This window comes from Anser brachyrhynchus, assembly GCF_964034855.1.
Source record: "Anser brachyrhynchus genome assembly, chromosome: 1".
In the NCBI taxonomy this organism is placed as follows: domain Eukaryota; kingdom Metazoa; phylum Chordata; class Aves; order Anseriformes; family Anatidae; genus Anser; species Anser brachyrhynchus.
The window spans coordinates 23792223-23864311 of NC_137694.1; the positions used below are offsets into that span (position 1 = coordinate 23792223).

Here is a 72089-nt window from a genome sequence, read left to right on the forward strand (position 1 = left end):
ATCAACAACAAGAACAAAACTTCAAAATCTGCCAGACATGGTCATATAGCCATAATACTCATTCAAATAATTTGTTTTTTTACTTCCCAGGTCATTTTCAACCAAGGAGGCTAGGAAATTAAAATGTCTCCCATCTCTTCCCCTAATACCCAAATCACCAAGTGCAGAGTCTCTGAGAAAATTTTTAAATGCATTTATGAGAAAAAATTTAAATGTAACATGAAACATTTGGGCTTAAATGCAATTTTGTAGGTATTTTATCTAGAAAAGTGTTCTGAAATGCTTTGCTCACCTGGTACACGCAGCACTAGATCTCGTTCAAGTAGGGAAGCTTACCTTCCTTCTTCAAATGATCAATATTGTCCCTGAAATCCAAGAAACTCCCCTACACACCCTGGTGCTAGTCATCAGGTGCCTTGTATCATGCCTTCTGCTCCTAACCAAGGACTTTAAAAATGTACTGATGCTCTTCTATTCAAATCTAATAACCTGTGTTTATGTTTGGCCCTATCTGGACTCAGGCAGGGCAGGACACTCAAACAGCTTTGGTAGCACTGGAGGATTATCTGTAGCTTTCTGCAGATGTTCAGACATCACTTTTTGTCCTCCTGGCCTTCTGCACCATTAATGTTATCAACATAAGATACTGCTGCCTGGCATGAGAAAGATGACCAGACAGAGCCATCACAGGCCATTCCCAGCACAGTGTAGATAAAGGCCCTCTACAAATATTATGTGCTTGTGTAAATAAAGACTGAACCGTGACGTACCTGAACAGCTGAGGGTGCAGAGGTATCCTTGACACTATCCACTCGGGAGTGCTTACCTTTGTGGCTTAACACTGTCAGAGTATCACCTTGTTTTACATTACTGGATGTAATTTGGATGAGACTTCTGAGGGATTTTTTATATCTTTAGTGAATTAGTGTTTTATTTTTTTAGCATCAATTTCAATCTTGGCATTTAAGCATAGAGCCTTTGTCAGACTCATGAGACTGCATTTCAAAAAGCAGGTAGCTGAGAAATGGGAAATCAAAGACTTTGATTACTGAATGGCTTCTCTGTGAGCATTTTTATTGGTAGCTTCCATATTTGAAAGCCACTTTAGTCAAACAGGTAATCCAAGAATATGCCGGAAAACTCAGGGACTGAAAAGACCAAAGCAAAGGGCAAAGGAGCTACAGGAATAGAAGTCCTCTCTCTGTCCTTGTCATAGCCTACTTAAATGGTAAATGCTTTTACATCTGCATGAATGGATTTTAATTAAATGTATTCATAAATAGAATACTGAGATGACACATCTTGTTGCAAATACAATCTGTCAGCAAACAGCATCTGGAAGAGATGGTGCTCTGTCAGCTAAAGCAGATAGAGGAAGCCTCAGCTCATTCCCATGTGAAGACAAGAAGAGTGCAACTTTTTTTAACTGAAGGCAATCTGTATGGTCCCTCATTTCTCCAAGTTACACTGAAGGACCAAATATCTGATCTTAGAGCCAGGCTGACTGCACTGGATTCCAGTAACAAATTTCTGATACCCCGTGTTAATAACTACTCTAGGAAACCATCCATCTACCAGCATCAGCAGCTGAGGTGGGAAGCCTGTCTTCCCTTCATCATTTGCTAGAGATTTCTTCACGATGAATAAAAGACGATGCAGATATATGTCAAAAATAAAATAACTTGGACATCTGGTGTGGGCCTACTTGCGTTTTAGCATCATGGACACCTGTTAAAGAATAGGATCATTCTGAATAATAAATTTGAGCAAATGAAGAGATGGCACCAAAGAAGGACTGGCTGCATGCCAGTACCACCACTGACTGCCACACTGTGCACACACAGCCACCTGCCATGCATGGTGGGGGTGTTTTAAGCCGTGCCAAAAGCAACCTATTTTCAATTTATTTTTTCATTCTTTCATGCAATAATATTTTTTCTGGCTGGCTGCTTTAAATCATCTCAAATATGTAATGCCAAAACAGTGCAGGTCATTCACTGTTAAGCACAAATGGCTGTAGCTGTTCACCTCAGTACTTGGTTTGATCTACAGTGCACGTTATCCCAGCAGGGCTCGCAGACCAAGACCTCTGAGCCCCACCGTCCTGCAGTAATAGCATTCACCATGTTTGCATGGATACAGGAAAAAAGGAAGAAAAAAGAAAGAAGAAAAAAAAAAGCATAAAAAAGCATAAACCCTGCCAAGCAGGAATCTGTCAGTGTGGTGTGTAAAAAGCTAAGCAATGAATAGTGAGTGACACAAGGGTTCTGAAGATTACTTTGACAATAAAATAATTGCACTTTTTGGTGGGTTTATTTAATTAACACAAAGTAACACAGACAGTAGGTATACATTTTGCAGATTAGAGCAATTCACTAAGTACACCAGCTCTTACATGTTACGATAAGTCTGAGGGGAAGTTGTCTAGACTCAGCATTGTATTCCTCAGTTCATTTAGACCCAGCAAGGTCCTTCCTGAAGCCTCACCTTTCAGAAGTTCCTTTCTTCCTAAAAGACAGTGTGCTTACCTATAATCAGTGCTTTCACCTCCTCTTAAGAACACTCTTTCCTAAACCCTTTGAGCCTTTCCTCAACTTCCCAACTTCTTTGAATGTCTTTCCAAACAAAACAAAACAAAACAAAGCAGAGCAAAGCAAAAAGTAAATTTGAATATACCATATATCCAAGCCTTTAAAAGATTGCTGCATGTTTTTGAAAGCATGCACAGATTAATAAAGACCAAAGACAAATACATAGGGAAGGGATGGGAGAGCCTATTCTGTCATCAGTGTCAGGAGAGAAATAAAACATAATCCCACAGACTGTGATATCTTTTAATGAAGAGCATTTCTTAACAGTTGTAATAGCTGACCCTTAGCCCTTTACTAGTCTATTATCCATCAGTAGCACGGCTAAGTACCTGTAACATTACCTTGAGTCTTAAATGCTTTCAACTGATTTCTGTTTCAGAAAGAGCATATTCTTAAACAAAAAGAAGCAGAAAAAAGGCAGAAACCTTGAACATTATTACCTGAGTGTGTGTAGTTATGTTGTGTCCATCCTTGCAATGCAGCACAGTGCAACTTAGTGCTTGAGTAAAATACAGACGTATGTGCTGCAACTTTAATATACATTACTGCTTGGGCCCTGCATTGCAGAGATACTGACCACATGAAAGTACTGGATTCAACTACAAATGCAATATTTATGAAAACTGAGTCTCAGAATGTGAATTCTTGTTTCCAGTTATCTAGGCATGTCCCTGGGGAATTAGTATCCTTTTGTATTCTTTGTTCATCTGATGAGCTGCCAATTAGGTTTCTGATTCCTGTTAAGAACTGCTAAATGGCATGTGTGATGTTTCTCATGAAAAAAGATTTCAGCAAATACAGCTTGAATAAAGAGGTTTCTTCCCACAAATTCTACATTTCACCAGTAGCCATAGACCCAAAATCATATTCCTGTTATGTTTCATTAAGGCATGGGAAAGATATAGTTAGAAAAAAAGTGCTTTGGGCATTGCGATTAATACGAAGATGCAGCCCAGAGAAGCTGAAGGTGTGAGGAGGTTCAGTCTCAGCTGGAGACATCAGTGTGATAGGAGGCACCTCAGTGTCTAAATGCGTACAGAACTATACAACCTCCATGCAAGGTGCTGTCATTTCCACTTCACAGGTGGAGGACATAGGCTCAGTGAACATTAATTGGATTACACCCCACCCCGAGCTTCTGTCCAAACTAAGCTCTTCCTGCAATCAAATAACCGTCCTTTTAACTGTAAGTCAAGCTGTGCAGAAAACATGCCCAACTTCCTTAAATGCACAATACAGAGAACAAGACAGCTCTGAACACCTCCTGAGAGCAATTTGGAGAGCATAAATTAGGAGTCTACATCTCCTGACTCCTCGGTGTATATAAAGAATCAAAGTGTCCCCAGCGCAGCTGAGCAGGCAGCCATCTAAAGACAATCAAAAGCAAGCACCAAGCGCAGACACTCAACCATTTGCTGGCCACACAAACTGCAGCAGTGCTGCTGCCCATAATCCTGCATGGCTGCCTACTGTCCAGGCACCCTTGCTGAGCGAATGCATGCCCTGAATCTGGGCTGCCCACAGCCAGGAAGAATTTCTGCCTGAGCTCCCCAACCTGTGGAGGGTACCCAATTATCAGAAGATGCTTTCCGCTAATGTTGGGAACACTCCTCCATTGTCCTGCTCAGTCTGGACCACCAGAAAACTGGTAACATTGGGCTTGAGCTGGGAGAATGGCAGCTTGAGACACTCTGACTTTTACCTCTGCAGTGGTTTTACCCTGCTACACAGCTGAACTCCACCACAACTGCTCTCTCACTCCCCATCCTCAAAGGGAAAGGGGGAAAAAATACAATGGAAAAGGCTTAAGGGGTGAGATAAGGCCAGGGAGATCACTCAACAATTACTGTTACAGGCAAAACAGATTCAACATAGGGAGATTAATATAATTTACTGCTTATCCCTAGTGGACTAGAACAGCGAGAAACTAAAAGCAAACGAAAAACACCTTCCCCTCATCCACCCTCTTCTACCTCCACCCCCCCAAGCAGTGCAGGGGAACAGGGAATGGGGGCTGCGGTCAGTCCCTGACGCTTTGTCTCCCCCACTCCTTCACGGTCACTCTCTGCCCCTGCTCCACGCGGGGTCCCTCCCACGGGATGCCGTCCTTCCTGAACTGAGCCTGCGGGGGCTGCCCACAGGCAGCAGCTCTTCAAGAACTGCTCCCACATGGCTCCGTACCACGGGGTCCATCCCCCAGGAGCAAACTGCTCCAGCACGGGTCCCCCACGGGCGGCAGCTCCCCCCAGACCCCCTGCTCCTGCGTGGGCTCCTCTCCACGGGCTGCAGCTCCGGCCCGGGGCCTGCTCCTGCGGGGGCTCTCCATGGGCCGCAGCCTCCTCCAGGCCACATCCACCTGCTCCACCGGGGGCTCCTCCACGGGCTGCAGCGTGGAGATCTGCTCCGTGTGGGACCCATGGGCTGCAGGGGGACAGCCTGCTCCACCAGGGGCCTCTCCACAGGCCGCAGGGGAACTGCTGCTGTGTGCCTGGAGCCCCTCCTGCCCTCCTTCTGCACTGACCTTGGGGTCTGCCTGGTTGTTTCTCTCATATTTTCTCACTCCTCTCTCTCCCAGCTACTGTTGCATTTTTCCATCCCAGTGGTCATATTCTGCTCTTCTGACTGCAAAGTTCTGCCTAGAATCAACAGGAAAGATGTGACCTCTAAAAAAACTGAACCTAGCTGGTGAGTGATCGGCCTCTGTTGTAGCGGAGCACAATCAGTAACAATATAATGATCCAATGGCACCAGAGAAACATTGGGTCTGCAAGCAACAGTCAATGAGGTAAAGACCCTATCTTGCATGACTTTGAATTTTACTATATTAGCAGCTATTCTAAAAGTAATGGGTGAAAACTCTGCTTTTCCTTGTCCAAAGGTTGTAGTTCTCCTAGTGAAGGGATTACTCTCATAAATGGGCACATAAAGGAAAGCCTTAGTTCCTTTATTCCAGTCTTCTGTAGCATTATTTTCTTCTGTTTTCCACACATTAGAGAGGAATTCATCTCTTTCCGAGAATATATTGGTTTTGGTTTCTTTTTCACATTCTGTATTGCAGCAGAAGGACTCCAGTTTTATCAGAGGATGCTGACTTGGCTTGTTAGAAACTCCACTGCAGAGGGAATTGAGAAGAAAGCCACTTTGATATTGAACAAATTGTGGCAAATTTTGAACTCCAGTTGAAAAAGAATTTGGTTGCCTTTCACAGCAAAGTATATTTAATCTTTGGGGTTAATATATAGAGAGAAGTCTACAAAATGGCAAAAACTTACCAGAGAGCCTGCCTGATTACTTTGTTGATATAAAAATGTAGTGACAACTTACTAGTTACTGATTAATATAATAACACTGGAGAATTTCATTTATCCTCATAGATCTTTGATGATCCTAGATTAGTTTACAGAATTAATGGCACAACTGTGAAATTTTGTACATACCTTTTTGAAATGAGATTTGTTCACCCTTGCAATGTTAACTCAGCGTCACAGACTTCTCATAGAAGAGAAAAAAGTTAATTTCTCACTCACAAGACTTAAAAATACTGTTCTGTCTGTTGGTACTACACTACAGGTTCACTTAGGCTAACGATTTTTGTTGTAGCATAACCTCGGCTGTGGCTAAGGGGTGTCCCCGCTTGTTCCTTCACCAGCTTGCAGAGGGAAGGATGAACATCCACCTTTCAGCCATCAACAGTGGTTGGAGCAACTCCAACGGACACCAACACGTGGGCCTGAGCTGACCGGTTACTGTCCTCAGTCACCACTGACCCTGGACTGGTTGGCAACAATAAAAGCAGTCTGTGTTTTGTAATCATTTATTATTTAGAAATATAATATATGGCAAGTTCATATTTTGCACTTCAGAAAGGGCCAGTTTATACTTTGTATTTACATGGCTCTTCCTTCCTTGGTTTCAAAGTGAAGCATAACAGAACTGACTTAGATTTTGAAAAACATAACACAACAAAAACAAACAAACAAAAGCAGTGGTATATAATGTATTTGCTAGATTGGATTTCAGGTAACTGGAAACCCAGGAAGAATCAAGTCCTATCTGCTAACCTTAATTATCCTATAAATATCCTTCCATAATATTATGTTTTATGAATGACTTCTAACTAACAGTAAAACACAAGGTTCCATTTCCATACACAGTCTGATGTACAGATTCACCAAAAAGGGGGCAAGAGTCTACTACTATATAAGTCAAAATTTCAGTAATATTTCTGGCACTGATAGACTAGCTGATTTTATCTCATAGCCTGATCACTTGATATACCCACCAGAAGAATTTTTTCCCAGTTAATTAGCTGCAGAAAACAGGAAACATATTTTTAATATATATGAAAGAATAACCAAAGATGTTTCCCAGATGGAAGCTTCTCAAATTCTCTGATGTCTCTTAGTTATTGGCAACTTGTCCATTTTCCATTTTAGAACAATTTCACAACTTCCCACCCACAGCAAAGAATTGATCTCATTTTGACACAGATTATTAAAGATATTGTGGATGAAATCTTGGCCTTATTGAAGTCAGCAGGCATATTGCCAGTGATTTGAGCAGAGTCAGGATATTACCTGGCTGTCTACAATGCCTGGAGCTTTATAGTAAAATTAAACATGTTCATTTCTCCCATCAGAGATAAATCTCTTCCCCAACTCAACAGTTTAGTCTTTAGACACTGCAGTGGCTTAGTTTTTGAGATAAAGTTCTCTGTAAAAGAAAGAGAGAAATGTACAGGTATTTAAGGGCCCTCCCACAACACACCATTAGTTTGTGGAGTTTACCTTACAGGGTTTCACTGAATTTAGGGAAATCATCAAACAGTTATACAGTGATTTGATCACAATATGATGCTAGGTTTCATTGCATCTTCCTGAGAATCTGAGCAACTGGAAAGATTACAAGCAATTGAAAAAGTATTAGAATTCAGATCTACAAAAATTGTTCACCTATATCCCTATTGTTCCTATATACTACTTTTAGGTTTCATATTTCTCTGGTTTCTTGAAACAAAATATTGGAAACGTATTTGAAATATGTACTGGTCTCCCAAAATTTAATAATGGCATAATTGTCATTATTATCCCTAATAATACATATTTTTACTTCTGTTCTGGTAAAAAACATAAGGGGATGCAAAAACTCTTGGCCTGTAAGAGGGATTGCCAAGCCGAGGCAACTGGAAAACACTTGACTAGAAAGTAAATACTCATAAAACAGCTTAATTCACTCTCTCCTTCAGTCTCTTAACAATACAATGTTCCCCAGGAGAAGACTTGTAGACAGAGACATTGAGAGCAGGCTCCCATGACCAGATAAATATCAGGACTATGTGAGTATGTTAGTATTTATCTCCATCATGCTAATATCTGTGAACCTGGCTCAGGGTCCTATTATGCTAGCCACCATACATGCAGAAAGCAGAATACTAAAGTTATCTAACATATAAGGCTCTATGGCTGCTTGGAATGGTCACCAGGACACATTATTCAGTACAGAACGGCTGTTCATCCCAGCTAGCATCTCTCACATATTTCCATGGCCATATTCGGAAGCAACTACTGCACATGCATGGATAAATCACCCCATTCACTCCATCTGTGCAGGCAGACAGTTGTTGCTATGCCATATGTCCAAATACTCTGACTAGACTTTGCTGTGCATGTAATATAACCATCCTGTGCACATCTAGGTACCTGTCTTGGATGATGGAGACCCCTCCAGAAGTATTGTGCCCATGGCCTCCAAAATCCCGAATGCAGTCCTGACAGCTGTTTGGAGAATTTATAGTTGTCTGTGCATGGTCAAGAAAAAAATAAAAACAAATTTAAAATAAATAAATAAATAAATAAATAGGTGAGATGCTGATTTAGAAATTTGAAAATAATAAAAAAAAAGTGACGGAATTTAACAGAAAAATGAATCCGTCCAACTTGTTTCACTTGTTTCCAATTAAAGTATGTCAATTTTAGCATGATATAACAGAAGGAGTGAATATTGTTAGCTTGAATACATTGATGATTTTCGTCCACAAAATGGCGATAAAGAAGATACCCAACAACTTATATTTGTGTTTATCCAAAACAGGATAGAGGAATTCTGTTCAGAAGCCCTGCGGAGAAGGACTTAGGGGTTCTGGTGGACAAAAGGCTCAACATGAGCCAGCAGTGTGTGCTTGTAGCCCAGAAGGCCAACTGCATCCTGGGCTGCATCAACAGAGGAGTGGGGCCAGCAGGTCGAGAGAGATTGTCCTCCTCTGCTCTGCTCTTGTGAGACCTCACCTGGAGTGCTGCATCCAGGTCTGAGGCCCCCAGCACAAGAAAAATGTGAACCTGTTAGAGCGGGTCCAGAGGACAACTACAAAGATGATCGAGGGCGGGAGCACCTCTCCTGTGAAGAAAGGCTGAGAGAGCTGGGGATAATCAGCCTGGAGAAGAGAAGGCTCTGGGGAGACCTCATTGCAGCCTTTCAGTGCTTAAAGGGGTCTTATAAAAAGGATGGAGAAGGACTCTTTACTCAGGTAGATAATGATAGGACAAGGGGGAATAGTCTTAAATTAAAAGAGGGTAGATTTAGATTACACACTAGGAAGAAATTCTTCACTGTATGGATAGTGAGGCACTGGAACAGGCTGTCCAGAGAAGCTGTGGATGCCCCATCCCTGGAGGTGTTCAAGGCCAGGTTGGATGGGGTCTTGCCCAACCTGGTCTGGTGGTTGGCATCCCTGCCTATGGTAGGGGGGTTGGAACTAGATGATCTTTAAGGTCCCTTCCAACCCAAGCCATTCTATGATTCTATGATAAATAAAAAATTAACTGCTTTTTCTGAAACTGCACAGGCTGAGACAGTATTGATTCATCCCAAACCTGTGGGCTCTTTCATTCCATTATGCCTGAAGCACCCACAGGTTCTGTCTGATAACTGTTCTGTAAGGTGTGTCTCACAATCAATCACATCCTATGCCAAATTTTGTGTGCCACCATCATGCTGCAAAAGATATCAGATGTATTTAAAGCTATTCCTTTTCCCTTTCTTTGGGTATTTCCTGATATTGAAAGAAAGAATAACTTGCATTTTATAAAGGTACTTGCTAAAAGCCAACATTCTGAGATTATGTGTAAAAATAATCTAATATTTTCAAGGAACTATGAAGAACTAACTAAAAGTCCCCTGTATTCATGTCTCTTATCCAGTTCAGTTCAGGTAGGAAGAGACTTTCCATAGCGTACAAGGAGTTCAACCGTTTCTATGTTTCTCCCAGTTTTACATACAGGGCTATGGAGTTCTGGTTTCTGCTCTTTTCACCGAAGAGGCAGAATTTCTGCAAACTTCTTGCTCTATCCAATAACCATAGGGTTACATCGGACATAGCATGTGCTCTAACAAACTGCCAAGCAGAGCCACTAAAGCCTATGGGAGAAGGTAGCCTAAAGCCTTACCAGAGATTTATGTTGTTTTAAATAGATTTATCTTGTTGCAATACCTGAAATGCAGCCCAGGGTCTTTCATAAGCACAAAGGCAGTGGCAAATCTCACGATTAATCTCAGGGGAGAGTGATGAAAGTACATCAGCTGGTGGCAAACAGAACAAGTGAATGATTCTGGAAAACCAATTCATCTTTCTGTCACTCAGCACTCCTAGCTTGCAAATGTATAGCTGTAGCATCTATCCTCAAAGCTGATTGCATTATCAAGAGCAGGAAGAAGTCTGTTTTACATAACGACTGAATCTTGGCAGGTAAGAATATATCTAAACATCTTAGTTTATTTTTCTCCTCCTGAAAGGAGAACACGACACAAATAGCAGTGCTCACCAGTTAGGTAGTGCACCAGTTAGTGCATTTATCAGGAGAACTTCTTCAGACCAAGTTTGCTGCATATTTTTGAAATACTCATCTTCTAATAGAGAGTTGAAAAGAAATGATTTTAACAGGCAGTAAAACTAGCAGTTCATTGACTCACAAAGCAAATTCCATTTCACTGTGACTACGAAATAATATCTGTTAAGTTTTCTTTGATCCTTTGTCTGTAAGTGCAACCCCAGCTAGAGCAAATGGATGGTAAAAGATGTCTTTGGTACATATCCCCTTGTTACCCCAAAGCTATCTATTTCAGTAATATCCAAGCCAGCAGTTTAATAAACACAGCAACACACAAATGTCTCCAGGTGCCAATGAAAACAAGTTTCTCCAACAGACAGAAAGAGTTCTGCTTGGCTATATCAACTCCATGTTATAGGCACATTAAAAGGATCACCACTTGTTGAAAAAGAGACTGAATCAAGTGGATAATATCCATGGGACTGTCAGATAACAATACCTAAGTTATAAATAACAGCTTATGCTGGGTTGCTGGAGCTTTCAAAAAAATGATTATCTGATTATAAAAAGCATGTGCATTTTTTTGCACATTTTGGTTTTGTACTCTGCAGATTCTTCTGCCTTTTTCCTCGAGGTATGCCTGCCAAGGACCCAGATAAGTGTTATTCCACATGTGTAGATTGTTAATATTCCCATTTTTAGGACAAAGGTTTTGAGGAGATTCATAACTAAAACCTTTTCCTGTGAACTCACCCACTCAGTTTTTAACAGAGGTCTTTGCAAAGCAAGTATACACAACTCCATGGAGGGGGTTGGAGGTCTTAACGTAGACTGTGACAAAATGTGTTTACAATATTTTTCACATCGCCAAATCTTTCGTGAACAAACTATTGAAGTTTATTCAATAATGGATTTCACAAGTCTTCTTGATCATCCAGTGCTGTGGTTGCCAGAACACCTTAAAAACTCTCACACGTTACGTGCCTACCACACACCCTGCTGTAGGTCAGTGAGCTTCCCAGCAGGCTGTTGGTCACAGGAAAACACATCCATCTCTCAGACTCCCACTCCAGTAGTTATCAAATCAGCCTGTGCAGCCAATATGAAAACATGTCCATCACTCCGATACCCCCCACCCTAGAGCAATCTGCAAGCAGTTGTGAAGTTTCCCAGTCTCCTACTTCAAAAGGTGGTAACGTATGCAGGGAAGGAATGGCTTGACATTTGAAAGTGACCTTAAAAAGAGTTTTATCACATGGCAGGCTAAGGTGAAAGCAAATAAAAGTGTTTACTTGCTAAGCACAAAACAGACAACACCATTTGCAAAATACAAACCCATGAATGTGCAGAAATGAAATGAGCATGTATTTATAAGTTATCCTGTCCTTGAGTAAGCAGTTTAGCAAATTACTTAGTTCTGATATTTTTCACCACAACAGCCCTTCACACCCTGCTGTGAACCACTCTAAATTGATGCTGAAGCTCACTAATATATCTTGCATTTAAACTCAAAGTGCATCTACTACTCTCTATATGTGTGCATGCATGTATTTTTATATATGCATATATGGACCTAAGTCTGCTGCTTTAGACTGACAGCAGATAGGACAGTAACCAATCAGTTTGGAACAATAACGTTTGTGGTGGACTGTCCCTGAACCCTGTCTTTGAGGATGGGGGACAAGGGGACAAAGGCCTGTTTTTCCCCAGTTTTTCTCCCCTTCCCTCCCTTCAGTTAATTCTTTTTCTCGGACAGACCCTGCTCAATATCATTATCCTCAGAGAAACCCACCATCCATCTCACTTCATCAAGTTCGGCTGCCTTTTGCCAATTGCCTATCATCCTTGGGAAGCAGCTGATAGTACCATTCCCAGAAGGAAGGAAAAAGCTCTAGGATTAATTACTCTCCAGTTAAGTGCAGAAAACACATTTGCTGTGACATATTTATCATCTCACAGCATTCAAAAAGGCTAACATCTTGCACTGATGATGAAAAGCCAGGGACTATGCTAAGAAGCTTGTATCTCCTTTCAGACGCAGTAGAGTGGGGATGATAGGGAGGGGCTGAAAGAAGGAAGGTGGAAGTAGAGAAGGGTAATCACAGTTTCCCAGCAGATTTTTGTGTACAACATTATGGGACAAATGAAGGACTTGATTCATGTTTTGCTCAGATGCACCTCTTTATTCTTTGCAAACATCACAGTAAAATTGAGTCTTGTGGACAGTCTAAAGCCATTGCCCTATTTTCATTAAAAACAGGAGGAATCTTCCCACTGATCTCCACACACTTGGTCTGAAACCTTAGAGATCTGTTGCCCAGATCTGTTGGATTTAAGTCTAGCAGACAGAGGTTAGCCAAGGAGACAACCCGTGGCTCAATCACTTCCCAGCCTAGTGTGTTAACCTAAATTGCCACCCATTTCTTTGGGTGTAATACCCAGGGTGCGATGCAGGGCTCCTGCCTTTCCAGTACCTCTGAGGACATCGACTTTGGTGGAGAGGTGGAGTGAAGCACTCAGCCAAAGAGCTTCCTCAGCTGCAACAGCAACCCGAAAGCAGTGGAGATCACGAATGAGAGGCCAGGAAGATGGAACCCCCTGTGACATTAGGGGAGCTCTGCATACAGGAGTGGCACAGGGGAAGGGCAGGTAGCAGTAAGTGAAGCAGACAAATGAGCATCATTAGTGAACAGCACAGAAAATACAGAAAAAAATAGTGAAGCTAGATGAAAGGGATGAAGGAAACAGTCACATAAATCTTCACCCCCTTTGTGTGTTATACGGATTTGCATGATTGTTACTTTTGCGAGTTTTTTTCTTTTCCTGAAGAGTAATCTGTCAGTTATCATTAGCCCCTGGACCAGTGAGCCTCAGATGGCACTGATGACCTCTAATTCCCTTCCCTGAAAGGTGTGAACCCTGCACTTCAGATTGTACACAGCATGTTTCTCTTCTTACATTATCTGATAAACCTGACTGGCTACACTTGATGCCAAATAAAGGACTCAAGCCCCAGAAAGTGTAAATGTGACTCCACTACCTTCAGCAGAGTTTCACTAATTTATAACATCTCAGTCTCAGGCATGGAATTTTATTACCATAAAAACCAAAGATTTTACTTTTTTAAAGACTTAAGGTACAACAGTTAAACGTAGTTAAAACTCTCCGATACAAATATCAGTGCATTTTGTTCTGTGTAGCGTAGAAATACTCCTGCTGTTCCCTAATCTTTCATCTCTTGTTTTAGACATTGATTTATTAGTTTACAGCTTCAGTAAATTGAGAAAACCTGATGCTCAGACTTCTTATGTCTGACTTTTGAGCCTCATTTCTCAAATGTACCCTATAGTTATTCTGACAATTATGCTAGATTTAATTAGAAATTGGTTCTCCAAAAGTTCAAATACTGCATTATTATTTTGTTACTGTTTACCTCTCTTGTGCTAAGTTCAACATAGTCTGAACTACAACTTTGAACATTGTTTTGGTACATGTAAGGCCGTGTGACAACTTTGACTTTACGGTCAATGAAAATCAATTAATGCACATTAGTAAGAAAATTCTTAGAAAAGCAAAGTCCTTTTGAATGATAATCTTTCCCCTCAATAAAACCTTCCTTGCTCCACAAATCTTGCAATTCTCCTTTTTTCACAGAGACATATAAACCCACTTGTATTTTGTGATGATCGTATAAAGGCAAAAAAGGCTTTAATGACCTTTATATAATTTGACTTCAAACAAACACTCAAAAGGCACTTTTTAAGCAAAGAAATTGCAAATACATATGGAATAAATTGCTAGATCTCGTTAGCAGTATCTTTAAAATGTAAGCCATAAATGTATTTCATGTTCTTTCCTCGTTGCTATATTACAAAATATTTACAGAAAGAATGGTTGGTTCTGGCCCTATACATCTTTCTGTGGAGACTTTGTTAAATATTGCTTTCCTGATGAGCTGAAGATACAAATCTACCTGCACTTACAGGCCATTCAGCTCTGATTTTTGTGTAATTGATGCAAATGAAGCATGTAATAGTGTTTTGTCAACTGCATGAAAAATGGCTTTAGGACATTCTAGTTATAGGAGAGAGAGAATTAAGAGAATCTGAGACGTTAAAGAAGGTTAAGAACATGTTTGTTGATTTAATTCTTCCAACACAAAAAATACTTGCCTTGTGCACCTCCAGGCCTGAATGGTTATGTTAACCCCACCTTTTGGCAGGTAAATACCTTCACCTCCTAGAGGACACAAGTAGACCTAGTATATTAGCAGCTGATGGGTGACACCTAGAACAGGCCATGTGCATTTGTTACTTACTGGCTGTGGGCAGAATACAAAGCACTTCTGGGTGTTAGGCACATATTTAAACATTGTTATATTAACTGGACAGTATCCCCAAGCACAGAGATTTTATGTTACATACATTTCTTTTTCATTTAGTGCATTTACAAGAGAGGCAGCCACTGAACCCTAATGTTGAAACTCACAATTCGTAAGGTCTCAGATGTTCAGTACAGGCTGGGTCATAAACACTGAGAAAATCTGAGTGCAGGGAAGTCTGTTAGAGTCAAAGATGTAGGAGCTGAGGTAACAAAAAGGTTAAATACTGGAATACCTTACTTCCTCATGAGCAAAATTTATACTTGTGTTTAACGAGGTTCTTGGTCCAATATGGCTGTACCTTGCAGCCTTCAAAACAAGCAGCATGCTGCAAACTTGCATTCCTTGCCCTTTAATTGATAAAAAGCTTTAAATACCAGCAGTGCACGTGTCTGCTTTTGCATTGAAGGATGGATTAGGGAAGTGTATTGACTTGTTTTCCACTTCAGTGAAAACACTTTCCACGCAATCTATAGATAACAATGAGCAAAGAGTCAGGCAATGCTGCTTAACAAACCCACTTACTTTAAGTGCACTTAACTGTAAATACCTTATTCCTGAAAAAGTATACTGCCTACACAGATGTATCATAATGCTTCAATTTTTGAAACTGGAAGGCAGATGAGCTACCTCCTCAGGGACCATTTTGTAAAATTATGCGCACTAGGTGCAATCTAGTCCACTCACTGTCAAAAAAAAAAAAAAAATAATAATAATAATAATAAAAAAAAGCATTTTCTAAAGGCATGTCTGTGAGCCCTAGGGATGAGTCTCATCTGGAAGCAAGGATTAAGTATTCAGAGATGACAGAAAAATCACCTCCCTCTTTCTTCAGCTGACGAGTGCAGGCCTTCAACTCCATCACAGCAGGTGCTGGACACTGCAGCACAACCCATGAAGAGCAGAATCACCCAGAGCAGCGGTTCTCAAATGAAGGCTTAGCTGCCCAAAGAAATATTTGAATGGCTGCTAGGTCCTGCATCTCACCCACACTACCATGGCCTTGGAGAGCCATTAGGAAAATCTGTGCAGAGGCGGCTCACCATTCTGAACGGTCTTTTCAGTGCAAATACAAAAGCACACGCTGACACAGCCTCCTCCGGAGGGGTAAGTCCACCAGCCCGCTCCCAACTGCAGGAGGGCAGAGCCAGTACCACTCAGTGGCACAGGACCGTCTGTCCACCTTCTTTAAAGCTGTCCTGCAACATCTTGAGGACATAGACAGTGATCCCAGCCCCTTCCTTCAGCAGCCTGGGCACGCTCCCATGCCAGTAACATGTGCCTGCAAGCAGAAATTTGCTCAGTGTTTACCAGAGCCAGCAGGCTCCTGCCAGCGTACCCCAGAATCTTTGCTGGGAAAACTATAAATGTGTCCTGCAGTCTGAAGGCATTTGAGTAAGCCAAATCCACGGGAAGGAGTTCTGCACAGACACTCTATAGACTGACGTGTACAGACTTGAGGCATGGCCTTGAAACCACAGGGCAGAAAACTGATAGCCAGAAGCCAGCCCTCACCCGCATCTCACCTCCCTCGTGTGCTTTTAAGCTGTGAGGTTATGGCCTGAGCTAGGTGGAGTTTATCATGCAGCGCCTTGCAGGATCACTGTGTGCATCCTGCAGACCAGGCTGCATCATAGCCAGAGGCAGAAGAGCCTGGTTGGAGGTGCCAGCCAAGGGTACAGCCTGTTCTCCTCCACAAGCTTCTAAACATTTTGGGTAGCTATACACAATTCTTGTATTTGTTCCGTCGGCATGCCCGAAAGTCGCGTGACAGCCGGTATGTACACCCTGTCCTCACGCACAGAACAAAGACACTCAGTTTGGTATGCTGCTCAGGTGACTGAAGTACCACTGTTTTACAAAGTGGCTTATTCACGAACAAATTATGTATGTGTCACTGCTCTCCACAATAAAATGTAGAAAGTTTTATAGTGCATTTGATAAATCCTTTTTTTTTTTGGTATCATTTAACTAAAATTTTATGTTCAGGATTGCTTTCTACAATACACAATGCAAATGAAAAAGAAATGTGGGAAAAATTACATCCCTAAGCAGAAAATAAATAAATAAATAAATAAATAAATAAATAAATAAATAAAATTTGCTGGGTTTAAAACATATGGGTTGTATCTGGTGGTTCTGTATAGCCCTGGGTGACAAGTTACACTATTCCTACGCTTGGAGCAAGAAATAAGGGAGAGGAAACATGTCTGTATGGCTGCTGCACTAATACTGTTTTAGGGCTCTTGGCGTTGTGGGTCTGGCGTTATTAGCTGTGCCTGAACAGAAGGTTAGTCCAGCTTCCACAGCCACCCACATGCCCCGGCACTGCTCTCTTCCCATGGCCTGGAGGACGTTGTGCATGGAGGTCCCTCCCTTCTTCCGAAACACACCTGATGTGGGAGGAGAAAGCCTGTGACCCCTTCAAGTAGCTTTTCTGCCATACTGTCCCCAGTGGTCTAGACCTCTATAATACTTTATGGCCATGTGTGGTCTCAGAAATAGGATGTCAGAGCTGACAGTCAGCCACAATCCATCCTTCCCACAAGGCTATTGAGTGTGACAGTAAACACTCACCCTGAGCTAAGGCCGTTTTGAAAGATCACTTGAAGGCAAGTCGCTGAAAAACACACAGGCTGTTTCAAATGGGAACAGCGAGACCGGCGCCTGTGCTGATTTGCCTTAGCTTCAGATACAAGGTCACACAGTAGGAGAAAAGAAAAAAGGAGTAAAGAAAAAAACAACCAAACAAACACAAAAAATAAAACAAACAAACAAACAAACAAAACTAAAACTGAAAACAGCACGTGTTGTATAATGGAATGATTTTAATAACGAAATCACTCATTCTCCCTTCTTATTCACAGAGATTCATTCAGCCAGCCTGGAAGCTAACCTCTTCCCTCCACAGATTGTCTTTACTTTATGTTGGTACCCAGTAATGTGCATACCACATACGGGAAGTTAACTTCTTCGGTCCTTGCCCAGAGAAAAACTACATGAAGCAAAGCAAGGGAAGGATAGGAGCCAGCACTGCTTCTCTCACCAGTGCCGGTTCCAGTCAGCCAGCACTGACAGAACTTGCTTCCACCCCAGAAACTTCCTGCAGCAAAGGAGCATGGCAGGTCCACAATAAGGAGCAACGCAGTGAGATCTGACATGAGCTCCTGACAGAAGCACAACCTTGTATGCCATGTTAGTAGGTCAGAAGGATGAGGCAGTACTGTCAAAAGGCACAACTAAGGAAGGATATTGAGACCAGTGATAAAGAAGTGGCTCCTCTTTTGTGTTTTATGCAAAATGACTGCAATTCCAGTCACTACCTTTTGCAATAGCTCTGCTACTTCAGAAGACCACGAACAACAAGTGTTCAAAATTTATAAGCTTACTCATCTAATGTTGTTTTCTTCAGCATACAATATGTCACTAGATGGATTACTCATCACATTTCTGAAAGTCTTCTCCCACATCCTATTTCAGTTAACATCCACTAATTTTACAGAGCACTGAGCACTTAACACAGTCAAATTATTTTCATGGAACTACTAGAAAAATTAGCCCCTCTGGCCACAGCTCCACAGGTGATAACAAACAAGTGCTCTACCTTGCCTATCATGCTTACAGCAACATTCCTGTGACACTTGAGAAAGATTTTATCAAGGCTGCTCAGCAGTTGTTTTAAGCAGCTTGTCAGAGCCACTACCCAAAAAGCATCCTCAGACTCAATAAAAAAAGTTACTATTTTTATAGTTCATGCATTTAATTACAAGAACAGCATAAGCTACTTAGAACTGTTAACGCTTACAGCACTCAGTTCATCTACCACATTTTTAGACCAGTATCTCAGAACTTTGCCCCCCTTCATCTGCAAGTGTTCTTGAAACACTTGGCCACTGAGAAACTATCTCATATAATATTTAAGTCTATCTACTATTAGTTGACAAGAACTTTCCAGATTGAATAGAATTTCCAAACTCACAGAATTCCCAACAGAGTGCTTCTAAGTGAAGCACTCAGATGCAGGTATCTGTAAGATGTTAGTAATGCATCAAAATGTAAAAGTGAATTACTCCTTTAATCTGTTTAAGAGAACTGATTCTACTTCAAGCCTAGATATACTGGAAAATTCTGCAAGGTTCAGGAATGAAATTAGTAGTCCAGAAGCAAACTGAAAATTACTTCAAGCACAATAAAAATGCTAGGAAATACATGAGTTTTGGGGGCAACAATGTCAGTTGGTCCATACAAAAAAGATGCGCGTGCTCTCACCTGCTCTGTTAGAGAGAGACAAACTTCCACTGCAGCCCCAGACTTTCCTCTCCCAACAGAGGACAACACTGTCTAGAATTAATGTTTTTTTTCAATTCCCAAAAAATATTCATATGAACCATTTACCTTTGTGACTAGAAAAACTAGATAACTGCAGATACATAACTTCAGAAATAACTTCTCACCAACTGGAGTATTTGAAAGTGATCTGATTAACAGCATTCTGGCAATTAAGAATCTTTTAATTATGGCTTTAATTTATTACTGATAGTTAACTACAGGTATTAATTGGAAAAAAAATCTGTACGAATAATTGATATCTTAATAAAAAAAACAACAGTCATATCTGTTTCCACTGTGCAGTTTATTCTGTTTCAAATTAGAAAAAAATACTAAGTATTTGACAATTCACATGCATAAACTCAAACATTACAGCCCAAAAAAGTACTGATTTCTTTCAGTCTTGTATTAAGGCGTTCAGGAATTTCATCTAGGCAGACAAATATCTGGATTAAAAAAAAAAAAAAAAAAAAAAAAGAACCAAAATGGAGAGACAAGCTATAATTCAGTTTTATTTCTGTTAACAAATATGATCAAAGTGAGTCCTGGTAGTATGCAGTTGCATTCTTCATCTTTTCAGTTGTATATAGCTGACAGGAGATTGGGAAAGTGATTGGGAAAGAAGAGTTATCTTCAGCAAGTTTTCTTCAACAGTGTCTTGATTTGGAGTGCTGAATAAGCCATTGCAATGTTATGTCTGCCAGGACAGATAAAACAAAATGAAAAACTCAACAGCCTGTTTGCAGAGTGTAAAGGGACAACAGAGCACCAGCAGGTTAATACAAATAAAAGCAAACAAACAAAATCCAGAAAACACAGATCTTCACTCACACCTAATTAAAAATTCAGCACTTAAGACTCCAGGGTTCTGTTTCTGTTGCTTTTTGTTTGTTTCTAAGTTATGTGCATTTTACACTCCTGAAATATGATGACTGACATCAAGTTCTCTATGCCACAGATGAAGAACTATTGGAAACGCAAAGATTTAAGATGACCATAAAATGTACTATAAAAACCCGACTGGAATGAAATGTAGTATGAGAACAAAGGCAGAAATACATGACCAGAAGAAAAGAGAAGGGTAAGCATCTGACAAGACATTAAGAAGCCATTTAGGTAGATTGTAGGAGTCCAAGGTCTCTGAAAGACACGGAACAGTGGAGTAGAATTTGATAGCTGAAATTGGTCCCCCTCCTGACACAACCTCCTGCACTGGGCTGAAAACTGCAGCAGTTTACAAACTGATTCATGAGCAGATTAGATGCTTTTGCCTCAAGGCAGTAACATCTGTCAGGGAAGAAGGAAGAGTGTCAGGGGGCAGCAACAACTGTAGCCCTCAAATTTAAATTTGTTGTCGCATCTGTGCAAAGTTCAAGACATCACTCCAGGAATATCCTGGCAGACCAGCTTAGGTACGGAGATTGCAGACAAAAGCATCCCACGGTATCCAAAGCTAATAACTGTATACTAATCTTTCACAGTCTCTCAGGACCCAGAAGCTGGCAGCCTTACACCTACGCCCCTTGATGAGACCCGCTAGTTAGGTTGCAGTTTGCACTGAAAAATGACTCTCTTGTTCAACTGCATTGACATCAATCAAAAATGCAGACAAAGAGGACAGCTCCCACTCTTCTCCCTAACAGCCTAGTAGTTTCATCACTTTAATAAGCTAAATATATTTTCATGACAGTTTTTCATCATCGGTATTTGCCAGTCCTTTGATCTCCCCAGGTTCTTGCTCTTGCTTTCAGTTTCTCCAGGTGTTCTTCAAAATATGGCACATAAAAAATATGGTCATTCAAACACGGTGCTCCAGTGATGCTCGCACAGTTCTGAACACACAATATACACCATCTAGTCCCATTTGTTATTCCTTAGTGCACGTATTCAGCAACCAGGTCAGCCTTTCTAAGCACAGTGTTACATTGGAAGATACTTGACTGATTCTCAATCAGGACTTGAGTACTTTTCATCTCTACCCTCAGGACTACCACAAATAAATGATCTACACTGTCCTGTATCAGTGATCCTTTTCATTATTTTCTCATCTGCAAATTCTAGCACATGTTTTACTGCATGCTTTTTTACTCCAGACCATTCACAGAAATGAGCTAGGATTAAAACCTACTTTCTCCAGGATCCTTCCAGAAATGATGCTGATTGTTACAGTGTCTAATTACAATACCACTTTGAGATCCTCCACTGCAGCCTTGCTGATTTGATGAGGATCAAATGCCACATTTATAAAACCTGACAGACAAGATGGTACTTATGTAGTTGGGGAATATTTTCCGAGTTTTGAACAAAAAAGTTCTTACTTAACTCGGAGCCATGCAATTTCTGAAGCCAACCAGCTTCCGGAGTCCTTCACCAGCAGTCTTCAAACTTGCTTTCCCTGTATTCTACTTTCTTCATTTCAGTGCTAGCTGAGGCCTGTGCCCACCTCAATCTGCCCCTGACTTATGCAGACAGTCCGGACTATGCAGTCTTCCTCTGTCTTTATATCCCTAAGCCTATTCTTCCCAAGTTTAACAGTGCATTGTGTCCTTCCTTCACTCAGAAATAATGGCTGCATACCAAACTTCAGCAAAACTAGACCTTTTGAACCAACTTACCCAAACCCTGTACACCATTTCCAAGACAATATATGTGTCCTGCCTGACACTGCCTAACAAGTTCCTGACAAGCACTCAGCTGAAATCTTCCCAACTCTCTGAAGCCCGGGTGTCATAGCAGTCTCCTCACTACCTCCACTACCTGGTTCTCCCTGCCTGTGATGAAAACTTCCCCTGCTGCTGGGAGAAACTGGCTTTCCTCCCATTTCCACTCCCACTGTCTCTCACTCAGCTGAGCCCTACAGAGCTGCATAACTCTTCCAACAAGCCTGGTTTCCTCAAGAAGCAGCTATAAATATCTACCCAGGCTGCATCCCTCCCAACCAGCACCACCTGTCTTAGCAGTGTGCGGGGAAGAAGGGTGGCACAGAGGCAGCATGTCCCCAGCCAAGTGCTGCTGCTGGCACAGCCTGTGCTTTACCCCACCGGCAGCGCTGGCCTGGCCCACCTTCCCTCCCGCTCACCTCAGGGGCCCTGAGGAGCTCAGCTTTCTCCACGGGGTACCCAGGGCAGGGAAGGGGAGAGCATGACAGAGGAAAGGGACGGGGAAATGGAGAGAAAAAAAAACAGGAGAGAAAGAGAGAGAAGGGCAAAAAGAAGGAGAGCTAAATGGGAGACAACTTCATGAGGCATTTATAGGTCCTCAGACTTTAGGATAAATTCAGGGTGTCTCCAGTAGGACAAAAGCACTAGTGACATGCATGTAAGACCTGATTAAAAAGTAAAATCATGAACAGGAACACTTATCAAAATTTATTAAATATAAATAAAAACTGGAAGGCCTTCATACCAGTTACTTTTTTTTTTTTTTTGAAAAAGTAACACTGTTTTTATGAAGGATTCAGGTAGTCTGGTTTTTAGACACACTTTTCCAAGGCCCCTGCCAAACTAATTTTATAAGTTCTTGTGCAACTGAGGTCACTCTAGGAGTGATTTTTAAATTATACATAATTCTGTATTAAAAGCAATTCTATTGAAGTAATACCATTTGAAGCAAAATCTTTCAAAGTAATTTGAGATTTTCAGTTATATGTTGGAGCTAGATATTCAAATCTCATTAATGTTTTAAAACATCTGATCCAAAGTATACACTGACGATGCCATAAGAAAAAGAAGCTTACCGATGTTATCCTTCTCTTTACAAGAAATAGAATAGCAACAGATTTCTCTGTCTTGAATAGCTGAAAGGTTTCTACAGAACAACAACAAAAAATCATTACGTGGTGTTATAACTTCACAAAAACTGACAACAGAAATTGCCATTAAATTACATATTTCCTGCTTTTTATTCAGTGGGTTAAATTCTAACCTCAGATACTCAATTTTTAAAATATGCTATGACATTAAAAAAGTTTTTTAAATTAAAGATTTTAAGGTTATAAAGTCATTTCAAACATTCGAATTGCTCATTAAGTCTATATAGTAGTGAATAATAAAAAAGCAGAAATCCATAAGCTGACAATAAAATTCTGTACTGGGAACTGAATAACAGTACTTTGTATTAGCATTCACCTTTTACTCTTTCAAATTAGAATTCAGTGTTTTTAGATCTATTAAATCTTGCAGTCAAACAACAGTACTCAGCATTAATATTCAAGACGCTTATTATATCATACACAAAGATATCAGATAAGTTTCCTACTGAAAGGATACTTCTACAGTTAGGAAGACACTGCTTCTTAATTTACTTGTTTCGTTACAAGAATTTCCCTATTCCCCCTCAGCATTTTTGAACACTTTGCTATTTTTCATTTGTTTATCCTCACACAAGTCACAGAAACATGCAAGAAACAGATGATGCTCCTAGAACAGATGGGAAGTAGAAGCACTGAGAAGGGAAGTCTTAAGCTTTGCAGAAAAGGACTTGGGGGACCTGGTGGACACCAAGATGAAAAAGAGCCAGCAATGTGCCCTTGCCACAAAGAAGGCCAATGGTATCGTGGGCTGCATTACGAGGAGTGTTGCCAGCAGGTCAGGGAAGGTGATCCCTTCCCTCTACACAGCCCTGGTGAGGCCAAACCTGGGGCACTGCGTCCAGTTCCGGGCTCCCCAGTACGAGAGAGACATAGACATATTGGAGAGGGTCCAACAAATGGCCATGAAGATGATTTAGGGACTGGAGCATCTCTCCTGTGAGGAAAGGCTGAGAGAGCACAGGCCGTTCACCCTGAAGACAAGGCCTGGAGGGGTGGCAGGCGGAGATTTATCAATGTGTACAAATATCTAAAGGGAGGCTATAAATAATATGAAGTGGTGCCCAGTGACAGTACAAGTCAATGGACACAAACTGAAGCACAAGAGGTTCTGTCTGAACATCAGGAAACACTGTTTTACTCTAAGAGTAACCGAGCACTGGAGCAGGTTGCCCAGAGAGGCTGCATAGTCTCCCTCCTTGGAAATACTCAAACGCCATCTGGACATGATCCTGGATAACAGGCTCTAGGAGGCCCTGCTTGCTTAAGCAGGGGTCTTGGATCAGATGATTTCCAGAGGTCCCTTCCAACCTTTATGTGATTCTGTGATTCCTAAGCCTCAGTTTAGTTGCTTGCCCTTTGGACCATCCTTTTATACCGCAAGCTTCGCTTCACTTCCTACTGATTAAAATGATGTGATCTGAGATACAGAAACCTGTTCTGCAAAGTTATTGCTATACCACTCATTTTTACGAAATTGTGTATTTCATTTAAAATTACCCTTACAATGCAACAGTTTAAGTTAGTTTCAGTTATACATAAATATATGCTTTGGATACATGCCAAAAATATCCAAATTGCTTAAATTTACGGACAATAGTTTGAAAGGTTCTGTTGTAATGCCATTCAAGCACTAAACTGCCACTACAAAGTACTTGGAGAAGTGTAAGTGAGCCTATTACTATCTACCAGTTTTATCTTCAGTGATGGGAAAACAGGATTATCTGGAACAACTTTACACAACCGAAATAATAATCAAGAGAAGTTCAAATCTCCTGCAGTCAGTTATCAGCCTAGATTGCTACTTCAACTGCCAGCAGAACTCGAAGTGGAGCATCTGAGAATATAAAATGAAATCTGTTATAGCTAGCTATTGCCATAGACTACCAATGACTTTCTCTTACATACCGCATTTCACAGCATTTCAGCTTTTTACGCAGCCCAGCTACTTACAATTTCTCAATTAACTGCTTTTCATCCAGTGCACCTGGGAGGTCTCTTTTATTTCCAAGGACTAACACCTGAAAGAAATAATTCATATTTATGTTAATCCAGGGGCAGTAGAAGTTTATTTTTGTCTTTAGCCACCTGCTGGCATTATTCTGGATCTCACAACCAAATATTTAGAATGCAGTAACTGACATATTCAAAACGACCAATGTCTGCATGAGCAGCCTGGAAATACCCCTTCCAGTCAGGGCCTGGTGCTGGGTACACATCCTTTGAAAACTGAACCTGTCCAATTGTCTCTGAGTGTATCAGTATCAGAAGTTCCCGACGTGGATCCCTTTAGTATGAGACTAAACTTGTAAGGGAGCATGCACCAGTGCACTCCAGCCACCAACGGTCATTCAATCCACAGGACCAGATTGTTCATCAGAAGTAAGGCCCCAGAAGTAAATGCTGGGTCCTCAAGACCACATGATTCACTCCACAGTTCTGCTTCCCTGCTTCTTAATGTAGGTAAACCAGGGCACCCCAACCACAACCCACCCAAACTAAATGACTGATTCCTTTCCCTACCCACTTTGAGCAACCATGGTAAAAAAAAAAAAAAAAAAAAAAAAAAAACACAGAGGGCAGCCATTAGGAATTAAGTTTGAGAAATGCAGTAAATCTACCAAAGAGATGCTGGGACTTAAATTTCCTATACAATACACAATACTTAAGACCTCAAGTATAAATTAAGGTCAGATGAATGGTTTGAGCACATTCTAAGATAAAGTAAGCAACAAAGGCTTTTCTAATTATGATTGCATTATTGTTTTCCAGATGCGTTGCAACTCCAAGTCAAAGTCAGGATTGTTCCATTATTTTCCATGCAATTGGAACACACAAAAACTCATTACTTGCACTCTCAGATTAAAAAAGGTACCTTAAAATCTATAATGTCAAAGCCTAAATAGAATAAATTGGAGGAAGTTCAAACTAGCTACTACCAATGAAATAAAAATAAGTAAAAATACATTACTGCATCTTGGAAATTACTGTGCTGGTCAGGCTGGGCAAATGAAATATGGTATAATAACATGTAAAAGCAAAGGAGCTTAATTAAGTACTTCTGGAGATATTAGAGACCTACCCTGTCAAGGAAGGGGCAGTGAGAAGTAAAACAGAATGTGCAGATAGTAAAATAGAAAGACAATGTCACTGTCCATGACTGGTCTGACAGTACATTTCTGTAGGATTTGTTCAATATCTAAGTAACACATAAAAATGCAATAATAATAGCAAAACTTGTAATAAAAATGGAAAATCACTTGAAAAATTCTCCTCTGAGATGGATGCATTTGCCTAATTTTATTTTCACAGTGATTTGATGGGGACTCTGTTGATTTTCTGTCTACTTATCTGCATCTGACTTGAAGCATTTGCACTGGCTGAGTATCCAAATACTTGCTTGCATAAATGGGCAAAACAAGATCCATAAAGTCTAATTAGTAACTTCTCCCTGATTTGTATGTAGCATTACTTGTTCTTATGATCAAAGATAAAAACTCATTTGGAGATGCCATCACCAAAGATCAGCGCTTATCAGATTGACTCATACTAGGTCTCAAATGGCAGATTACATTTAACTGAACATCAGTCTCCAACTTTGTAATTCCTGACTAGAATTTCAGCAGGATATACTATTCTTTGACACCTCTTACTTGAGAACCAAAGTATTTTTGTACTTTTTCCATACATTTTTTAATTTGAAAAGCTAAAAAGAAAGTCAAGAGAAAGAGTCAAGTTCCTCCACAATCTCTGGAAGCAGAGGTGACTACTTGATGTTAGCATCTGCCAACCTTCAGAAAGACAAATCTCATATGTCTTAAGATACTGCCACAAACGTATCTAGGTCAGTGGTTTAAACCCAGCCAACAAGGGGACTGTCTGGAAATAATTATTATCTGATAATGCCACATGTGAAAATGAATTTGTTCCAAATCTATTCTGACCTTTAGACTAGAAAATGTACAAACACACTGCAGCACTGATAAGATGCTGAGTCGTGTGAAAAATGTTACTTTTTTTTTTTTTAAGAGAGCTTGGCGTATTAAAACTGCATTACACTTACACTAGTATTTTCAAGAGTCCAAGAGAATCCATTCATGAGGATTTAAGACTGCACAGTCTACATTCAGGTAAGAACCACAGAAATGAAAATACTTACTGGAATTCCATGCAATTGTGGTTTATCTATCAAACTGTGTAGCTCATTCTTTGAAGCTTCTACTTTTTCTAAGTCTGCTGCATCCACCATGTAACTGCAATGGGAAAATAGTTATTTATGATATTGTCCACTACTTACAGAAACTTGCATTAAAACTTCTGAAATGTGACAAATGTGTTCACATTGACAACACCATTAAAACTCTCCTAACTGTATAAACCTTGGATTTATTAACACAGGAAGACACAGAATTAAATATGGGCTGTGGGGAAAAATGGCCTGGAAAATGCACTTACTTACATAGCTGGCATGTGGGAAACATAAAAAACATTCCTTGTATTGTGCTGGGTCCTCTTACTGAATGGTTTGACAGATCTAAACATCTTTAAAGACTCTTCTAGAAGCAACTGTTTCTATCAGAAGGATTTTTTTTGCAGTAGGAAAATCCAACATCATCAAGATATTGAAGAGTAATAGGCAAATGGATGGAAAGAATGGACACTACTAAATATAATTATATCTACATATAGTGCTAGGAAACAACAAGAATATTGCAAGCATAGGAAACAATTTTCTGCCAGCTGCATAACGTAATACCTTTCATCCAGATGCCAGTGAAGTCAAAACAAGACATTTTAATATGGTAAGTTAAGTAACTCACTGTTACAAGCCACGTAATTTTTTCTTGAATTCTGCTTTCTGCTGCTACAGCAATCAGGTTCTGAAAAGAACACTGCTGCATATCTTATGCTTACTCTTTGTTTTCATATTATCACCAAGTTCAGCTAAACATTTGACCATAAGAGAAAAGCAGCGTCATTAAGAAAGGGGTAAGTAATTGAGATGGAAAGGAGGAAAAGCATATCTATATTAATAATATATATTTTAAGTTATGTTTTATATAGGCATACACAAGAAAACTTACACAACTGCATTGACTCCTCTGCAATAGCGTTCCCACATGCTTCGAAACCTTGGTTGCCCTCCAATATCCCATACCTGGAAAAGGTAAAAACACACCAACCCCAAAACTTTTTTAAGTACACAGCACTAACAAAACAACTCTTACAAGCAGCATGCAGGTTGTATTTACTCTGCCTAAATGTAGGCAGTTCTTAAAGTAATTGCCCTCAGAGACTGGTCTTCTCAGCCCATTCCAGTCAATGGGCAAGTCAGTCCTGTGACCGTAACAGCTCCAAATGCCCACTTGGACACCTCTAGCCTTTTCCTCTAACTGCAAGAGAAGTCTAACTCAGATAGCCAAGTGAATTGTGCAAATACACAGTCTACCCACAGAGAATAGCTTATTTGAATGAAAACAGCTATGGAGTTGAATTTTTTATGGGGCTAGGGAGACCTGAGACAAGAATGCATCAAGCCTTCAGTGGAATAAAGGATACTGATAAACAGTTGGTCAGAGAGTAGAGTGAATCCATGTAAAGGACGATATATGCTAGGGAACTCCACTACCTCCACAGCTTTCCCATTTGTTCATTAAACGTGATTTAAAATACATGGTTTTACTGATTAGAACCAAAAAGGAAACAGTACTGTAAGGTAGGCCTGAAGTGATTAATCAGTGAATCTTAAGGAAGGGAAGCTCAAATTCTTCCTGGTATTTTATAAACTCCAATCCTGCAAATACTTACACATCCTATTAGTGCTGGACAATCCCACTGAATTCCTTATCATCAAAGGGCTACCCCATCATTTTTCTGTGAAGGAGGAACTTATTCTGCTGTGCTTGCAAAAAAAAAAATCTCTATTTTTGGTGGATGAGAATAAACATCTTCAGAACGGTTTCCAAGATCAAAAAAAAACAGGGAAAGGATCTAAATCACACAGGCAAGGGCTGCATGACGATGCAGCTGTTGCAGCTACATCCAAAGACAGTTGTGTACAAGTTGTATACAATCTTTAAAGTATTGATGAATACCAAAAAATAAAAGGATTGGATTTGTTTCTATGTCAAGGGCAAAAATTCCTTATTTCAATCCGATTCAACTATCAGAGCAGTATATTCCATACACCTAAACTAGGAGGAATATCCATTACAGCACAAACTGAATTTGGAAATAGCATGCACAGAAGCAAAAATTTATGCCTTCTAAATTTTCTTAAGAATTGTTTTCATATTTGTACTTCCTAAATACAAATACATTAAAGCTGCTGTGGCAGTAAAGGCTTGCACGAAACAGACTTAATATACTCTTGGGATAAGGACTTTTTAAAGTAACGTGGGCTGTATTTTTTATTCCACAGTCCATAAATCATCTTTATGTATAAATTTCTCTATCATTTTCAACAACTTAGGTTCATATTTTGGAAAGAAATATTCCCCAAATCACCATTACAATCATTCCATGATTGATATCTTACCATTCCTCCTAGCATAAAATTAGTATACTACTTAAATGTAGATTGCCTTTGATCCCCTTTATAGGATTAAGAATTTTACACATTAAAGAGAGTTGAGTGAAATTCTGAACATGAACTGGGTATCAATTATTATCTGCACTGACATTTGAGGTGCTGTTTCAGAAGTCTTAATAAAATACACCTTTTATTTTTAAAGCTTGAAAGAGACGACTACACAGTTCAATATTATAGTTAGATGACAAATCTCACACCAACACTAATTATTCCAATAACTCATCAGGACCTTGAAACTATCAGTAGCCATCTGGTGCACATCTGTGTGTCTGGAGAAAGAAACCATATTATTTTCTTGGTAGATCAGAGAGGAAAGAAGGGGGAAAGAGGACAGGGCAGGCCAGTAGTAAGATGAGATTTTTGAAGGCTGATAGACATTATTCCTGGTAGCCAGAAAAATCTACAAGATGATGTGGCCTGGACTAACCACAAAATAAATATAAGATAGAAAAATACTGGGTTTGTCCTTGTTTGATAATATATTGCATCTATACTATATTAAATTGCACTACAGAACAAGTGTTACCGTCATTAGGAGAAAGAGTCACCTTGAAGCAATGGGAAGATAAGTCATTTCCAGTCAGTTTCCCTAATAGGGCTTACAGCTATTCATTAAAGTACAACACGAAGGACACAAGGGAGATTAGGTGTTTCTAATAGCACTTTGGAATCCATTTTATATCAATATATTAAGTTATAATTATGTTAACTAAGGTAAGAAAATAAACTGATAAAAAATCCCTCTCCTCCTTGCTTATGAAATTAAAATGGTGCAAGTACTAACTTCCTAATAGTCTTTACTCTGTAGAATAGCCAGTAACAGTGTTAGCTACTTTATTCCAAACACAAATCTCTGCCTCAAACCATTTTCATTGTAAATGACTGAACAGAGAGAACAGTGTAACAATAAGGGGCACTCAGGAAGGAAAGGGGAGATGTGTTAGCATCACAGATGTTTTCGTGCATGAGCCCTGCATGTTTTGTACATCACTTACTTTTGTACCCCAGTATTTAACACACAGGTGAAACGTTCTGTGTGTGAACTGGGAGAGGTGGGAGACTAGATCTTAACAGAACATCAAGTAAGCTGTAAAAAGAAAAGTTAATTTTGTCTACGTGATTTTTAAAAGACTGGATTTCAAGTTGCTCCTGTGGCTTTTGTTGGGCCCTCAGGAATCTAATTTTCACAATATTTAATAGGTAGCTTTATCCTTAGACCAGCTGATGTTAAGAATCAGACAATGCCTACAGAATGACCAAACTAAACAGAGAAAGAGTTTATTTGATATCCAGTGCGATTGCCTCAGAGGAGATCAAAATCTCAAGGAGTTGCTGTTTAGGCTAAATCTCAGAGGCACACACCTTAGTCCTAATGCATTTTATAAATTGCTATTTTATCTGGCCCTGTCTACTCCTGTGGAATAGTAATTCTTACCAGGCTTGAAGGTCCATGCTCCCATAACGTAATGCAATGTTTTAATTTGTAAACTAGATTTATCCCTGCACGTTGGAATCATCATTTATCATAGTGCTTATACTTACCTGTTCAGTCAAATTCGTCTCAAACAAGAATCTCTCTGGGTATGTCTCTTGTTCAGCTTCCATACTTCATGTGGCTCTAAGGCTCCCTCCTAAGACTGCAGCCACCAGCTATGTTTAAGGAAGAACCCTTTTTCTTTTGCAGACGTGTATCATGACAGCTGAGCAAAAATGCAGTTGTGGCATACGTTCAAAGGTTTGCAAAAGCTTTCAGTGACAGAAAGGCTCATTAACACTCTAGTTGCACTTCTTTTAATTAGCTTATATTGTGGGAGGGTTTGACAGTTAATGAGAAAGTTGCAGGAAGAGAGAAGTAGTATTTTCTAGCTGTCAGTTTTTCATGGCTTTTGTTTTTCAGACATGCTGGATGGGATTTACCTTCTGATAGAGAGGTGTACCATGACACATCTGTGTCTGTATGTCGATGCGTGGGCTCAGTACCCAAGATCTCACTATGGTCTGACAGCTGTTCAGCTGACCCAAAGCAATGTCTTCTTTAGGATGACAGCATTACGCCCTGGGGTTGTCGGTACCAACTAGAGCTCCTCTCACTATTAAAGGAGCTTAAACCTCAAGGCAGGCATAAAGCTGTTTACATTCAAGCATCTTAATTTGCTAGCTGAAACTGACTCTACAAGCACCTGAATGCAGAAATACATCTTTCTAGTTGGAAGTACTCAGAAAGTATCAGCCAAAGAACCTAACCTGAACAAATAGGTAAGGAGATTCTAAACACAGAAAAATATTTGGGCAGAATAAGGTAGCATCAGCAACACCTGAAAACATGTTGTACACAGACAAGTCCATGTACACTGACACGTGACTTAAGAGCTCACACATACACAGCAAGCATGTAGCATTCAAAGACAATGCAATGTGGAAGGACAGGGAATAACTGGATAGCACGGGATTCGTTTCCCACAATTTCAGCCACCTAAAATGTAGGCATGTAACCCATGTTAATAGCATCTTCCTGTGATTACAGAGGGAGCCCTGAGGGCACCTAAAGCGGAAAACGATGGCATCTGCCATCTCCTCTATCAGGTGAGCCATACCTGCAATGCACCCACCGCTTTCCTCTGAGTTTAGCCAAGCGGCTCAGGCTGGCTTCCTCCTTTTTACCTGGCTAGGGCTAGGGGAGACAAACCCTGAACAGTCACCTCCTCTAGACTGGATTCTTCCTCCAGTAACATTCACCTTTCTTATCTAATAAAGGGAAGAATAAAAAGAGTTAAACAAACAACCTTAAACTTTTAAATAAAAAAGTCGTGGCTACATTTTCTGCAGGCAATACTTCCTCGAACACTGTGTTCCTTGAAATCAGTCTTGGTCTGTGAAAGAACCCTGTTGTCACCCCTCACTGGTGATAAAGCCCAGCTCTTAAACATTTTTGCAATTAGACATTTTATTTTTAGTTACATCAGGCAGAAAAAATACTATAAGAACACTTCACACAGTTTATAATTATTTAATTTAATCATAATACTTTCACTGAAGAACTGGAAACAAACTTAGATTTGCAACACAAAATGGCTGAGCAACTTCAACTCCTGAAAACAAGCTCAGAGGCATTTTAGTAGGAGAGAGTATTTCTCAGTGATGAGAGTATTTCTGCCATTCTATCAGAGACACAAGGTAGAATGTCCAAAGGATCAACAGCTGGATTTTAAGCAGGACATAAAAGCAAAGTCTGTTCTCAGCAACCATTTTCTGAATCTAGTGCTGCTTACATCTGCACTGTGTTCGAGGGCAGGATACCACCAAGGAGCCCAGATTTAGAGATAAGATCCTTAACCAAGATGTAACACACCCCTAAATCCAAAGAGCCAATCCTTCCTAGCCTGTGTTGTATCTTCCCTCAAGAAGAAAGCCCCAAAGTTGGGTGATCACACGTGATCCTGTGCACACACTCTTCCCATTATCATGAATCAGTCTCCAGACACCAAAATCCTAGATATTCTGGTGAAGACTGGTACACAGAAGTTGTAAGCTGTAAGGAGAACTTGCATTTGGAAGACTGACAGCAAGGAGACCAGAGGCAAGGACACTGCTAGCTCAAAAGGGCTGATCAATAACTCCTGTAGTGATTATTAATTTTGCTTGTCCTTGAAGAACATATAACCATGAAAGCAAAATGAGTATTTGTTCAACAGCAAAAGCTAGTAGGATGCACAACAGTGTGTATACTGGGAAAACATACTCCAATATTGTCAGACAAACAACAAAAGGACGTTCTCCCATGTCAGATTTAACCCCCAGAGCAGCTGCCTGGCACTCTCCTCACGTGTCCCCTCTTGCCCTCTACTTCTCAGGTCTGAGCAATCCTGACAGATTCTTGGCATTTATCAATGAGACAAAGCTGCTGAGGAGAGAGCTAATCAGAGGCAGCATTTATGGTCCCCTGGTGTCCCAGCAGGATGTTCGAATAGGACATACGTTTAAATAAGTTGCAGATAACTTCAAGCTGGGAATGGATACGAAGAGAAGATCAGAATCCTAAATTATCTGGACCAATTAGAGGGACAGTCTGAAATAAAACTGCTGAAATTTAACAAGCACAAGTTCAAAATGCTACATTCGGACAGAGGGAACCAAATGTACTGATGCAAAATAGATAACCAGGGAGAGACAGAGGAGGAAAAGCTCTCGAGCAGTTCACTTAGTATGAATCTTCAGTGTTGCAGATCTTAAACCAGCATGTAGTAGCAGAAGCAATTTATGTACAACTTTGGGAATATTTACTGCCCTATCCTCAGAGTCAGCGAGGTTCCTGTACTAGTTTCAACCATCAGTCTATAGAAAAGATGTCAAATTTTAAAAAGTCAAGACCAGCTTGGTGGCCCCCCACATGTACTGGTGCCTGGGGTTGTTCCTTTCCAGGAGCAGACTTGGTGTTTCCCCTTGCTGAACCACATGAAGTTCCTGTCAGCTTACTTCTCCAGCCTGTTGAGATCTATCTAAATGACAAGCCAACCACCTGGTGAATCTACCACTCTGCTCAGTTTGGTAGCATCTGCAAACTCTGTCCCATCATCCAGATCCCTAAGGAAGACATTAAACTGACTCCAGGGTACATCACTACCAACTGGACTCCCTGATGTGGATCTCAGCCCTTAGTTCAGCTTTTCCTCTGACATAAAACTGTCATAACTCACTGGGACATCCCACAAAAACTATTCTGTATAGAAATAACCACATTTTGATTTGACATCAGCCCAGATATGGCATGGCCTTTTCAAAGGGACACGAACCACATGGAATGGCCAGTACTTGCAGAAAAACTGCTGAAGCTATACCAGCTGTACACACACAGGCTTCTACTGCAGCATGATGTGAGATGGTGACATAGCAGATAAGATATTTTTCATTGTTGCTGAATAGTAGGATGAAGCATTAAAAAGCAAGAGGATTATGTTTCTCTGTGGATGTTTGGAAACTTGGAAACTCTGCTCTTTAGAGGAGGAAGGAATGCAGCAATGAAGGAAGCTGGAGAGGAACACATAGAGCTGGAATTCTCCTCCTCCGTTGTATGAGAGCAAACAGCAAGTAGCAAGAAGCTTGGCTTTGCCCTCCAGCTCATTTGCCTGCACTTGCCCAGGCTGCAGCTCCCATGGAAGGGCGCTGGCCTCTAGTGGTGACAGCTGGAGTGACTGCAGCCCAACCTCTGCAGCTCCAGTTCCTTCCAGCCTGCAAATAGTCAGTGGGGTTGCAGGCACTGGCTGGTGGTGCGATTTTAAGAGGGTAAGCTTAAAACAAAGTGAAACAGCAAGGAAAATAAGTTGCTCTTTTGCATGTGTATATGCATTTCATGTGTTACTTCTTTTTCATATCTGAAATTATTCTAAGACAACCACTGTGAGAATCAAAGGCTGATTAGTTGGAGCTTCACAATCATTTAAAGCAACAGCTAGTGATGTATGCCTTCTGAGCCTCTCAAAATTTGGTATGTCAAAAGAAATGTTTTAGCTACTCTCTAGCTTATTGAACAGTAAATCTCACCAAACCAAAAGTACTACTAATACTGAGCTAATCCAGAAATAGAGCAATCCCACAGAATCAAATCACTCAGCAAACAACAAAACTTGTTTGGAATTAAACCCTCAAATTACTTCTGTCATAGAAATTTTGTCAGGAAAAAAAAAAAAAGTGATAGCTATCAGTTTCATTATAACCTTCATCAAAACAGTCTTAAGAGATCCCTAGACTGCAGTACATCAGGTATTTTGATGCTGGAAATCATCCTGTAATTTAATACCTCAACCACAGCCTCAAAATCCATAAAGCTTCTTGCTTGGATTCCAAATGGTGCCTGGTAAAATCTTTTCTCTTTTCCTCACCTGCTTTTTGGTAATTGTAGGTGACAGGTTTTATGAAATACATTGATATGCTGAATTTATGAAATTGATATGCTGAAGTTTGACAATACATGGTTAAAGCTAACAGCTTTACAATTCTCATCACGCTCAACCACATGAGCCACATTAAAGACAAAATGAAATTGGCACTTTTCTATTCTTTAGACCTGCATAAATCAGTGTTTTTCTTTCAGCGTGGTTCAGATAAATACTATTATACACAGGTATGTCAGTGGCCATACTTCTACATTCTAGGATTACGGTCTAAATACGAGAATAAATCTGCTGACTTCTGGAAAAGACTGCCAAAATAGTAAGAAAGTACACTGCAGGGTCCTTAGTTTTTGCTGTCTTCTGGAATTGTATGGAATCTAGAGATAGAACTGTAGCCAGGAAACCAGACAACGATGCTGCTCAAGCACAGTATTTCCTTTTTAGTGACCTGACTGAAAATATGGCAAAAAACAGATGAAAGATTAGTATCACCTACTTGTTGGCATTGTAGCTTTCTTTCCCTGAAGTGATCAATCTTAGCCTTCTGGAACGCCATTTTTTCCCTTGATGACTTTTTGACCCAGACAGTTTCTCAGCCTCATTCTTATATTAAGTTTAATTTATTCTGTCATACAGTGCCCCCTTAGACCTTCGAAAAAGGTTAGATGCAGGACCTTTCTGCTTAATATGATTGCTCCTGACATGCTTGAAGGACTTTACAGGTTTAGTAAAATAATGCATTATCCAAGAATTCTAATAGCCGCTGATAGTTGGATATCACACTATTTCTATGCTTGAGAAAAATAACCTGCTTTGTTGTGAAAGGTTAAACAAAATTTCACTCAAATTCCTTGCTAACTATGATGCAAACTGTTCATTGAAGAATGAGCAAGAGGCATCCCCCTCAGCATTTTCCAGTCATCAGCTTATCAACAAACAATGTCATTTCTTCTCACAGTAAAGTAATTTTGGAAGCTTTATCTAGCAATTAGATGGTAAGATTTTAACAGTTTATTTAAATGCGGGAATATTGACTTTTAAGTACTTCTTGACAGGCTTTCAAGGAAATAAGCACCTATATATGAACCATATTCCCCCAAAACACTTATTTTCACTATACACTGTTGTAGCAGAGAGACCACTAGAATTTGTTGGGATACATTATTTTCCGTGCATATTGGTTTCCAAACTAAGTACTGTTTTCAAATCTAGTAAACTTACTAATAATATTAGTATTATCCTCTTATTCTTACCATACTATATTGCAAACTTTCTATCAACTATATTGTAAAACTTCTCATATAACATGCTTTTTGAGAACAAAGTGTAAAACAAGGCATTTTTACACAGAAACCCACATACCTCATCCCTGCATGAAGCTAACCTTGATAAACAACTGTGTAAACAATTCTACTACAAACTTTCTTCACGTACTTGAACCATCCTAATTCAAAACACACTTCATTTTGAGGACTCTGTTTACTTGTAAAATACTTTTGTTTGTCTAGTTGAATGAACCATCAACAGCTTTCTCCTTTTCTTCCATGTCTGACAATTTGGTAGCAGCACCACTATAGCACTCCAACTGTCCTTCTGTTTTCTATACACAAACATCAAATCATGGCTTATTGTTTCTAGTCAAAAGACATAAAACAGTGGAACTGAAAGGCAATTCATACTCTTATAGATTATTTATCCTATCCATAATCTCTTATGGATTATTTATGGTTGAATGAGGTAACTTTTTTATTGACTGTGTCATCCACGGACTTCTTTCATCAGTCTTGTGGCAAGGCAGATGCAATGAGAATTATATAAACTGGATGTTTAGGAATAAATAAAATAGAGAGTATCCTCTCCCGGATAAATAGGGCAGCACAGCCAATGGAATCTGGCAAATCAACAGATGGTTGCAGGACTGGTGCCACAGCCCGGGGTTTGGCTACTTAGACTTATTTGACTTATTCACTCCTTTGAATAAGTGAAAACTTAAGACAGTTTGACTAAAACAGAAACAAATAGCTTTGGTTTGTAAGCCTGCTGCTTCATATCCTGCCGCTTCATATCACAGTACTAATCAGAATTGTCACTGCTTTAGTTCTCCTACACATCTGCCATTGACTTTTAAGAGGCCAAGAATGCATGGGATGGCCTTAGTATTCATATGCACCTGCAAAGCAGTCCCTCTGATGTTCTAAATACACTATCTTGAGTTACTATCCCAGCTAGTGCACGTTCATTTGTGTATAATAAGTAGAATCTTTGAGGAGAAAATCTATAACATTAGTGCATCAATCAGACTGTTCTGGTACTGGTGGCTATTCACTTCATAAATTCTCTTTCATAACTAATATGAATAATGAATTAATCATGAGGATTAGAAAAGCTTAAAACCATTCAAAGTTTGTAAATCCTAACAATATAGCATTAAACTTTTATTTAAAAAAATATTGCCACATTTTTCCAAACCCACAGTCAGCCTATGTGTGAACACATAATTCTAGCAGCCCCCTAGCCACATGCTGTGTTAGCTGTACTTAAAAGTTTGTAGCTATCAGGGTTGAAGGATGAAAAGCTTAATTTTAACTTAAGGAAAACTTATTTTTTCTCAGAAGTGGAAGGACTGCTTTCTTCCTGTCCACATTCAATGCTCTAAATATGCAGTCTTGCAACTAAGTCAATCCATCTAAGCTGCCCTCAAAATGCATGTGCCTGTACCCTGCTTTCCTACATTGGGGTGGCACCACCAATCATGCAACTCTTTGGGGGATCACATTACTTAGGTAATTTGACCAGGCATAAACTAGTAGGATCGTTTTTAGTTTTGTTTTGTTTTAAAGAGGTTACATTCAGTTAGATCAATTGGCTGTTCTGTTTACTGCTTTGCCATGTGATAATTACTGTGATAGAAAAGGGGTGCTAGGGTACATGACCAAGCTTAAAGTGGAACATAAAGCCTCTCGTCATGATCTACTTAAACTGACTGTAAAATCTGACCTTTAGTCTCCACCATCCTCACCTGATTCCCTCTTAGGTTTCCCAGAAGGCGTGAGAAACATCATTGGGAGGTTTAGAAGTGCTAACACAGGCAGAAAAGCAGATGTGATAAAAGGTTATTTTGTGACTTTTTGGAAAATGGGGTTGATTTCACCTCACTCTACATGAAAGATTCTGTTTGGAAAGCAGAATTTGGAGCCAATTTTAAAAATATTCAGTTCTGATTTTGATAAAAAAGTCATTCTCTTGTAGAGAAAATAAACAGGAATGTGCCACACTAGTGTTCTGCTGTTGAGTTCAAGTATGTTCCTTCTACAGCAGAATTCAACACTTGCTCAGCAGTAGTGATGGCTGTTAAGACACATTTAACAGAGGCATTCAAGACTAGAATTCTACTTTCTTTCATTCACAGACATCCACTCCTAGACATTTGCTGCTTCCTCTTGAATTGGTATGAGAAGGTACTTTGAGGAATTAGATGCTTACAGTTTGGCCTTTGTTTGTATATGCAATGGGATGAGGCACAAAAAAGCATAGCAGTGGAAGAGGGGATCATGTTTGATGAGAAGACAATGATTGTGAAGACAGTGGAAAAACAGTACAGTCGTTGGTCACAGCCAACACAAGTTCACAAACAGAAAGCCCTGTTTAACAAACATAATTTCCTTTTATGATAAGGTCACCTACATAGTTGACCAAGGGAAACCAGCTGACATAATCTTTATGGAATTTAGCAAAGCTTTCCAGACCATTTCTCACAGTATCCTTCTAAACAAAATGTCCAGCACACAGCTAGATAAATACATAACGTGATGGGTGAACAGGTGGCTGACATGTTGGGCTTAAAGGGTTTTAATAAATGTGGTTACATCAGGCTGGTGGCCAGTGACTACTGGGGTTCCACAGGGCTCCATTTTAGGGCCAGTTCTCTTTAATGTTTTCATAAATGACCTGGATGCAGGACTAGAATGCATACTAATTAAGTTTGCAGATTATAGTAAATTAGAAGGAACTGCTGACTCCCTCTAAAGTAGGGAGGCCTTGCATATAGATCTTGACAAATTAAGAGTGCTGGGCAATCACCAACAATATGAAGTTGCACATGTAGATGGGTCTACATACAGACGGGGGATAAGAGGCTGGAAAGCAGCCCCAAAGAAAGGGATCTGGGGGTTCTGTTTGACGGCAAGCTGAATATTGGTCAACAGTGTGTCCTGGCAAGCCAAAAGGGCCAACCATATCCTGGGGTGCATCAAGCACAACATTGCTAGCTGGTTGAGGGAAATGACTGTCCCACTCCCATTTGCGCTGGTGCAGCCTCACCTCAAGTACTGTGTGCAGTTCTGGGTGCCACAATATAAAGAGGCCACTAGCAAGTGTCCAAAGGAATGCTACGAATATAGTTTTTGGTTTAGACGGGAAGACATATGAGGAGTGGCTGAGGTCCCTTGGTGTGTTCAGCCCAGAGCAGAGCAGGCTGAGGGGAGGCCTCATGGCGGCCTGCAGCTCCCTCACGAGGGGAGCGGAGGGGCAGGCGCTGAGCTCTGCTCTCTGGGGACAGCGACAGGACCCGAGGGGACGGCATGGGGCTGGGACAGGGGAGGGTCAGGCTGGGTGTTAGGGAAAGGTTCTGCACCCAGAGGGTGGTCGGGCACTGGGACAGGCTGCCCAGGGCAGTGGTCACAGCACCAAGCCTGCCAGAGCTCAAGAAGCATTTGGATAAAAGACATATGGTTTAGTTTTTGGGTGGTCCTGTGTGGAGCCAGGAGTTGGGCTCCAACTCAGAGCATTCTATGATTCTATGAAACTCCATAGCAAGGAAAAAGAGGAAAACAGCTGTCCACCAGTCAGTACACCTTCTCATTACTGCAATAAAGTAGATGCTCCTGTAAATTGAGATTCCCCCTTACCAGCCTTCCCTTACTTGTAATGTAAGCACTAGTACAAGCAGAGCTGGCCACAGATATGAACCAGAAGAGATGAGGGACAGCTTGGATGATCTTGTGTATACTGTAAACATAGGTGAAAAAAGGCCAAGACCAGAAGTTAAACTTCTGGATGAAATTCTGTATATGTTTTTTCAATAGTTTCAAACATAGCGTTCATAAGAATTAAAACAGGATGCACAATGAAATAACATCTTCCGTTTACAATTTACAGGAGAAACCAAAATGAAAAATCTTTTGAAGGTTTTCTCTCAAAATTTCAGAAGTTTCCTCCTTTCAACTCCTGCTGTGTATGCTTTTTGTGCTACAATGTATTTTAGTAAAAATATGATAAAGGTATAATCATTTGTATTTATTTTAAAACATTAAATTGAACATCATCTCTGCCATCACACAAAATATGGTTGTTCAAAGTTACAGAAAAGGATTCCCTACAGAAAAAAATTTCTCCACCGAAGTTTTTGTGTTCTGTGATGACACACTTTTTACTTCAAAGAGTTTGGCCACTCTGCATTGACTTTGCAGTGCTCATCACATGACAGTTTGTTGTTTTTTTTTAAACTCACAAACACACAAGCACCATCTATACTGGAAAAAAAATTTAGGCTTCTATCAATCATTTATTTTGCAGGAAATGCTTGAATTAAAAATGCTTCTACGATTCTACTTTGTCTTCTTGCTTACCTGTTCTGTGATAAAAGTAAGATCAGATTCTCTGCCAAAGGAGACTCTGATCAGATACTTACCGTAATTATCATCCACAAAGTCACAAAACTGAGCTTATAAGGCAATAATGATTCTCCTTCATTTTACTTTCACTCCATTTTATATTTATATTTTTACTCCATTTTACTTTTAAGCTTTTCCAATCTTTACTGTAGACCTAGTTTTAAGGTACTTACTATCATTTATTTTTGGTATTCTGCCAAAATTTCATGGGAAATTAAAATCAGCCCAAATCATGGGTAACGTTAAGAGTTTTTAATTCAGCCAAACCTGATGTGAATTTCAAGAGGATATATGGGAAAGAGTCTTGGAGTGCTGAGAGGAAATAGCTGGGTGACATTAGACTTTCCATTTCAATAGATTTCAAAAGATGATCTTATTAGGCACTTATACACATGGTTGTAGAGAAACCTAGTGATTATTCTACAAGCTTATATCATAGAATTAGATACTCAGTTAAAGTGCTCAGCTGAAGGCGCTACAGTCATGAGGTTTTGAAAAAGCATACCAAGATGCTAAGACCAGAGATAGAAAGTCACAATATCTATATCCCTATAGCCATTTTAGGTTTTGGATTATTATTTTCCTTCAGCTTGAACATCTTCCAAGCAACAGATATCAATTATCCCTTTTACCACCCTTTAGCTGCTCATGGTTTAAAGTGAGTGGGTAGCCAGTTAACAACTGCTTATTTTTACATTATGGGTGTTTTCAGAAAATCCTTCCTAGGTAGAGTCATACCAATCCAGAGGGAAAAGGACATATTTAGAACTAAGCAAGAAAGGAAAGAAAATGAAGGAAAAGAATGGAAAAGTCAAGGCAAAGAAAAAAAAAACTACATTCTCTTCACCTAATTTTACATGAAAGTTATGAATTTGATCTAAACTAATCAACCAAGCTTCCTTCATAATCAAGCAACAAGAGAGAGTGTTAATGCTAGTGATTTCTCTCTGTTTTGATGCTTATGGCATGAATCACAACCAAACTGGTGGCATCTATACCTCTCTATAGGCCTAAGAGATGCTGCCATGACAACTGACTTAGATTAGATGTTCTGTTTCTGGATAGCTAATACGATGTGAACTCAACTATACTCTCCGATGAAATGCATAGCTTAGGAGGAAAGTTGCTTCACATTACACTTAAGAGTTGTGAAAAGGGGGGAAGATGACAGAAGAAAGAAGCACCTGCAGGAGACAATTTGGCTCCCTCATTATCTCCAAATTTCATGACTTTTCTAATCAAACATAGTGCCAGCTTCTGCCTGGCACGGATATCATGAAATCAAATAGGTGAATGTAACACAGAAATATATGGCTATATGCTTTAAAAATATTTTGAACTAGGAAAACAGGTAAATGGTTCTATATCACCTTAAAAGAAACTTTCTAAACCTTTTCATTATAAGTTGCAATCACTCTCTTTTAATTATCAATTCTGTATTAATGCAAACATGCACACCTACCTTTATGGTAACGTTTCCTTTTGTTATTTTCCTCATATTGAATCCTACTGTAGGAATCATATCTTCTGTGAACTGCCCTGACTAGAATACAAAAAAAATGGTTACATATATTATAAAATAATCCATACACAGCAGGTACATCTCTCATTTGCAATCTAAAATTTTTATTTTACAACACTGTAAAACACCACATTAATTTTCTACAAGAGCATTGGCCAGCACTTCAATTAATGCATTGTCACGCCAAGGAAAACTGTTCATTTCAGTCCCTTTAAATGATCTTTTATTCTCCTCAGTGACAAAGATCATCCCGGAAACCACGAGACTTCAGATAATTCCTCATTTGATCTTTGAGCAAGCCAGAAAGCAGCATTGTCAAAATACAATGAAACTGACTATACTTGGATTTTTCCCTATAGTTTCTCACCACTATTACCAACAATTTAACATGAGATGTAACAAATGGTGAAGGAGTACTCGTGGAGAAAACTTCATGCAGTCCCTTTCCTTCTGAGTAGGTGACAGCAGAGAAGACCCACTGGGGAAACTAAACGAATGCCACTGAGATGGGAAAATTCAAAGTACTAACTCAGCACACCATAAAACTTAACAAAGTGCTGAATGCCTGCCTCTACCTCCTTAGTTATGAGAAGTATTCCTATGAGACAGACATTTGTCAATACAACAATGGGAACCTTACAAAAATATACCCAACTACAGAAGGTAGCTTTTGAGGAAAAAGGTGAAACTCAGTTCTAAGAAGGTAACTCATTATTCATTCTTCCTGTTCAAAATGCATCATTAATGAGGTATTGTGCCTCACCAGGAGTGGTGCATTAAGGTATGCGGAAGGGTACTTAACAGTTCTTTCTACACAGAGGTCCAGGCACTCTCTGCAACGCACACAGTAGTCCTGGATTTCCAGTCACCCAGAAAGGAAAGGCGTGGTACCTTCTTCTTCTGTCTGCCCCATATTCCCTTCACCCCTTCAACCTCACCAACCCATGTGACCTGCTTGGTTGGTTTTCTTTGTTTCTCCCCAAAGACAATATGGGTATATGGACCTCACTCCAGCAGGTCCCTCCCATTCCAGAAGCAGATGATCAGAGCTTCAAGTTGCACCACAGCAGCAACATGCCTCCAGTCACACGCCACCACCAGCTATCCCTAGTGCTGTTGCTGGCCACCATACGCTTTCTGCAACTTTTTTCTTCACTGTTTGTGGCGGAGTGAGAATACAGTTTGTACTGCAACTCCAGTTTGTGTTTACAAAGTAAGGTTTTTTTATTTGAGACTTAAAACGCTGTATAACCTTTGACAGCTATTCACTCCTCTTGCATGATTTTGGGGTTTGGAATTAGATCCTTTGGGCGAGAAATAACATCCATCAATTTATTGTTCAGTTTTACCTAGGGAAACCTCACTGCTAAATTCTGTACATTTTCCCCATCTTTTGTTTCTGGAAGACTCTTTTTTCTTCCCTTTCCTTGGTTCAGTGACTTGTCAACATCAGCAGCAAGGAGAAACAGGGAAGATAAATGTACCTGTAGTCTTCTACAGATACACACACCCAGCAGTGACTTAAGTTTTTAATTGGATAGAGTAAGACAAAACCAATCAGTAACAATCTGCTGTAGCGGGTACTGGCCTAATTTGCTAGAACACTGGGAATGTAATATCATTATTCAGGCACAGGAAAGCCTGGAAAACCAGACAGCCAGCTCAGGAGGCTATCATTTAGGCAAACTCATAGAAAGTCAGCACTCCATTTTTGTTAGCAAATTATACACCATGCATAATACGCTAAACTAGAAGACAAAAATCAAAACAAAAAGCAATCATAATTGCTGTAGTTTGGGGGATAGAATGCAACATATTAATGTCTCCTTTAATGGTCTTTATTATTCTAAAAATTTTCAGTTATGGTTAAACAGAACAAGCTACAAACTAAGTGTTATGTTTACAATTCTTTATTTTCTCCACACAATGAAGAAAATTAGTATGTTGAATTTTTTGCTCATATTAGTCCACAAACTCAAACTCCAATTACTGTGTTTTGTTTCAAGTGCTGCAAGCACCATAAAGTAAAAAGTAACTTCAATTTTGCTTGCTAAGGAAGTTTTACATGACAAATGGCCTATTTTCGTCAATATTCAAGATGTGCAAACAATTTTATTGTTATACCTCAGTAAAAAAGAGATTACATCCTGACACAAATGAAAATAACCAGTGCTAAGAAGTTTGTAATGTCCTTTTTAAATGTTGATGAATATTGAACTGACAATGAATACTGTCATTACCCCTTACTATATCAAAAACAATGGGCCAGATTCTACTTCATCACATCATGCATATCCATAGTAAAAGGCAGTGAAGTTATCCAAGGTTTCCACTGGTAACAGTGGACTAAATAGGGCTCAAACAGGGAGGAGACTGTCTCAAAGCATGTTTATTCAGTGTTAGTAAGAGAGGATCTCTGAATACTATTCTAAAGTGAGAAAAATAATTATTTTCTATCTTTGGTTATACAATCCGTTGCCGTTTGCATTTTAAGAATACACTGTTTCGTAATGGTTATTTTCATCTTGTCACATACTAGCCACATGCATGCGAATGTACACAGAGTTCCCTATCTATTTGCCATCTTCTTATCAACTGGAATCAAGAGTACACTACTATCCATTGCCTCATGCAAAATTATTTACTCCCAGATTCTTCAACTAGCCTTCTTTGGCAATTATCAGTGCACGTGATCTCCAATATGAAAGATCCAAAAGCTACAAAAACAGTCATCTATTACACTCCTCGAGTCAGAAAACAGGGATGCCTTGCAGAATACTCTTAAGAGAGATGTATGCTGACAAAACCAGGCCTGCAGCAACAGGAGTGCTATCAAATTCGTGTTAGCATAAGAGAGGCATGACATCATTCCACAGGTGGTGTAGCACAAATGAGTGGGCAAACATTTTACAAGCATTAAATCTAATACTGCACACTAATGTTAGAGCACTAAGGTCTCTGAACTGCTGTGTTTTCCTCTGTTCCCTCTATGAAATCAATACACGAAGAAATATCATTTATTAAGCCTTTTTTCCCTTCCTCACCAAAGCTTGCTGTTGGGACATGAATGCTCCCTGTGGATATTAAGAATATGGAGACCCACATGAGTGCTTAACAATTAACTAGAATACAAGTTTCAGAAAACTTTCTGTTTATCGACTGATATCCCTTAAAGCATATCTTCATTGCTAGCTGCACTCTCCCTACCTCATTCCTTTTTACCATTCTCTGTCTTAACTTCTTCACTCGCAGTAATTCAGTTTCCTTTCTTTCCTTTAATCCATAATCACATCTGAAAAAAAACAAATACCCTTTGAGAGGGTATTTGAAATTACACTGAGACAATTCATTGTCTCAGTTTCCTTCACTGTAGGCCCTACCCCTCCCAGCCTGCTTCTGATTCTTGACCTAAGAGCTATTCAGGATGAGGACTGATGAACATATGGGAGCTCCTAAATTATGGCAGGCGAAGCTGCCATACACCTAACAGCAGTAGATCACCTCAGAGAAAAGGGTATCACTGATAAGCTTCGTGATTACTACTCATCACAGTTAATGTATATTTGTTTGTGTTGGAAAGGAAAGCTTTGGATGGAAAGGAAAGCTTTGGGATGTACCCAAGTGCAGATGGGTGGGCAGCACAGCAAACAGGTAGGAGGAGGTTATTTCAGCGTGGTGACAAAATGGAAAACACCAGAGCAGACGTCAGTGCCAGAGACGAACAAGACAGCAAGGCCATTGTCACCAGAGGAGGGGAATGGCAGAATCAGACTTGAATGCTGGAAGGAGCTATCGACGGATTGCAGGAGACGCTATTTGATGCAGCTGATGGATGGGGTGAATTCAGTGAAAGGGAAGTTAAGGCCTTGGGGGAAGCACAATGTATTGCTAATTATTTGGGGATATACCGACACGAACTTTCAACGACGGGCAACAGGCCTTGCCAGGGGCTCTGTTTGCGATGGCCACACTTTGCAGTCACGACACGGCACACATCTGCCTTCTGTCCCTTGCAGGATTTCACACACCTATGAAACCGGTGCGAAACCTGCAGGCTGCCGAAGGCCCACGGGGCTCCTGCCAGCCCCCACCCACCACCCCGGCTCCGGGGCATCCCAGCCCGGGAGGGGCGGCTCGGGCGAAGCCCCCCAACTTGTTGCGGGGGGCAGCGAAGCAGGGGCCGAGCCCCGGGCACGCCGCCAGACCCCGCTCCCCTCCTCCGCCCCGCAGCGACCCCCGGCCCCGGGGCGCTGCCGCCTTCCAGCCGCCCCCCAACCCACCCCCAGCCCCCGCCGGGCCGCGGCCGCGTACCGCCAGCACGGTGAGCAGCGTGGTCTTGCCCGAGTACTGCAGCCCCACCAGGGTGAGCTCCATCTCCTCCTTCCAGAACAGCGAGCGCAGCCACTCCAGCAGCCGCGCCACCAGCGCCAGCATCCCGGCCAGCGCCCCCGACCTGCGGCAGGCGCCCAGCCCCAGCGGCACCGCCTCGCTGCTGGGCATGGAGGCGGCGGGGTCGGGACGGCAAGGAAAAGGGAGCGGGGAGGCGAGCGGGAGCCTTCTCGTGATGGCGGCGCCGCCGCCGCCCTTCTCCCGCGGCCACTTGCTGCAGCCAGGGGAGGGGTTTGGCCCGGACAGGGGCGGGGGAGCCCCGCGGGGGGCTCGGCGGGGAGGAGGCGGCGGCCGGGTGGGGTGGCGGGGACCGCCCGCAGCGGGGCGGCTCCGCCGTGAGATGGCGGCGGGGCGCGGGTGGACCCCGAGGGGTGAAGGAGGGGCCCGGCCGGGGATGGCCCCGGGGTCGTCACATCGCTTGTCACATCGCCTGTCACATCGCCTGTCACATCGCTTGTCACATAGGCTGTCACCCCGCCTGTCACCCCCACAGCGGGCATCGGGCGGCTCCAACGTGCGGCGCCCCGTGGGACCTCACGGGCTGTGTCAGCCTGGCGCTGTGGCATGGGGCACCGCAGGCCTCGGGAAGCAGCAAGGGGGCCCTGGGGTCGCTTGGCTGGTGCTGGGCAGACTGGGCACAGCGAGGGCCCTGTGGGGTGAAACAACCGGTCTGTGGTGGGAGAGTGCTGTGACGGGGCAGGACAGGGTGTCACAGGGCCCCACAGTGTGGGCATGCAACTGGGACCAGGACCCACCACCCAAGAAATTGCATCCGTGCTTTCACTATGCAGCTCTTGTTTATGAGAGTTGAAGGACTCAGTCTCCTATATGGGATCTGTTTTGTAGTTCTACCTCCTATGATGACAGTTCTCATAGCCCTTGTGCTTCCACTTTCCATGTGAAAGTCTTTTCCTAAATTGTTCTCTGCATGGGGACAGACTGGCGGTTCCAGGGCTTATCATATTTTTATTTGGGTTCTTCTCTGACAACGTTTGGAGAGTCTCCCTTAACATGCTTCCCTGCCTCAACAGGAGATGCTAGTTATGGTTGTTTTGTGTAGTTGGCAGTAGCAAGATATGCAGCATCACAAGGAATTTTTTGCCTGTACTACCTAAGTGACATTTAGCATACTATCTTGCCACACAGCATTAAAGAAAGGCTTCTTTTCCCCAAAAATAAAGAGGTAACGCTTAACCTGGATCCATCTGCCAAGCTCAGAAGTTGTCATTTAAATTATACATGATGCTCTAGGACATCACAGTGCTGGGTATTGGTTGATTAACTTTTTTACAGATACAAGCAAAGCATTTCAAAATGTAATATGGATACTTCTGCATTTGAAACATAGCAAATTCGTCAATCCATTTAGAAATTCATTTTTTATGCTTATTTAAAAACAGAATTAATCATTTTCTAAAATGCAGTTTGTGACAAAACTCCCTGGTTATGTCCATCCAATAACTGGAAGCTGTTGTGACATTACTGTCAAGAGCAATTGGTTCTGGGCTAGCAGTAAAGGTGAAAGATTTTTATGCTTCTTCATGCCCTGGTCATATATACGGTCAAAATGACTCATAATGTAATTCCGTGATTTTTTTTTTTTTTGGTAGATATTTATTTACCCCTGTAAATTCAGTTGAACATTTTCAGAAGAAAATAGGATGCTGGAACTGGCCTTGCCACCCAATGTTAATTCTAGAGAATTGTTTTTCATTGCTTCTCTTAATAAAGTCTGGAGAAAAGCAGACATTAACTAAGTGGCAGGTCCCAAACAAACAAGAGGAGGCTTTTTTTTTTTTTCATTAGCATAAAGTATTGCCCTTTATACAGACATAGTCCCTTTGTCTGAAAGCTATTTCCTAGTTACTTTTGATTCCTCAGTTTTGGGGGCTAGGTTCTGGGCTAGAAGGAGTGATCATTGGATCTGATATGACCATTCTTATGTCATTGGGAATTGGTGTTTTTAATGCTTACGTTATTTTCACAACTTTTTATACTTATGAATAAACTTATCAAACTGGAAGTTGTGTGGCTCAGCAACTGAAACAATTGTTTGCTCATACCTGAGACTGACTCCAGTTAAGAGTTGTGTAATTTTGTGTTTTTCTGAGTTTTGGAGTTTGCACTCGAGAGGTGGAAGTTGCCCTAATTATTTGTCTTTCTTCTTACTATGATAGTTCACTTGTCTCAATCCTTTGTGCTAAGTACAGGGTGAAGTTAAAATGGTAGAGCATTAGCCTTAATGATTCATAAATCTAAATGAACAATATAGGAAGTCATGGGAGGAGCTTACAGGCTGCCAACAAATATATAACTTCAATGACTTTTCTTAAATAGAGTTGTGTCCTAAGCAGAACAACTAGTGAATTTAGTTTCTTAAGGAGCTAAGAACCATATACTCCTGCTCTTCTGCAATAACTCCACTTTTCCTCTGTCTTCATGTCTCCACTGCTACCTTCCTGATCCATAGCTATGCATACACCCAAGACTAACTGCCTTCAGCAAACAGAATACAAAATGGCTAAGTTGTTTGCCAGATAGAATGCTTGGGCTTGTAGTTCATTCAGTGGAGAAACTCGTTCATGTTCCTCTCCCATATCAACCATTACCTCTTTTGAAGTTTGTAGAAACATGTTAAAGCTTCTGCCCATGATAATTGAAATTGTCCTTAGGGTTTAAAAAGCACTATGAAAATGGATGGTCAGGCAGCTGGTAAAGTTGTAGACAAAACAATGTCATAAGTCTCTTTTTCTTAGGTAAGAAATTAAGATAGAAAATGGTGAAGTAGTTAATTTACAAGATGAAAAGCTTTGGTGTTTTTGGTTAAAGCTAGAATTTTGGATGCTGCTCTCAAAACTGAGGCAGTAGTGGTGTCTTCAGGCAATTTCAGAGCATGGTACAGCTCTCAAAGTTTCTTGAAACTTGGTGACACGATGAAAGGAAGGAACTTGATCACGTTCAGCACTGAAGGAGCGGGTAACCGAAGTCAGCTATTTTACTTGCTTCTTGTTAGCAGCAAAATGGCCATTAACCATACACATACTGTCCTCAGCCAGCAGTTACAAATTTACTAGCTGATTACCATTTACTCTAAATGTAAGAGGGGGATCACTGGAGACATGAGTGGAAAAGTTGGGGTAGAAAATAGGTTATTCTGGTTGGACGGGTAAAAGGATTTGGGGAAATAATTCATAGGCAAACCACTGTTCTTTTCTGTTATGAATCTTGTTATTTTTAAAATCTTGTTTCAGCCAAGGCAGTTATCGATTTTTGAATGACTAGATGAAATGTTCCTGGCTGCATTCAAACTGAAAATATAAGAATTTCTCCCTTATCCACATCACCCAGCTGGCAATGTATAGACTAAAGACAGGCCATGTGTAAGGGTAGTTTCTGTGAATGAAGTGGTTCTGATTACTGCATGAGGGAAAACTCACATGAAATAGAGAAGTCTATTTTTTCAAGAATTTTTAAATGATGAAGTAGTGCTCAAGGCCCATAGTCAACCTTAAAGAAACTATATTACAGATACAGTAGCATATTCTGGAAAAAAAAAAAAAAATCTATCATATCCTAGTAATAGGCCAGCAGAGTATAGGCAGGTAAATTTTAAGACTCTAATTCAGCTATACACCAACTGAAATCTGTTACAGCGTTTAGAGGATTGAAATATAATATAATAAAAATTCTTGGAGTATTTGTCCAAGTTCAAATATCTGTAATACTGTTTTAAAATCTTTTATAATGTCCCTACTTTTGTGACCAACTATATGACTGTGAAAGGCAATTCTTTAGTTTACAGACTGCTTGATAATAGAATATTGTAAAAATATTGCTACCTTGCTACAATGAGCATCTCAAAGGACATTTGTTCTTGTAGTTAAAAGCCTGAGCGGGGGCACAGAAGGCCACCATTCATTATCCCATGTGACTCTAGGCAAGCCACTTAATCTCTCTGGGAAACATTTAACCACTGATAAGATATTTCATTTTTCTGTCTTGTCTATTGAGATTTACACACTTTGAGAACACTGTAGCTGTGTTATGGCAACATGTAGCACATAGGGTATTGAGTCTTCCAAGTGCTCTGTCTCTGAAGCAATAGTAAAGCAGATCATTCCATTGCAGAGACTCACTTGTGCTATAAAAAATTTTAGCAATAGATCTTATGTTTCAAATGATGATGATGGTGATGCTATAAATACACAGTCAGAAAAATTTGACCTGAACAAACATTACAGATCCAAACATTTGATCGATACAAGATGTTTGGGTCTCACATCTTTAGTTCTGAGCACTACCAAAGAGATTAGATCTGATTGTCTGTAGCGTAAGCATGGGTTTTGGTGACAGATGTAGATCTTAATGAGAAGTCTTCAGCTGAATGAAATCTCTAGAGAGGAGAACATGAGAAGAAGAGATGTCTCACTCTGGTATTTTCAAGTTTGTCCTGATATACCAGATGTTTGAAAAAAAAAATGTAGAATATACGTCTTTTCTGCTAATGAGGCACTGCATGGGTAAGACACTGGTCTTCCCTTAGTAGGCCGGAGTCAAGCAGCTGCTTTGCTAAGGAGAATAGAAAGGCTGTATTGAAGCTCTCAGTGAAAGCATTGTACTGCACCTGTTGGTGTTTATGTGCATCAGCTGGGCCCTCTACTGGCTGGAACCTCAGAGCCTCTGTAGTTAAGAGAGTAAATCATTAAGAGACATCTTAATAATTTTTTTCATAGTCCAATGAAGAAAGGAGTGAAAAAGCACTTAAGCATGGATTGTTACACTGACAGAGTAGGGCACACTAAGGTTTTTAACTCAAGAACTCTGTATTTTGGTTACCTAAGTTTGGTATATGCAGAATAAAAACTTAAACTACGCATTGGATTTACAGACAGACAAAGTGTGTATATTATTAGTCCAGTGCCCTTAATTACTAGTTGGGCCCAGCAGTGAGGTACTTCCTACTTTGTTGTGGCATTAACAATACTGTTATTACGGAACCACAGGGTTCCCTTAGCCTCCCTTTTAAATGAGTGGTTATTAGGTCCCTGCCTCAGGAAACCATCACTTGACACTGGCAAGCTATCATCTTGTCTCAACCTGGTAGTAGCCTGGGGGAGCAGTATGCTCCACAAGGAGATTGCCAACATATGGTGTATTTCTTCTGCACAGTCTTGAAGTTCTGTTGAACAAATGTGCTTCCTGAGATGAAAACAAAGGCAGATAAAGGAGACTGCACGTTGTTTGAGGTCCATGTATGCAGCTGAACACCCTTCTCTGTAGTTGTGTGCACAGAAACAAAATGTTTGCTCAACATACAAAGTAGTGACTCACATTAATTTTCATACTGTCTGTTCGTGTCTGATTACTAATCAATAAATACCTAATTAGTTATAAACTAAGGGATATACAGGATACACTGAAAAATGTCATCTAATTACTACTGCCAAGGAGAAATATAATCAATATACAGTGATGGTGATAACACATTAGTGAACATAATGAAATCCTGAGTTAATTCCCTTAAGGATGCTAATATTGATAGTTGCCCTTTACCTCCCTGCCCTTTACTTTCTCATACGTGATGAAGGGACAACAAATGCAGGAGGATTTTGCAGTCGTGAGTACTACTGACAGTGGGGAGAAAAGTAGCTGCTGAAGGTTCAGAACAACTACAGAAGAGAACTGTTCTCTAAAGACCCAGCTCCTTGACTGGCAGACACAAGAACTGAGGATTGATCTCAAATACTTTATGTTTCCATAATATTTCATAAAGAAAAATATCGTGATGGTGGGTTAAAGTTTCAGTGGAGTCTTTCCAGCAAAATAGACAGAAGGGTTTGGGATAGCTACATTGCAGGAAATACTTAAAACTGTTAAGGGGTGAATTTAGACCAGTTAACTTTTTGAATCTGTTTCTAGCCACTTATGCACTGTTTTTAGTTAGACAAGAAAAAAATCCGCAACAAAAGAACTGTAAAAAAGAGATTTCTTTAAGAAAGATGAAGTCTTAGCTCACTAAAGCAGTATTCTTTCTTTTTTCTTTTTTTTTAACCATACAATATTACTTTGTATCGATGTTATTCTTTGGAATGAAACTCATGACTGTGTTGAAATCTCAGGTCGTAATCTTGCTGACTGCTTTGCCTTGGCAGAATGGGTATGTGCTAGTGTGAATAGGCTTGCCCAAACAGGCTGTGAAAAACCTTCCAAATATTTTTTATTGTGTGTGCTTGAAAGACAGAATTTAGTTGTCTCCTTAGAAAGGTCACTTGTGCTTTGTAATTGAATATATTTCCAAATTATGTAACTGACTGCTGTGTTGTTGTTTGTATTGTTATATGATGGATAGATACGTGTACAAATCTAATCTGTGTCTGGAAGTTGTCTAGTGCATCTTATACAGGCCTGAAATCTTCCACACAATTCTTTGCTTATATATACACAGCAGGGTGTCCCAGTATAGTGCAAGCATTAACGCAAATTTTCCTGGACTCTTTGGGATGCTAGTCACATCCTATGCTGTCTGCAAAGTGGTCTTATTGGTCTGTCTCAGAATCTCTTTGAGCATTGGTTATTTTTCAAACAGAGAAGCACGAAAGAAACTGTAAGGCATGGACTAGACTATGATTTCACTTCTGCTCAAATTATGTAAAAGCCAACAACCATCTCTCTTGAAAGTGCTAATATTTTTGGGTGTTCCAGAATAAGCAAGACAATAAACCAGATCCAGATTCTTCACACAGAGAAGCAGAATTTTAATGAAAATTTTAGCAAAATTTTCACTAAGAAGAGCACTGATAGTATTTGAACATCTTTCATTTAGACCTCTTCATTAAACCCAGTTTAGCATTCCCCGGCCCCGGACTATTGCCAGCCTCCATTCTGCATGGAAGCGTGAAGTACAAAATAATGAATGGTAATCAAAGTGAAATGATTGTTCATCTAGTATTTAATCTTCTGAAAAATATAAGAACATAAGAAACTGGAACTATAAGGCTACAGAGACAACTTAGTGATTACAGGATGTGCAATTAATGGAAAGTGATTTTAGTCTTTGTCTGCTTTAGGAGAATACAAGTTTGGCTTTGAACATAAGGTAAGTCACCAGCAATAGAAGGAGCAGTTTTCCTTTTCCTTCTTTTCTCCATCCTTACTCCATGAAAACTCTTGCTGACTCCATGGTGGCTCTGACATAGAAAGAGGCAAGACAAATATAATACAGAGCAAAATAATGTATTTGGAAAATACTGTAATTATACACAGTAGCTAGGTGACCTGAATCTCACTATGAAGTTTGTAGGATTGAAAGCATGAATTCCAGATACATGTAGGTGACATAAGTATCCAAAATGAAAATTCAAAAGGTGGTTGGTACATGAGAGCATAAGATAACTATGGATGGAGCTTAGGAAGATGCATTTCTGTGGACAGTTTATTGTGATGACCTGCTTTACTCTCACTTTTCTTATACTTTTCCTATCCTAACTGCTCTCAAGAAAAAGATCAGATGGATGGATCTAATCTAATGTACCAGTTACCGTGTTCTTTTATCTTTATAGTGGGCACTGGGAAAAGATTGTCTACATTAAGTACCAGGTAGATAAAAACTGTGGTACACAAAGACCGGTCTGTCCACATTCACTAGTGCTTCATTCTTTCACTTCTGCAGTTCACTTCTTTTGCATCTACTGGGAGGTCCTAGATGCTCTATCTTAACTCTTCTGTTTTTTTAACTTCTCATTCCTACTTCTTTCCTTGTGATTTCATCCCTTCCCCGTCACAAACACTCTGCTTGCTACTACTTGGCTGACAGTCAATAATATTTATGGCAAGACTTGTAGGATTTTGTGATCCTGCAAGCTCTCTTATCACAAAGTAATACAAATCTGGTGTTTTCTAGAGAGCTAGATGTTTAGAGAGAAGCTTAACCTCAGGAAACTTGTGATTTAACAAAGCAATGCAGCCTTTGAACTAAAACTCTGTATGCCAACATAAAATTTTAGCTGTTAAAGGGTTCTGCTGAAAAAATAAAAGCTCATGTAAGTCATACAAAATATGCTAAGACATTACCAGTGAAGTTTCCAGTTTTTAGAAATCCTTTGATAGTTATCACAGGTTCAGCATGAAACAGAGGGACCTCAGATGCAGCAATAATGCAGAAGGTTTACAATGGCTTTTGTCTACCCAAGGTCAAACAAACATTGTCAAAGCTGCAGTGAAGAGCCTACATTTCTACAGAGGTGATCAAAACCTGATGGCTTCTTTGGTACCAGAAAGATTGCTACAAATATAGTTTTACTCATTAGTCTACTTGTAACATCGATGGTAGGAAGAGCTTTGACTTTTGGATTCAACAGCATAAATGCGATGAGAAAATTGTCACTTTTTCTTAATAACTTGCTGTCCAAAAGCCGTAAAACATTATTTCTCCATGTTAAATCTAAAGCCTTCATCTATTTTTCTGCACATCTGTTATGACTGACAATCTGAAAATTTGAAGGCGTTGGCTGTCATATGGGTTTTCTGCTGGATTTAGGCATTAACTTTTCGTAAGTAAAAGGCTACTGTATTGAAATTCCAGGTAGTTCCATTAGTGAGGCACGTTGTATCTGTGGGAGGTGATGATTTATTTATGCAGACCATGCCTAGCTCTAGGGAGATTTTTTTAATCTATCCATGCCAGCAACTACTCTTTACCCATTAGAAGTCAAGCCTTCTATTAAGCATCTGACATAACAATTTGGAAATATTATTTTATCAAATGAACTGCAGTTAATTGCTTCTAAATGCTTAAACTGACTACACATAAATCATAACTGGCCTAAATGTGAAACTGGAATGTTTTCCTTCTGAGGTATATATGCTACTTCAATGTTGGTTTTGTCAATAAAATAATACTAGGCAAATACCCTTACTGTAGCTATGATGACACTGTGTTTATGAGTGGGTATTGACACATCTTTGACTTGAGTAACTGATTTTCTCTTAGTCCGGTACAGAATACACAAGGTTCTTTCATGTCTCTCCTTTGCGAGGAAAATACAAGCCGCGTTGTCTCTGCAAGACAGCTGAGCATCTGCAGTGAAGGCAAGGGTCTTGTGTGTTTGCCATTTCTCTTCGGAGCTGAAAGAAAGTGGTTTCACTCTGTGGCCTGGCCTGCAGTGTCCCCAGTGGCATGCCTTTCTGTGTCTGTCTTCTGCCAGACTCCTCTCCAGATATGGGTATTATCTCTTTTCACTGCCTTACCTGTCAACTGGTGTCTGCCTTCCTTCCCTGGCTAATGGCATGTGGCAATAGTGCCCCCACTGAGAGAGCGCTCAGTGGCACGCAGCTTTTTGTGTGCCAGGACAGGTGGTTTGGGGTGTTATGAGCAGAACAGATCAAAAAGTTGGTCCTGAGATTACAGACCACAGACACTGAAGGTGAAGAAGGAGAGTCCCAGGTCCCCAGCATCACTGCATCTTCCACTGTTGAGTTTTCCTATGGAATAAACTGGCTTCCACCAGATAGGTTGGTTAGGAAATAGCCTTTTTTCTGTGCACACAAACTTCTGTCTCAGTGGCACAGAGACAGTCACATGCACTCGATAGGACTGGCCGAATCGAGAAACCAGAACTGGTGACCAGTGCCAGTAGGGAGTGAAGAAGCAGATCAGATAAGTTGTGTGCTGGCCAGACAGAAGAACTGAAAGCCAGGAAGCGGAAATCTGAAATAAGGAGTGGACTTGGGAGAAGAAGAGGAGAAGAAAGAAGGAAGGATTAACCACTACAGCTAAAATTTGAAATAATGAAGCTGTAATATTTGAAGACAACATTTACAATGAAGCTAAAAACTTTTGAACAAGAGTTATGAATATATTTAATTAAAAGAAAAAAACACTGTCTTTGTAGATACTGTGAGAAGTGAAAAAGGGTCACATTAATCAAATAAATGTTATGCTGCAAAGTCCCACAGATTTAAAGTTAAGCCAAATATTTTTAATAGCTAGTATTCATATGGAATGAAATTAATTCCTGCATAGAGTATTAAACTTGTTGACTGCTCAGAATGCAGTCTGGATCGTGACAGATTTAACTGGTTGAACTTGTTGTATACAAAATGGCATTATCAACAAATTTGTTTTTCAAATGTAACTTAAAAATGTAAACTGTAAAAAAAAAGTTTCTCATTCTGGATTATCCTTTCATAAGTATAATCAGTATATACAGACTAGTATATTTTTGGCACAAATAGTAGTTTATAGAACTAAACTGGAGAAATAACATTCAAACTGAAATGTCACCTAAGGAATAGAAAAGGTTACCTGTTACAGATAAGACCACAAAGCTGCACCTATTTTACACCTTTCAGGAGTGATTTCTCTGTGCAAATAAAACCTTTAGGATTTCAAACACAGCTAAGGGAAAAGAATATTCTCACTTTCATTAGTCATTTATATTAAGGTTCTAAAAATCAGAATTAAACAGAGCAGATTAAACATCCTTATTTTACAGGGTGAAGAACTACTGAAAGTACGAGTGTCATTTGCTTCTACATCATATATAGTGGCAGCCGTGACAGTGTTATATTCTGCAGCAGTTATATGGAGAATATTATTTCCAATGTCAGGTTGGAAGGCTTCTATTTCAGGATGTGTAGATAATGTCACCTTACTCTGAGAGGTAAGTGAAAATACAGTCCTGTTAGACAGGATCTTTTCATCAGAAACTTCTATATTAGAAAGTGAATTTGAGGATATCTGAATGCAAATATCTTCTGAAATGCAAGCATGGAGGTATTGGATGTCATTGATATTAACTCGAGGTTCACAAGTGTGCCCTGCATAACAGTGGCAGTCAAATTTTTCTATGAATGTTTGTAGATCCTGAAATGCTGGTTGCCCCTGTAAAATGTATTTTCCATCTTTTGTCATTCGAATGACAATATTCTTGGGGTTCAAGTGAAGATAGTCACTGGAATTCCATTTTTTCCGTGCACAGGCACCAGAATCTTGGCATAATACTTGGCTACAGATTCTGGCTGCCATTGTGACATTGATGAGGTAAGGAATCAAAGTCCTCCTAAGGTAGTTGTCCAGAGTCTTACAGGTGTTCTGTAAAAAGAGCATCATATCTGAAAAGTTTAGTGCAGAAACTATTAAAATGTTGTTATTATAGTAACAGTACTATAGTGGATATCTATAAATGTTTATCCTGAGGTTTTGATAATAGTTATAACTGGTTGTTGGAAGCCCGTTTATAGGAGAAGTTTCTATACAATTCAAGGATCACAGTAAGTTTATCTCAGGTGGTTGTTGAGTATGTTACTAAAAGCACTTGCATTAGAAAGTAGATAACTTTAAGCTTTCATTTTATCTGTATGACACTTCCTGTAGTATTTTGAATCAGAGGCATTTTTAAAAGTTCTTTTTATGTGTCCTGAATATTTTGAAGGGATCTTGAAGGGAAAAAAAATACACAATTTCTTCAATTACACATTTCTTCAACCTGAACAAATATTTTTTCTATTAAATCATCCTGTGATACTCTTCAGTTTTCCCTGACACGAGTAGCTGGCTGCAGGAATAGGGACCTTTCACAGCATTTTTGAATGGAACGCACTTTGGGAGGATGGTCAAAAGGTATGCTAAGGGAACATCTAATTGATCATGAAACTGGCATATATTCTGTGTATGCTTGGCACAGTATAATACCTAGAGGTTTGTTGGACTCTTTGTTTCTGAATCTATTTATTCTTAGGGCATTTGCCCAATACCACACATCAATACATAGAAAAATCTAGTTACTTAACACCCAAGGAGATCATCTCAATGAATCTGAGGTATATGTAATTGTTTTTCTTTTAGATATATCTAAAATCCCTGCCTAGAAAATTTTGGTTTATGCAGTTCATGCAGAAGTCAGGCTCGCGGTAATATTTCATTGCTGAGACACTACAGACTATGATACCCTTGAAAAAAGGTGCTATTAGTGCACAAATGCATAGTCTGGCTGAGTTGTAGAAAATCCTGTTTGCTCACTGAAGTTTCAAAATTTGAAAAAATACAGTTGATAGGCTTTCTCAGAAGCAGGGACATGCAAAGAATGGTCAGTGGGACACTTCTGAGAATTTGACACTTACAGAGCTGTGGAGGTTTATTTGGCCATGCTGTCTGTGACAGGAGGTTCAGCAGTGCTGAAGATTTTTGGTTTTTTGCTCTTAAAAGGCTTCAAAAGTGTCTTCCCATACAGTCGTTCATTCTATTCAGTTTGCCTGGATATGAATGAGCTAGTTCAAAAGATTTGAATGTCCTTATAACAATGTTTCTCAAAATGTGTTTTTGACCTTCCTAAGACAATCTGATTTTGTTTCCTCTTTTGACTCAGATCTTTCTTACCCTGGAATTAGTCAAACTAGTACTTATAGCACACAGAACAGGCTAGAGCTGAAATTTCACATGCTGACTCCAAGTGTTTTAAATATTATTGCCAAGTGCACCATTTTAAAAATAAAAAGTGGAAGGGTCCTTTTTTAAGAATTGTTCTGTGCAAGTTCAAGTAATTTTTTCTGTACCTCGCGAGTGGAATGTATGAAGATATGGGAATTCTTTCCTTAAGTTAAGTGAACAGGTGGTAACTCACTTACAGTTATCATGGTAGCTTGTCCAGGTACTCATCGCCAACAATGAAACTTCAAAAAATTGAACTCTTATTCTGTGTAGTCAACAGTAATCTTCATAATCCTGATTTTTTTTTGTCTTCTTTGTTTGTTTGTTTTTGTTTGTTTGTTTTTTGATTAGTGAAGACAGTAGGTCTGCTAACAATATGGACTCATTTTTAAAGTGGAAGATATGATGTAAATAATTATAATGTTTTATATCCTTTTCATTTTATTGTTCTTTAAAAATGTCATATTAATCATTAATCTGGCATACCTTACTTTGTGTTAAATTCATATCGCCCCAGATCACAATTCCAGAAGCACCCAGTGCAGCAGATTCTCCAATGGTATTTACCAGGTCATCCTGAGAGTGAATGTGGAAAGAATCCTACTGATGTAAGTAAGCTATAACATATGGGCAAAAGGTATAATACGTATAGTAAATTACATAGCCAAAATAACCACTCTGAAAACAGCACGCAATTATGCACAATGCAAACATCCTGCTCACAATTACGCTATGTTATTCTGGGATGGAGTTGAGCAGGTGATACTAGAAAATACTGCCTACTATCTCCCGAATATATATGTCATCTGGTTAGAAAAACATGGCTGTAAAACTGAGCCAGTGGTTTGGCCCATGCATTCCACCAACCATTTTAAGATTTATTTTGCTGCATTGCCTCCTGACTGCTCAGCTGGTAGTAACCAATTTCACTAATGCTGCCTGAAGCAGCGGCTGGAAAGCACAGGTGGGTGGGTGGGGGAAGAGGGGTGTCTGTTTTTTTATTATTATTATTTTTGGTTGGTTGGTTTGGTTTGTACTTAATTTCAGTTACCAGAAAGTGCTGAAGCTTAAAAGTAGCAAGAGAATAGCGTTCACCAACAGGAATCTCTTTTCTCAGGAGAATGCCTCTGGCCTTTTACAGAGATTGATCTGGGAAATTTGTTTCTGTTCAGCTCTCTTTCTAGAGTCAGCTATTAGCCCAGCACTAACAAAACATGAAAACCCATGTGGGAAGGGAGAGGACTATGGATAGAAAAAGAACAAGGAAAAAACCTTCTGTGAAGAACAATACAAAAAGGAAGGATGTAAGGGTTTCAGTGAGTAACAAGAAACCCAGCAGTGACCCTAACAGCACACCCTGTTCCTCAAAGATATGCACAGAGCTGTGGACAATGCTCGGTGATGCTCTAACTAGGATATTGGAGGACACAAGGCAGTCACCGGGACCACAACCTCTGACTTCCCCTTCCTTTTGGCCTGGATGACCAGGAGGAGGTTTTCCAAAGTGGTGGTATCTATGATAGCATAGATATATAAAAATGTTAAGGAAAAGCTGTAGCGAGGAATGGTTAGACCTTAAACAGAGGCTAACCTTGACAAACCCGTGAGATGCTGATATGCCATTTAGGAGGCTACTCCAGTACACCTAAGGACAGAATTTCCTCACCAGCTTTAAAACACATTTATCCAAGAATTAGCAAACTTAATGTCCTTGCTTTGATTTTTAAAAATTGAATTTTGTATCAGTACTTCAAGTCCTAGACAGGCAAGGAAGTTCTTTGACTTCGCAGAACTAATTACATTATCATCACAAAAATCAGACGAATTGGGGTGGAAGAAGGGTAATTTACCGTTTAAGAACTCCTGCAACAGAACTTGTCTTAATATGCACCTCATAATTTCAAAATAAGAAAAAGGTTAACATTCTGGACACGAAAGTGATTGCTGAGTGACCTCTCACTCTCCAAATGTAGGCTGAGGAGTGGGAGAGGTAGGAAAGTATGAGAAGATCTTACACTAATCATATTTAATGTCCTTCTACAGTCCTCTTACACAAGCAGGAGAGATATATCTCCTACTTATCAAAGCGAAAAGCAAGGAGAAAGAAGCACTTCTACAACAAAAAAAAATAAAATAAAAATAAATTTTAAAAAATCATTTTTATTGTTATTCCTTATAACTTTTAAAAGCAGATATTAGGCCAGCCCAGTTTTACTAATTCTCTTGGAAAGGTTATTCTTTCCTCTGAGTTAACATACTAAATTACGTTTTTTAGCTTTCTGACATTTTGCTACATGTGAGGACTGTTCAGAGTGCAAATTATTATTTAGTAAATATCTAGTAATTTCATTAGGAAGGCTTGAAAACAAACCTCTTACTGTTCAGTTTGCACATATTTAGTTGATAGATTAATTTATTTTTATACAAAATCTACATACTTTTTTTTCTGAAACAAATTAGTATCTTTGCTAAATAAGTGCTAGTAATTTCTTTCCACTTCAGTTTGAAATATTTAAAGTGTAGCTCCACTCACCTGAGAGAGATATTCCTCATAGACATCTGTGAACACTGGTCGTGTATATACAAAAACTGGAAGGGGGTAAGTAGAATTGGAGACATACGAAACTCTAATGGCTTCTCGAACTCTATTGCGAACAAAGAGTTGGGCATTTCTGGAAGATCTTAAGGCTGTCTCTAGATAGACAGATGGATAAAGTGCTGTGCTTTTCTCCCACAACCAATTAAGCTCATTATTTCTTGCTATTTCAATATCCAAACAGGTTCCCGTATAATTATGTGGGTTTTGTTTGTAATCATAGTTATAACAGTCTGGGTAAAGGTAGTATCCCCATAGACGTTTTGGTTTCATTGCTATGCCCAGCTTCAGAGACTCCAACATAACAGATTTTGCTGCAGCTTCAAATTCCATTTTAGCTATAGTCCTGGCTTCAGCTTCTGATAGACTTACATCTCTCTGCTGAACGAGTTCAATGGATTCCTGTCTATAAATGTCTTTTGATCCCCAATTCCTTATCCACACAGGTCTCCAGTTTTCCCAGTCAATAACAGCCAATCCAAACTGTTCATCTGAAGGAATATAGAACTGAATGTCCTCTTTGGCTTTTTTTAAATGATTCTCCAGCTGCAAGAGTTGGGGGAGTCCTCCATTGAATGCCTCTCCTGTGATTTCATTTTTGTAAGGATAATAACCAAGCCTGTCTGGGTAGAATAGAGTAATGTTTTGCCCGATGGATGTCTTCAATGTGCTTCCAATGAGAGAAAAAAACGTCATATCCAGATGCACTCCAGTCCTTTCAGTACAAAGTTCTGTAGGAGCATTCCAGATAGAAAGGAATGGTGAATTAGAAATAAGTGGACGAGCTCTTATGTTCAGAGATGAGCAGCAAGAAACTAGAACAGTGGCGAACACCATACCGGATGCTATGGGATACATACAAGTAACATGGATTCCAAAACTTTGTATTTGTCTTAGAGTTTCCATTGTAACAATTGCAGTGGTATTAAGTGCTTCTGATCCAAAAAAAATTAAATGCTCTCTGGGTGTTGACAAGTTTGGTAGTCTGTCAGAAGCTTTAGCATATAATATATTTCTTCAGATTAAAGCTATTAAGCAATGTTCTTGAGGTGTAAAATCAGCATGTCCTTTATGCAAGGTTCTCTACCATTTCAGACTGGAGGAAAAATCTGAACAATTTTTAAGACCTAATGCAGAAAGAAAAAAAAAAAAAAAAGCAGATAAAGTAAGAGGGGATAAAACCTTCTTTTCTAACTGTGAAACAAATACCATTTATGGTTTTGAACATATTGTCATCTTTGAGTAAAATTCCCTCTTGAAGGAAAAGCACAATGTACAATCTTAGAGGACATAAAGTATGTAAGAACAGTGAAAATTGTCAGTGAAATAGTATCCAGTGAGTTGTGAATCAGAATGAGTATGCTTGGTAGTCTTGATTGTGGCTGTGAATGATGTCTGTAAACATGAGCAATCTCACAATGTCCTCTCTTAGTCAACAGTAATCTATCAGTAATAATTCTCACCTATCTTAAAATATTAAAGTTCGAGGTCTTAATTGATTAATTGTACAGAGCACTTAAGGGAAGATCCAAGATAACACAAAATTGGAAACCAAACTGTGGCTTACATCCAATAAAACAATCTATATAAACTCATTTAACTCAGTGAGGTATCCATGATATGATAGACACTTTGTCTTCTGTCCAGAAGTTTTTAAACAGGTTCAAAAACTGCATATAATCTTGGCATATGGCCATCTATCTGTTGCTTGAGATCATTTGAGATTTACAGATTAAGTGACGCGAAGGCCAAGTCTACCCAGGAATGTAATTCCTGGAAAAGCTGAGGTCGTCCATACATACACAATGAGCAGTCACTTTTATTCAAGAACATAATGGTAGTGGTGGTAGTCATGGTGTGGTCATCAACTTTTACATAGCAGACCGACAGCTAAAGCATTCCTCTGTGCAGGAGCTTATCCGAATCCACTTCCCTCCTGATTTGGAGACAGTTCAAATCTGGATCTGTCACTTCCCCTGGCAGCCTCATGGTTAGGCCACAGAGTATCTAAGGCAGATGAGAGCATGGAGGAAAATATGGGAGGCACCATGAAATGGGCCATAGCGTGTCTGGGAATACCCATCACCCAGATAATGAAGATGTTAAAGAGTGTTGGGTCCTGAGTGAACCCTTAGTGTATATTACCAGAAACAGGCCTCCGGATGGACTTCCTGGCACCGATCACAGCCCTTAAAGCCTGGCAGTTCAGGCTGTTTTCAGGTTCACTGTCCATATACCTAGCCTGTACTTCATCAGTGAGAATGCTATGGGAGAGAGTGTTGAAAGTCTCACTATAATCAAGATCAACAATATCCACTGCTCTCCCATTGTCCACTAAGACAGTCATCTCATTATGAAAGGTGATCAGGTTGATGAGGAATGATTTCCTCTTTGTAAATCCATGGTGACTACTTCCAATCACCTTCTTGTCCTTAGTGTTTGGAAGCATTTTCCAGGATTATTTGCTCCATCAACTTCCCAGAGATCAAGGTGAGGTTGGGTTAACCAGCTTGTAATTCCCCGGATCTTCGTTTTTTCCCTTCTTGAAGATAGGGGTGACATTTTCTTTCTTTCAGGTCTCAGAACCCTCCCCCAGTCACCATGACCTTTTAAAGATTATTAAGAGTGGCCTTGCAATGACATCAGCCACCTCCTTCAGCACTCATGGGCACGTACCATTACATCCCATAGGCTTGCATATGGCCAGTTTGTTTAAATGTTCCCTAACCTGATTTTTCTCCACTGAGGGTGAATCTTCCTTGCTCCAGTCATTGCTATGGGTCTAAGGAGCCTGGGATCACAGAAGGCCAGTCTTTCCAGTAAGGACTGAGGTAAAGAAGGCACTGAGTATCTTGGCCTTTTCCATGTCCTTTACTACCAGATCTCCTGCCTCATTCAGCTGCGGACCCACATTTTTCCTTGTCTTCCTTCAGCTGCTGATAGACCTGTAGAAGCTCTTCATGTTGCCCTTCACATCTCTTGCCAGATTCAACTCCACGTGGGTTTCACCTTTCTTAACACAATCCTTACACACTCAGACAGTATCCCTGCTCCCTTCTCAAGTGTTCTTCGTTTTTAGGTTTGAGCTTTGTCAAAGCTCCTTGTTAATTCATGCAGGCCTCCTCTTAGATAGCTCTCCTGCATGAGGAGAGACCATTCTTGAGCCTGGAGAAGGTGATTCTTGAAGATTAAACAACTGTCCTGGACCCCTCTTCTCTCCAGGGCTGTCTCAGAGGATGTTTCCAAGCCAATCTCTGAGAAGGCCTAAGTCTGGTCTCCTGAAATCAGTGTTTGTGGTCTTGCCTTGTTTTGCCTTTTTCCTACTTTTCAGGATCCTAAACTCTACCATCTCATAGTCACTGCAGCCAAGACTGACCCTAACCTTCACCTTCCGTGTTTGTAACTCTGAGGTCCAACAGAGTGTCACTCCTTGCTGGATCCTACATTAACCATGACATGATACAGACAGACTTCCAGGACAAAATAAAAACATTCCATAGAGAAATTCTGGACAAAAATATTTTCCACTTATGCAAATACAACATAATAAAATTAAACCAAATTATCACACATAAAGAGCTGATATACACTGGCATTTGCCAAGATAGTGATCCTTTATGTAATAGCTTTTGTCGTATTGAAGTGAGATCACTTCAAAAAAGGACTTGTAGTAGTTCAGCTCTTATTGTGCCTCTGGCTCTGGCTATGAATGATTTCTTGCCTCCACTGAGGTCAGAAAACTACAGGACACATATTTTTCTTTGTTCCTATAAGCTTTTTCATAAGTGGATTTCATTAACAGGACATTGATAAAGAGATAAAGAGGAAAGCATTGCTTTGAATACTGTACTTACTGATTTAGCTAGAACTCAGTTATTTATTATCGGCTAATCTTGCAAAGTTTAGTTTAACGTTGTTGGGAAATAGTTCTCCAAATCTTGCTGTAATGTACTCTGCTGGGTATAAGCTAATAGATTACTTTATGTGATAGCTTCCACTTAAAAGGATTGCCTTTAGCCCAACCTAACGATGACAGCTCTAATAAATGCTACTCTTTTCAGTCTCCTTGAATGCCAGTCTAAGCAAGCTGAGTAATAAAGCTGCTCTTGTCTTTGTCAAAAAGTCAATACCTTTACAATATATTAACACTAATTGCTCTGGGGCTATCTAACTAGAAGTACATACTGATGGATCTAAATGCCCTTCGTCTAGAGAAACAGCTACTGCTTTAGATTTCCCTGAATATGGCATTTGTAAAGGCTTTCTATTAGAAGAAATCACAGGATTTTTCTTGGTTTAATTACGTTATCATTTTTCACAGCATAAACTGGACTGCAGAAACACACATGATTGAAAATACAAGTGTGCTCCCATATTTTGGAAGCTACAGTCATAGAACTGGGCCATATTATGTGACCCTGAAAACAAATGACCCACTTGGCCAAAAAAAGTTAGAAAATAAAATGGAGAGGAGTACACTTGAGCTTCACACAAATATTATGCACCATAACCTGATTATATGTCCTATCAAAAATTATTGGATGTGCTCTTTCACTTATATTTCTGATGTGTTAGAAGAATTTAGATTTTTTTTTTTTATGAAAATTAAACGTGAGAATCCAAGTTTAGCCTTGAAATAAATAGACATAACTTAGTCAATTCAAGTGTATTTAAACTTGGAACCTGAAGCTGAATCCAAAGTTTGTTTGTTCTTTAAACCAAAGGTACCATCAATACCAATACAGTTCATAGACTCATGGTTCCCTGAAAGAGGATCAAAGCAGTTCACACTGTTAGCAGTTCACACTGTCAATATCTGTATTTTTAAGGGATCAGTAGAAAAAACTGTGTGAAACCACCAGTGCTGCTGGAACTGCAACCTAGAGATGATTTAAACCCTTGTGCTCCTTTTAGAGGTGAATATCCTGGGCACGAGGCTGTTTGTTCGTTACAAGCAGGTATCAGAGTCATATACAGAGCCATAGAAGGAATGGAAGAATAATCCTGCAACTGCATTGCACTCCCCACTTGGGTCATTTGGGAATTTCTAAAATAGAAGGCAATGATATTCGATTAACACAAACACACCCAGACATTGTGAGAATAACATTAACGCTTGTGAGGGGTAAGGAGCTCCTTGGGAAGAAGGTACAACTCTCTAAGTATGAACCATATGTGCTGCACAGCTGATGGCAAATTCAACCTGATCAAACATTAAGCATGAAGGATGGCCTTCGCATAGTAGGATTTAACCTCATTGTTAGAAATGGACTGAGATGTGAAGTCAGAATTTGGTAAGCATTTATTTTGACAGGCTTCTAAAACTCCACCTCACTTCAATATAATCTTCTCACTTGAACTACTACAACTGTCTGTGGGGCCACACGATGAGTTGCTCAAGTTAAAAACACCTCAGCCAAAAGGGAAGAGAGGAAGGGTTTTTTTCTGACTAACTACACGAACCAGCAAAACTGGCTAGTTTAGCCAGCACAGACAATTTAAGAACTGCTTGTCAAACTACACCCCAGTGCTGTAGCTGTCCTTATCATCAATGACTGCCAAAACAGCTCTTTCATGATTGCTTACTCCCATTCTTGAGTTCTGGTTTTGAGTACAAGGCAATGGTTGTGTGAGGACTTGAAGCCTGAGAAAATCTCCAAACAAATTTCTGTGCTGGCATTCCCAGCTTGAGAGGATTTTAAATTGCCCGTGGAAGAAATCAAAATATGTCGATGTAAAGGTCAGTAGATGAGCATCCAGGTTGTAAATAGCCTTCCTATAAAAATGTATATATGAAAGATTTCGTCAAACTACTGTTTGATTATTTACATGCATTTTTGCTATATGTTTTTGTTAATATTTCCAATTATTTTTCTATACTCCATTTCTCATTTTTTTCTCTTGCAAGTTCTAATTCTGAATTCTGTAAAGTTCTGTAATATCCTAGCAGCCTGTTTATTGATGTTCTAATTTTTTTTGTGAGTTAGCCAAATAAACTGTCTGAACACATTTCCAATAGTATTTGGAAAATTTCTGTTGTTGTATTGTGTATAATTAGGCTTGGTAGAACTCAATTTCTGTAATGACAGTTTCCATTGCAGAGGAATCAAGGACAAGATAAGAGTCCATTATTTGTCACTTGTGCAGAACTCCGTAGCAGGCTTTGAAATTATTAAAAATATGCACTACTAGTCAATGTCATGTGAAAAATATATATCTACCATTAATATCAATTAGTAAACAGCTAATTAAAGCACACTTCATATTGGGGGTAGATTTGAATCACATTTCCGTACTACATTACTACTACCCTCACATAGAATATTGGGCAAATCACAGACCCATTTTTAAAGGCAACCAGTGTTTTCCTTTGGTCTGTTTTTAGTTAAATATTCTTCACTGTATCACACCAAACCCTATTGAATAATTCTAATTAGAAGCCTTCAGAAAAAAACTCAACACCTGCTTTCTGTTTTAGCCCATGCTTTCAACCTGTTTTTCCCTCTAACTGCCTGACAAGGTTGTAGGTGTAATTTTCATCAATTCCCCTATCCCATGGGGACACAACTCAGTAAATTAAATAATCTTTGAATAGTTTCATCAAAATAACACTTTGTAATTCCATTCCTAAAATGCCCAATGTCTTTTACTTTGCTGCCAGACCTTGTGTTCCGGTATCATTTAAAACTCTTTTGGACAGCAGTTTTAGCAAGAGAGCTGTAGTGCAGATGGCCACGCACTTGGAGCTGCAGAACAAAAACAGGCTTCCTAGGCAGTTTACTAGATCTTGCAAGTGAGCTCTTCCAAACAAGACAGTGTTATGCCTACAGGTGTGTGGATGGTCTCAAGGGGAGCCAATAACCTGGGGGATTACAATACTCCATTAAGAAACATGTATGTTCATCACCTCTCATAGGAGTGTTATTCTGAAAACCAGACAGCTGAACTGAACAGATAAACACATGATATTCTTTCCTTGCAAGCCTTCCATGCAGCACAGAAATATAACTACAGCACATTTTTGGTCAAAGAAGATGGCATTTCACATCTGTGTTAAGAATATTTCCCCCCCAGCAAATCATGATCTTGTTGTAGTAATTAATATGAAAAAATGATCTACAGTGTACAAAAGTAGCTGTGTCTTTGAAAGAGGTGAGACTGTTGTAGACATCTCTGGAAGAGACAGAATAGACCTTTGTTTAATCCTCTTTAAGTAATGCAGTTTTATAATTACCATAGCAGACAATTCAGAATGTGAAACAGTTTCAGTCACAAAATTATGCCCTTTTTTCTGAAAAAAAAAAAAAAATGTGCTTTATAACTAGAACAAGAGGAGGGAGAGGTAAGGGAGGTCCTCAAATCAGAATTAGCCTTTGAAAAAATACGTATTATTAACCTCAGTACCAGTTTATATATTAACATCTGCCTTCACAGTGGGAGATTTCAGGTTCTCTTGTGTTATAACTAAATGCTCCCTCTTAAAAAAACTTCCTCCCCTGGGACTGTAATTCATTCTATATTCCTTTCTCCCATATGATTGTACATAAATAAATATAATCAGAGGAAAATATGAAACCACATTAAAAAATGAACCTTCCCAAAGTATAATTTCTCTTTCCTACTGTTTCCTACTGCATCCCCGTTCACCCTCTGTTTCTTCACAATCTCCCTAGTCTTTTGTTATTTTGATAAACCTCCTAATACCAAGGAGCCAGTGTAATTGCCACCCATCCCTGGAGATAAGTGAGAGAGATGGGTAAGCAGATGTCAAAGTCTCAAAACAAAGGTGAGTACAAAGCTATGCAGAACACTGGTGATTTATAAAGGAGACATTAGCATTATCGAGCACTGTTTGGGGAAATGGTTATGCAAAGAATTAACAGTTTCAGATGAAAAGAAAAAGGAGCTCAGTTGGACCTGCCTGAGCAAGCACATTAGCATAACCCTTAGAGAAAGCCTAAAGAAAAGGATTTACAGTAAGGGAGCTGGAAAGCAGAAGCTTGCAGCTCTCAGGAAGTAACAATTTCTGTTTCTTTGGATCTGCCACTGCTACAAAGGCAATAGCTTGTATGGTTCTTAGTGCCAAACAACGAGGATACCTGACCTCATCATCAGTTTTTCTTCTAACTGAAATAACCTGCAAACTCCAACAAATCCTGGCTAAACAGCAAGGCCAAGAGGCATAATGAACTCTACTGTTTTTAAGGATAAAAGGCCTAATGTCTTGAATTTGGACCACTCGCCAGGAGCTGTGACCTGGACAGCGCATGCCATTCAGGCTTTGCTCTCTCTCTCAACCTGGAGATGTCACCCACCTCCACACCTTCTCTGAGGTTTCTCCTCTCCAGTGGCTTCAGCAGAAACCCACACCAACCTGTACCTGGGCAGGATCTGCCCAGCATTTGCTCTATTGTTTACAAGCAACTCTGACTCAAACCTGTTCCCTTTGATATTTTGTGGATTGCCTCGCCCATTTGTGGCTTTGTATAAAAAATAACTATTACCTGCAACATATCATTTACCTGAGTTGAAATGTTGAAAACATTAAGGTCTCATCCTTTTTCACCCCGACTACAAACATTCACTAGGGACAAATAGGTTCTTACTCAGCTTCCCCAAAAGTAAGTTTATTCCAATAGACTCCTAAAGAAACAAAATCCTGTGGTAGTGTACTCCTGCCTGTAGATGAAACTGATTCCTGTCAAACCTAAAAAGTTTAAAAAGTGTCATTTCGACTAAGCTGGTTTTAGCTATTTTGTTGATATGTACACACAGATTTTACTCAATAGCTATGTCAGCTGCATATTTACTGCTTATAAGTAATCTTTTGTGTGTGTAATAGTTCAATGAATCACTTGGAATGAAAAAAAAAATATTAAAACTTGCTGAGAGAAAAATAGCTGATAGTATCACACTCGGCAGAAGTTCAATACGTGATTCATCAAGGTGGTTAGGTTGTTACATGTCATGATTCCTGACAATCCTTCTGAAAAGTCCTACTGAGATTTACCTTCACTTTAAATGTCAAAATAGTAAAAATTCAAGCAACATAAAAATAAAAAGTAAATACTCACCTACATGATACCACAGGTCAGGACTTGCTGGAATGAATGAACGGGTGAGTGGACAATATAATTAGCCTTGTCTGGAAAGGCAGGGCTCTGGCCCAGCCAATTGGGATTTGTCATTTAGTGAAAACCTTAGCATAATTATAGGGAAGTTGATTAAGGGTGTCTCCTGTCATAGCTGATTGCAGTGAGCACTGTGACAAAACATTACCTGTCGAAGACCTTACAACTAGTTTTATAGTATACCTCACAAATGCCAAAAGTTTTAAAAGAGGCTGCTTTTTTGTGTGTTTTGTTTTGTTTTGTTTTGTCTAAAGAAAGAAATACCTTACATTTCAACTTACTTTTGCTTTTTGATGCACCAGTGTTTTGACCAATGGAGGCAAAAGTTTTTCCGTGGTTGGGGGGGGGGGGGGGGGGAAGACTGCCTTCCATGGTGCCCAAGCATAGGTACCAATAGGAAATGCATGCATGCTGTGTGGCAAACAAGGTAGCAGGGAAAATTATCCACTGGGGAGCAGATCCTGAGGTTGCTAAGGATGGGGATCACTGAACTGAGCACCGCAGTGCCCTCTGATTGCTCTCACGGAGATCCAGCATCCCTAGTGGACGCTGACGTAGGGCATGTTACCATCCACGTAAAGGTGATGGAACAACTTTCCTCTGTCATCAAACTCCTCGTTCTAATCACACTCACACAGCCCTGTGGGATGAGGGCTTCCCACAACGATGGGATGGCAGGAGGTGCCATGGGTTATAACTGTTTTCAGCTGTAGGCCTTCCATTTTGCTTGTAATAAGGCAGCTTAGAACCTGATCCATTTCTCCCTCAGCAGCTTTGGAGCTCATCAACTTTGGAGTTGATGTCGGTCTCAAGTCTTTTGTCTCACTGTGGAAAAAAATTTGTCATTTCAAATGTTACATGTAGTGTTTTCTTTGTATTTTTTGTTTTGTATTTTTACTGTTTTCAGTACTGCATGACATATCCTTCATAAATGTATATA

General features: G+C 39.9%; 3 protein-coding genes across 8 annotated transcripts in view; 1 reads left to right on the forward strand and 2 right to left on the reverse strand.

Annotated features, from left to right (window-relative positions):
- Positions 1 to 2010: 2010 nt before the first annotated feature.
- Positions 2011 to 14694, forward strand: LOC308188261 (uncharacterized protein; the record flags this gene model as incomplete). The annotated part of the gene is made up of 3 exons (XM_080577125.1): positions 2011 to 2109; positions 4507 to 5276; positions 6192 to 14694. The coding sequence occupies 3 exons, from the start codon at positions 2011 to 2013 to the stop codon at positions 6328 to 6330; spliced, it is 1008 nt and encodes a 335-aa protein (XP_080433251.1). The 3' UTR covers positions 6331 to 14694.
- A 4715-nt stretch (positions 14695 to 19409) lies between these two features.
- Positions 19410 to 47306, reverse strand: LOC308189619 (ADP-ribosylation factor-like protein 8B). The gene is made up of 7 exons (XM_080579822.1): positions 46918 to 47306; positions 42547 to 42627; positions 28017 to 28090; positions 27092 to 27185; positions 24886 to 24953; positions 22861 to 22931; positions 19410 to 19821 (listed from the first exon to the last, which is right to left on the reverse strand). Exons 1-7 carry the CDS (start codon positions 47104 to 47106, stop codon positions 19772 to 19774), a joined length of 627 nt encoding a protein of 208 aa, XP_080435948.1. The 5' UTR covers positions 47107 to 47306; the 3' UTR covers positions 19410 to 19771.
- Positions 47307 to 55980: 8674 nt separating this feature from the next.
- SPAM1 (sperm adhesion molecule 1) overlaps positions 55981 to 72089 on the reverse strand; it is a 23435-nt gene continuing 7326 nt past the window's right edge. The window contains exons 1-4 of one of the 6 annotated variants that reach the window (XM_080579773.1): positions 71093 to 71473; positions 61956 to 63145; positions 59914 to 60022; positions 55981 to 56718 (exon numbers count right to left, since the gene is read on the reverse strand). In XM_080579773.1, coding sequence (XP_080435899.1) covers positions 56396 to 56718; positions 59914 to 60022; positions 61956 to 62924 — 1401 coding nt within the window. In that variant the 5' untranslated portion in view covers positions 62925 to 63145; positions 71093 to 71473 and the 3' untranslated portion in view covers positions 55981 to 56395. Of the gene's footprint in view, positions 58088 to 59908; positions 60023 to 61955; positions 63146 to 71092; positions 71475 to 72089 lie in introns of those variants that run through there. The other 5 variants (XM_080579774.1, XM_080579769.1, XM_080579771.1 and 2 more) reach the window with 5 other exon arrangements.

Bases quoted from the DNA above. Each gene is read 5' to 3' on its own strand.
- LOC308189619 (XM_080579822.1), bottom strand. From the start codon at position 47,106: ATGCCCAGCAGCGAGGCGGTGCCGCTGGGGCTGGGCGCCTGCCGCAGG. The intron at 42,628-46,917 runs GTACGCGGCCGC...TTTGTATTCTAG, and splicing joins CGCTGCTCACCGTGCTGGCG to TCAGGGCAGTTCACAGAAGA. The intron at 28,091-42,546 runs GTAGGTGTGCAT...TACCTTTTCCAG, and splicing joins AAGGAAACGTTACCATAAAG to GTATGGGATATTGGAGGGCA.